The sequence below is a fragment of the Mucor mucedo genome, assembly GCF_025094135.1.
Source record: "Mucor mucedo strain NRRL 3635 chromosome Unknown EV154scaffold_179, whole genome shotgun sequence".
NCBI classification, from domain to species: domain Eukaryota; kingdom Fungi; phylum Mucoromycota; class Mucoromycetes; order Mucorales; family Mucoraceae; genus Mucor; species Mucor mucedo.
Window position 1 is genome coordinate 8411 of NW_026252463.1, and position 72089 is coordinate 80499.

At 38.8% G+C, this 72089-nt stretch overlaps 11 protein-coding genes across 11 annotated transcripts; 7 read left to right on the forward strand and 4 right to left on the reverse strand.

Annotated features, from left to right (window-relative positions):
• Positions 1 to 15008: 15008 nt before the first annotated feature.
• EV154DRAFT_96386 (uncharacterized protein) lies at positions 15009 to 15764 on the reverse strand (the record flags this gene model as incomplete). The annotated part of the gene is made up of 1 exon (XM_051607868.1): positions 15009 to 15764. A coding segment is annotated over one exon (742 nt), but the record flags the coding sequence as incomplete, so codon positions are not given.
• A 7649-nt stretch (positions 15765 to 23413) lies between these two features.
• On the reverse strand, positions 23414 to 24139 carry EV154DRAFT_430930 (uncharacterized protein; the record flags this gene model as incomplete). The annotated part of the gene is made up of 1 exon (XM_051596571.1): positions 23414 to 24139. A coding segment is annotated over one exon (726 nt), but the record flags the coding sequence as incomplete, so codon positions are not given.
• A 354-nt stretch (positions 24140 to 24493) lies between these two features.
• Positions 24494 to 26524, forward strand: EV154DRAFT_579123 (uncharacterized protein; the record flags this gene model as incomplete). The annotated part of the gene is made up of 1 exon (XM_051606573.1): positions 24494 to 26524. One exon carries the CDS (start codon positions 24494 to 24496, stop codon positions 26249 to 26251), a length of 1758 nt encoding a protein of 585 aa, XP_051451618.1. The 3' UTR covers positions 26252 to 26524.
• Positions 26525 to 26977: 453 nt separating this feature from the next.
• On the forward strand, positions 26978 to 28149 carry EV154DRAFT_570187 (uncharacterized protein; the record flags this gene model as incomplete). Its single annotated transcript, XM_051606187.1, has 2 exons — positions 26978 to 27334; positions 27421 to 28149. The coding sequence occupies 2 exons, from the start codon at positions 26978 to 26980 to the stop codon at positions 28147 to 28149; spliced, it is 1086 nt and encodes a 361-aa protein (XP_051451619.1).
• A 191-nt stretch (positions 28150 to 28340) lies between these two features.
• Positions 28341 to 29606, forward strand: EV154DRAFT_579128 (uncharacterized protein; the record flags this gene model as incomplete). The annotated part of the gene is made up of 1 exon (XM_051606574.1): positions 28341 to 29606. The coding sequence occupies one exon, from the start codon at positions 28341 to 28343 to the stop codon at positions 29604 to 29606; it is 1266 nt and encodes a 421-aa protein (XP_051451620.1).
• Positions 29607 to 31856: 2250 nt separating this feature from the next.
• EV154DRAFT_528315 (uncharacterized protein) lies at positions 31857 to 33427 on the reverse strand. Its single transcript, XM_051603571.1, has 2 exons — positions 32675 to 33427; positions 31857 to 32645 (listed from the first exon to the last, which is right to left on the reverse strand). The coding sequence occupies exons 1-2, from the start codon at positions 33190 to 33192 to the stop codon at positions 31922 to 31924; spliced, it is 1242 nt and encodes a 413-aa protein (XP_051451621.1). The 5' UTR covers positions 33193 to 33427; the 3' UTR covers positions 31857 to 31921.
• A 7378-nt stretch (positions 33428 to 40805) lies between these two features.
• On the forward strand, positions 40806 to 41255 carry EV154DRAFT_487292 (uncharacterized protein; the record flags this gene model as incomplete). Its single annotated transcript, XM_051598968.1, has 3 exons — positions 40806 to 40926; positions 40995 to 41057; positions 41110 to 41255. The coding sequence occupies 3 exons, from the start codon at positions 40806 to 40808 to the stop codon at positions 41253 to 41255; spliced, it is 330 nt and encodes a 109-aa protein (XP_051451622.1).
• A 645-nt stretch (positions 41256 to 41900) lies between these two features.
• Positions 41901 to 43306, forward strand: EV154DRAFT_487293 (uncharacterized protein; the record flags this gene model as incomplete). Its single annotated transcript, XM_051598969.1, has 5 exons — positions 41901 to 41952; positions 42127 to 42213; positions 42394 to 42588; positions 42945 to 43169; positions 43206 to 43306. 5 exons carry the CDS (start codon positions 41901 to 41903, stop codon positions 43304 to 43306), a joined length of 660 nt encoding a protein of 219 aa, XP_051451623.1.
• Positions 43307 to 50266: 6960 nt separating this feature from the next.
• Positions 50267 to 51336, reverse strand: EV154DRAFT_487295 (uncharacterized protein; the record flags this gene model as incomplete). The annotated part of the gene is made up of 5 exons (XM_051598970.1): positions 50267 to 50611; positions 50800 to 50851; positions 50916 to 50950; positions 51022 to 51187; positions 51269 to 51336. The coding sequence occupies 5 exons, from the start codon at positions 51334 to 51336 to the stop codon at positions 50267 to 50269; spliced, it is 666 nt and encodes a 221-aa protein (XP_051451624.1).
• Positions 51337 to 58005: 6669 nt separating this feature from the next.
• On the forward strand, positions 58006 to 58821 carry EV154DRAFT_579136 (uncharacterized protein; the record flags this gene model as incomplete). Its single annotated transcript, XM_051606575.1, has 2 exons — positions 58006 to 58205; positions 58422 to 58821. 2 exons carry the CDS (start codon positions 58006 to 58008, stop codon positions 58819 to 58821), a joined length of 600 nt encoding a protein of 199 aa, XP_051451625.1.
• A 12071-nt stretch (positions 58822 to 70892) lies between these two features.
• On the forward strand, positions 70893 to 71850 carry EV154DRAFT_579140 (uncharacterized protein; the record flags this gene model as incomplete). Its single annotated transcript, XM_051606576.1, has 2 exons — positions 70893 to 71424; positions 71597 to 71850. The coding sequence occupies exons 1-2, from the start codon at positions 70920 to 70922 to the stop codon at positions 71848 to 71850; spliced, it is 759 nt and encodes a 252-aa protein (XP_051451626.1). The 5' UTR covers positions 70893 to 70919.
• Positions 71851 to 72089: the final 239 nt, after the last annotated feature.

Consider the following 72089-nt stretch of genomic DNA (forward strand, 5'->3'; position numbering starts at 1 on the left):
GCTTGGGTTTCTCTTTTGATCGCAAAGTACCTGCAACAACAAAATTCAACAAGACCATTTTGTGTGAATTGGTCTTGTAGGTGGCATCAATAACAATACACTCGGAAAGCTTTCGAGCCTCATCAATGCCATGTTGATGTATGAAAAATACACAACAAATCCTTTCGTCGGCATTTGTCATGTAGCGGACTTGATGACCACTGGATTCAAGATTTTTGATGAAATTCCACATGTTGGTGTGATTATCTCGACAAAATTGCTGTTGAATATTTGTCAAATCCGTTACAACGAGGTTATTCACACCTCTTGTTTCAAGCATCTAGTCACCAAGAAAAATTATTATTATAAGCCAAAATACAAAGAGGCATAGATATGTTAAAGAATATACACAAAATAATTTTATTTATTATGACTACAACTTCACTAACTATTGATTTCTCAAACGCCTTCTATATATCAATTTTCAACCTTACCTTCAATGTTTCACTGGGCGTTGTTCCTGCTCGCATAAGACTGATTGCAAGCTCCTGGTCTTCTGCATTGAGCTTGCGATTGTTGTGATAAGCTCTTCTATCCTCACTCAAGGGATGATTATGCTCAAAACAGCTGGTTCGGATTGTCCATGGCTGTCCGACAGCTCTTGCATCCTTACGAACATATACAAATGCCGAGCACCCTGTTCTTCCAGTTGTTCGGTTGGGACGCTGCGCAACACTCTCTAATCCCTCACCAGTTCCAATATCCTCTTCATCTAGTTTTGCAATTAATTTATCGAATTATTTTATACGACCTTATCGCAGATTTTAATTTATATTACCTTCACCCTTCTTTGCGGCACGATATTTGCCAAAATGTTTGCAAATCATCTTAATGTATGATTTGTCGCTTTTACAAGTCTCAAAGGGGATGTTGTTTGCTTTACTGAAAGACTGTATTTCCAGTCTTGCAGTGTCCTTGTCGACAAAGATTTTTCCCACGGGAAACTCGGCTTCGAAAGCAGCATTCAATTCGATGACTCGTTCATTGATGAAAACAGTCTCGGCAACAGAAGAGACATGTCGTGTGGCTTCGACACTAACGTCTTCCTCCTCAGGCCCACTAAGACATTCCCAGTCGTAGTCATCAGTCGTTGCTTCCTCGGCAATAGCTTGCTCAGCGTTTTGTCTGTCAAAGGTCTCCTCGAAACTGTCTTTGGGTTCGTCGGCAGGGTTGATTACAGATAAAAGACTGTTAATTAACAATTGGCTTTCGCTCAAAGATTGTTGTGAATCGTTTGAATTCATTTCAAAAATAAAAGTTTAAAAGAAAAAGAATGAAGGAAAAAAAAGTGTGGTGCGCGAAAAAGTATGGTGCGCCAGCAAAAAAAGTATGGTGCGCCAGCGAAAAAAAGTATGGTGCGCCAGCGAAAAAAAGTATGGTCCGCCAGCGAAAAAAGTATGGTCCGCCAGCGCTAGAAAAAAAATTCTATGTGCAAAAATTATTTTTGGTCCGACCCGGAATTTATTATTTGACCGGCACAGAAAAGTATGGTGCGCGAAATTTTTTTTTCAAGCAAAAAGTATGGTGCGCGTATAATTAGCCAAAAAAAAAGAGAGAAAAAAAAGAGATGAAAAAAAGAAAAAAAAAAAACAAAAAAAAGGGAAAAGAAAAAAGAAAGGAAAAAAAAAGTAGAATCTAATTTTATTTGAATGAGCAAAAAAAAAAAAAAAAAAAGAAGAAAAAACAAAGCCGAATTCGTTAAAGATGAGCTGAATAGGGACAATACATATGAGTAAAAAAAGATATACATTTAATAGGCCCAAATGTCTGTGCAGAAACAACAATGAATGAGAAAATTAAAGTTAGGGTAAACAACAAGAAAAGGCATCGGTTGTTAAGCACAAATGATGTCAATGATGATCTATTTGTCCGTGCACGCAACAAGCGACTGCTGTCTTCAATTAATTTGATTCTTTCTCTTTTCTTTAAAAAAACGGTGAGTCACATCCCTTGTTGGCGTTATAACTTTTAAACTATTACCTTTGTCATGATCCCATATAATTATCTACAGAGGTTTTGCTAAAAAAACGCGTCTGCATACCCAAAGCCGTATGCTTTAACAAAAAAAATAGGAAAGATTTCAAAAGGTCAAAAACTCCGAACGTGGAAGTAATAGAGCGTGCACTCCCTGTTTTGTCTTTTTCCCTTTTCTGTTTTATTTAAAATCAACAATATAATGAGTACTACTATGCAAAACTTCCGCCGTTGCACCTGCAGTCGTTGTAAAACGGGTGTTAATGGGTTCAAATTAGTCAACCGAAAGACTCTTGTTAATCATGAAGAAGCCGATGAGATAGCATCCTTCTTAATGGAACGCATGCAACGTAAGAGATGACTAGCATCTACTTAAACACTTACTGACCTTTCTTTTTTCGCGTTATTAGAAATCGACGAGAGTAATTACAGCCTTTCTTTTTATGAATAATGGAGCGATCTTATTTACAAATCATTATTTTTTTTAGACGCGGCTACAGAAACAGCTGATGTACCTGAACATGCTGGAAACAATAAGGGGTCTCAGTTTGAAAAAAAAAATGGGAAACTTTTTTGGGAAACTTTTTTTAGCCAATCAAAGCGCTTTCCCACTTTTTCAACTTTCCCAAAAAACTTTCCAACTTTTTTTTGGGAAAAGATAGGTACAATTCTTTCCCATTTTTTTTTTTTTCAATAAAAGTTACAAAATGCCCAAGATCAGCAATAAACAGGCACTTGTAGAGAAACTAAAAGATTGCTTACGTATAGAGGAGAAGTACTTGACCGAGATTCTTCATGATGACAGTGACGATGAGGAATCTCAGGCAATTAGTGCCAAAATTGTCAAAGAAACGTTAAAACGACACAAATATACGAAAGCATTGCGTTTTTTGAATGAGAATAGATATGTCTTCAAGCGAGTTCATTCTCATAAGCGTAAAGGGGACTATCTCGAGTGGCTTATGCTACAAACTGACAGAGTATTTAGAAGGGAAACTAGAATGCCAACCAAGCAAGCCTTCTATAATATATGCGATAGAGTAAAAGACCACATTTGCTATAACGACTCTGATGCTGCCAGAAAACAACGCAGTGTACATTTCCAGGTTGCTGTTGTTCTTTATCGACTGGGTCTCTCTGGAGGTGGATCAAGTTTGGAGAACGTCGCAACGCATTGTGGAATTGGAGTAGGAACTGTCCAGACGTACACCAAACGTTTTTTTACTGCCATTTTGTCAATGTCGAAAGAGTGGATTTGTTGGCCGAAGGAAGACGAAAAAAAAGAATAATAGAGGCCAACGAGAAACGATTTGGTTTCCCGAACTGTGTTGGGTTTGTAGATGGCTCTTTAATGGATTTGGAGTTTCGACCCAAGTGGAGAGACCAAGAGGTTTATACCCGAAAGGCAAGCTATGCCATTCAGAACCTGGCCATTTGTAATGATAAGCGAAGAATCAGGTACTTTGCTACAGGTATCTTTGGATCAGCTCACGATTCGCGTGTATTTACCGAAACAATGGGGGTTCATCCAGAACGTTATTTCGCCGATGGGGAGTACATCCTTGCAGACTCTGCATATGGATGTACACATTATATGATCCCCCCATATAAGAGGCCACCTAATGGAGAATTAGATTCAGAAAAAAAGAGATTCAACAAGATGCATTCTGGAACAAGAATTGCCATCGAGCACTGCTTTGGTATCTTGAAGTGTAGATTTGGAAGTTTGAGGATGATTCGTCAACAAATCCAGAACAAAGACAATATGGCCAATGCTTCCCAGTGGATCAAAGTCTGTGTAATTTTAGACAACATGTTGATCGATGAACCTGAGGATATGAGATTGGTAAGAAAGGCGGAAAGACTTCTGTTGATTGAAAAAGCAATGGGAAACACGGAAGAAGAACAGGAGGACCGTGGAACTATGTCTTTCACCACCATAGACTCTCCCACTGGAATCCAGTTAAGAGATGGAGTGTGTCGATACATACTAGCACGCAACCAATAAACATGAATGAAGTATATCAATTTCGAAAATTATAATTTTTTATTTTTAAGACAAATTTGAAGACTCTGCTTCAGGTTCAGATGTGCCAGCGTTATTCAATAACTCCATGATTTTCTTCATTAGATCTTGAACAATTCATGAGGTAGAATCTAAACCAGACTTCAACAAAGTTTCAAGAATTAACCTTGTTTCAGTCAGTTGCTGCACCTTCATCTTCATCTTGGCCATCTCCTGCTTCTTTTCCAGCATTTGACTGTAGATGGTTGTATCTACGGGTTCATCCAAAATAGACTTGAAGTCCTGGTCGAAGGTAGCAGCACCAGAACTTTTCTTTGCTTTCTTGACAGGAGGAGCAACAGTGGCTTCATCTTCGCTGGAGTCAGACACCGTTTCCACTACATTGGTACTCACAGGCACTTCAGTGGGAGTAGACTCAACATGTCTTGTCTCATCTTCTTCATCTTCTACAGTTTCTTCCACTTCAGAATCCTGGGCACCTAGAATATCAGGAACACCGAGACCAACACGACGATCTTGAAGAAACTCTTCCAATTCATAATAATAAGGAAAGACATCTTTAACCATTTCTAATGTAAGTGAGATATTAATAACTTAATCTGTACCCATTTTGACTCTTTACAACTTACTTTCGAATTCTTTTGAACCAGTATCCTTAGTTTCTCTCTTTGCGCCGTTTCCGGTTTGCAAAAAAAGTAAACCTGCTTTACTGTAATCGACCATGTATTTCTTCATTAGTGCACGAATGTCTTCCATCGTACGGTAAGTTACCTTTTTTTCACAAAAATAATCTAAACACTTTAAAGCTAATCTTCTCTTGGACATATGAACTCTATATGCGCCTTTTTGATTTTTGGTTGGTGTGAGAAGGTTCAAGTTTTTTGCATTATTATCCAAAAGGAAAACAAGAAGGCGGGCATCTGATGACAAATTATCATCGCCTGCTACATCAGTTTCCCACTTAACTTGAGCCTTCTTTGTTTTGGTAGCTGTGATGGGCTTGGAAGGTGTCTCCTCTGGTTTAGTAGTTGTCTTTAATGGCTTGACAGCTCTTGGCTTGACAGGTGTTGGCTTGGAATTGGCAGTACGCTTGGTCATGTTAATAGTATTAAAGAAGTCTATTATTGATCCAGGTTCAAACTTTCTTCTTTTATACTTTTAAGATATACACAAATAACCAATCGCTGACCTGAAATCACATTGAGTCATCAGTAACGGATGTTATATTGGTTGCAAACATGCTCATTAATTCTATGTCTTTGTTCGCCACTTTTCTATCTTATCTAAAATTGATACGACTTATCGGATACACATTTATAATTTTTATTGCGTATATTACTAATAGATACAATCATACTTGATCATTAAATGTGGAAATGATTTGATATTTCGGGTTTTTTCTTTGCATTTATAAAATGGGAAAGTTATCAGGGGAAATATGGGGGTCTCAATTTGAAAAAGTGGGAAAGCGATTTTATTGGATAAAAAAAAGTTTCCCATTTTTTTGGGAAACTTTTTTTTTTTAAACTGAGACCCCTTAATGCTAACGAGGAAAGTGACGATGAAGATGTACTCGACGAAATTTTGGATGAGGAGGAGGAGGATGAAGAAGAAGCTCCTGCAGAAGGTAACCTCAGCAATACGAGTAGTAATTTAATAACTAACCTTTTATAAAAAGATCCCTTTGCTCGTTTTGGCAACAATGAGTATCTTCCCACCGAGCCTTGGCATTCGTTTTGTTTTTGACCTTGTTTTTGCTCAACGATAAGCACTTGACTGAAGAAGCTTGCGAGATCTTGATGATCATGTTCAATATTGCTTTGGAGATCACCCACCACCGCTACCGCTTTCCCGTACGCGCTAAAACTTTTGTAGCCTGGTGTCAGCTCGCATCAAGAGTACATCATGGTATGAAGGAATACGTTAGCTGTACCATTTGCCATGCTGTTCACCCATTCGAAACTGCCTGTGAGAAAATTGCTTTGCTTGGAAAGACCTGTTCATCAGTAGAGCCTTTTCCTCGATCCACTCGATGGGGTAACGATCTTTTTGTGGCCAATGCAAAAAACGAGTTAAAGCCCAAGAGATTATTCTTCTACAATTCAATTATCACCACTTTGAAGACTTTTTGTTTGCGTGAGGATTTTGTGGATAATGTCAAGCAATGGCAATCAAGAGAGGTAATTCCTGGTGTCATGTCCGACGTGTATGATGGAAGTATTTGGAGAGAGTTTAAGATGGATCCTGCGGATGAAGTACCTTATGTTCAACAATCCGACTTTAACTTGATGTTGACGATCAATGTGGATTGGTTCCAGCTGTACACAAACAGTGTGTACAGTTGTGGTGGAATTTACCTTACAATTCAAAACTTACCAAGGGAAATTAGAAATTTGAGAAAGAATGTGTTGCTTTGTGCTTTGTTGCCTGGTCCTGGAGAACCCAAGACGTTCCAAATGAATCACTATTTGCGTCTTCTTGTGGATGAGTTGCTCTTGTTGGCAGATGGCGTACAAATGCAGACAAAATATCATGGAATTGTCACCGTCAAAGCGGCCCTTACCATGGTAGCCTGTGACTTGCCTGCTGCAAGAAAGGTGATTGGAATGACATCCCATAACTCAATTAATGCGTGTAATCAATGCACGCATTTATTCAAATCTATTCCTGGACATCCCCACCAAAGAAATTTTGCATCTGCCCCTAGAGATGGTACTTTGATTATTCGTGATGTGGCTAGTCATCGGTTAAACGCTGATATTTGGAAGAACACTGCGACTGCAAGTGGACGTACAGAATTGGGGCAGAAAAATGATGTAAGATATAATGAACTACTTCGCCTTTCATACTTCGATCCCATTGAATTTGTTGTGTTCGATATCTGCCACAACACTTTCATGGGTACGGCCAAAAGAATGATGCGCGTGATCTGGAGAGAGGAGATCAACATTGTCAATGATAGAACGGAGCCATTGATCAGCAAAGCACATTTGAAAGAAATGTCAAAAGCCTGTTCGGAGAAACGTGTGTTGCCTTTTGGCTATGACGGTCAATCACTTTGTAGAAAGATGAAGATCGGTGAAGTTGGCTTTGGACATGTAAAAAGCGACGAATTCAAAGCTTGGGTTTTGGCCATGTCTCCATATTTGCTATCAATGAGACTCCCTAAACAGTACTATGATAATTGGATGGATTTCGTTGCTGCGATGTGTACCTGTCGAGTCCGGTGATTTCTTTGGAAGAGGTTGACAAGATGCATGCCCACATGATGACATTTTTGGATGATTTTGTTGATACTTACAAAGATCCTACCTTGTTTGTTTCCAATATACATTACCACACTCATTTGAAAACGGTATTGACAAAATGGGGTCCAGGTCCTTCGTCGTAGATCTTTAACTTCGAACGTTACAATTGCGATGTCAAATCATTCAAGACAAACCAAAAAGGGCCGGTCGAGAAAACGTACATGAAGAAGTTTTTGCATGCCATTCACAGTGAAGATTATTTCAAAGGCTTAAACTCTTCCTTGGTACTGGGATCAAGACACCAAGTACAGGTCGAAGGATTGTTTGCGGGTGGTAACATCCATGGGTACGACAAAGTAAACGCTGAGCTTGAGAGGGAATATCAAAAATCCAAGGTTGATTTTTCTCTTTCTCAATTCTTGGAAATTAACCACGGGCATAAACTGGCGTGTAGCTATGAGGAGATGCCACAAAGCGTTTTTTCAAAGATGAAGATCAAATGTACGACGAATATGGACTCTGTGATGTTTGGGCATCTGTTGAGCTACTACGTGGATTTGTATCATGTGTGGTTTGATCCCTTTGCTGCCCACAGTAGAATCTACAAGTTTGTCACCTTGGATTTGTTTGGGGCTGTGTTCAAGTCAATGGAATCAGCTTGTGCCAATGCACGTGGATCTTACATCCGTGCATTTTATCGTCTGACAGATCACGAGGATATAGTCAGGGAAGAGGAGACTAGTGGCGAGCGTACGGCACCCCACTATAAGTCTATTTCAGATTCTGGCGTGCTCAGACCTGTTCAAGTGGTCATGTTCTTTCGCCATTCCGTAGATGTAATGCAGAGTACTAGGACAATAGCCAGTGGAAAACACACTTTTGCCTTTGTTAGGTACAGTATAAACGTTAAACCATTTCTTCTTCGCGCGTCTAACTTTTTTTTAAGGTGGTTCAAGGAATCAGCGGTGCAGTTGGGTTCTCATAACCATCACAACTTGCATGTTATTGCCAATGAGTTTGAAGAGATGTCACGCATGTCCATATTGCCTGTTCATCTTATGCATTCACCCATTGTAGTCAAGATTAGTCACCTCGACAACATCAATGTAGTAACGAACATGGCTCAGAGGTTATTTTTTTAAATGGTAAAACGTTCTTTTTTTCTCTCTCAGTATTATCTGGCTATTTTTTTATGGTTTTTAGGATCTATTTCTATTCAGATAAAATGGCCCATCTGGGCAAGCGTGCACGCTGTACTGTAGTCAAGGGAGACTCGACTACTCTTGAGGTATGAGGTAATGAAATACCTCGAGATGGACCGGCAGGAGCATCCAAAAAGGCATAAACATGTTCCAACTATTGGAATAAATGTTGTACGTAAATTCGCATTCGCTTTGATGTTTAATTTATTAACTTGACTTGGTAGATCTCCAAGAGGAGCAGAGCTTTACGAACGACGTGGCCAATCCGTGCCCATTGACGGCGTCGTTTTCCTCGTCTGACGTATATGCCGCATGTACTAAAGTTTGACAATCGCCAGACGAGATATGGAGGTGGTCCTCAATCATATGTTGAAAACGTTTAAAGTTTCTTAAACGTCTTCTCAGTTTCTAAATGGAAGGTACAGTTTAATATTTTGTGTGTTTTTGATTCTTACAGTGACTTCCAAAACTGGAAACATGTTTTCTTTTTTTTGGTATAATTAACACTACTCCATGGAAAATTAACCGAATCGTATGATTTTTTTTCGAAAATATATGGCCGAAACTCGACTATGTTACACTAATTTTTGTGACTTTTAAAGTTTATTAAAGTTAAAGAAATAAGGGGTTTAAGACGAGTAATCAATGTTTCCAGTTTTGGCGCCGGTTTGGATTATATCATTTATTGCTTGCACTTAACCTAATATTTGGTCCAATAACCCTTTGCTTTGATGACTGCTTTGCAGCGACTAGGCATACTGTCTATTACAGCCAAACAATCATTTACAGTAATTTTGTTGTACCAAACATCTGTGACCCGTTCGAACAATACATTGATTCCTTTTGGTGCCGTAGGATAATCATTCAGCTTTCGTTTCAACAAGGCCCACATATGTTCAATAGGATTTAAATCCGGTGATTGCGATGGCCAGTTCATGACGTCATAATCTTGTTGTTTCAAGTAATTTTGTACCTGTTTTGATGAGTGTTTCGGGTCATTATCTTGCTGAAAAATCACCTGGTTTCGATTCAAAGATAGATTTTCAGCTGTCATATCTACGCTTTTGTCCAATTCGTCACGTAAAATATCCATATAAAGCTCTTTGTCCATTGTACCATCAATTTTACACATCCAGCCAACACCACTGGCACTTATGCAGCTCCGAATCATGATGGATCCACCTCCATGCTTGATAGTTTGCTTTACGTGTCTAGGCTGAATCTCCTCAGTGTCTCGAATCCAAGCCCATGTGCGACCATCGGAGTTGAATCGGTTAATTTTAGTCTCATCGGACCATACTACACGTCTCCAGTCATCAATAGTCCAGTTTCTGTGAGCCTTAGCCCACTTAAGGCGGTTGGCGACGTTTGCTTTTCGTAACAGAGGCTTTTTTGGCTTTTCAATTGCACCTAATCCAGATAATTTTAAGGCCCTACGAACGGTTTGAGGTGACACACGCTTTTGAATGCTGTTCTCCAAGACCCTTGCGACTTGTACAGCGTTTTCCTGACCACCCCTGTTAATTTGCTGTACGCAGTATCGTTTTTCCGTCTGACTTAATAGTGAAGGGCGTCCGCCTTTATCTTTTTCTCGATCAGTAACGTGCTCGCGATCAATTCGATTGATGAGAGTGTGACTAATTTGAGTCTCCGAAGCTACCTGACGGTTGCTTTTGCCTGTTTGAAGAAGTGAAATAATATTTTGTAATTGGTCATTCGTAATTTTGCGCATCTGTAACAAATTTTCTGTAGGTGCTTGTAGCCATTCCCAAATTGAGTTTAAAACTTACCTTAAAATGTAGTTAGCTTTAAAACAGCTGAAAATTAATTTTGGCTCGTTTTTATTCGATACATGACCGAGTTGTGGTTCATTTTTAAATATTTTCAATGCCTTCCAAAACTGGAAACATGTACAGGTCAAGTTCAATTGAATACTGTGATCGCCAAAATGTACGTCTACTTTCCAAAATTATGTGAAAGGTAGTCCATGAGATGTTTATGACCTCCAAAAATTATAAAAGCTTTAGCATTTGTTTTCAAAGCATAGTAGTTGCTACATTACAAAATTTCTAAACATGTTTCCAGTTTTGGAAGTCACTGTATACTATACTTACATTGGCCATTGTTGACCCCATGTTAGAAACAACAGCAGTTTGTTGTACTTCTGCTGCTGTTTGAGTCCGATTGCGATGGAATTGTCTTCTCACATTCTCCTGGTGCGTTATGATACGCGTGGCCAGAACGGAGGCTTGATTCTCTCCAAGCTGGTGAGTATCCGGAAGACCAAACGTGTGGATTTTTTCCAGGCGAAAATGGTTCAAGATATGGTTGTAAATATCGAGATTTGTTCCCACGAACAAAGTTGAATTAACATCCCATGCAGGCAGATTTAATTCCCTACATGCACGCCTGTAGAAAGCTCGAATCAGGGCCTACAGATGGCAATATTAAAATGATGTACTGATATTTTTTTAATAGATAGATAGGTATAATTCTACACTCTGTTGAGAATCAGTTCCTATTCTTTCACCAACACGTCGATTTCCTCGTTCATATGCATCCATAAGACCCTCGAGCACAGCAATGCGTTGGTTATCACCAGTACGTCTTCTAGGAGGGGCAACAAAGGCAGGTGCTGCAGGTTGAGCGGATTGCACCACGGGGGTACCGTTTGCGCTGTAAGTAATGTTATTTGTTGTGTTACTTGCCATATTATTTTGTAAAGAAGCGTAAAGAACAATATTATTACTGTTTGGATCTACACTTATAATTAGGCCGTTTTTTGCACACAATAAACTTGTCACAGTAAAAAAAAAATCAATCCTTTCATCTTTCTTTTATTTTATTCCATCTCTTTCTTTGACTTTCTTTTTCTTTTCCTTTTTTGTAAAAAAAAAAAAAAAAAAAAAGTTTTTTTCTGTAAGTAATATTCTTTTATTTTATAAGAGTTAACATGTCAGCTAACATTACTCTTGTATCGTGTTCAATTAAAAGAGGTAACCAGCCCAGGCCTACATATGTCCCTATAGTAAGAACCTTAAAAAATGCCACGCCTCTCATTCGAAACTAATCGTCCTCCTGCCTTTTTTTTTCTATGACAGTTCTTGTTTCCTCTACATTGTCATAACGCATTGTCTCCTTTCTCTTGGCCTTAATCCCCTTCGTTGGCTCTCTCTTAACAAAATAACAGGCTTTCTTTTTACTTGCGTCATTACTCGGGCATCCTTTTTTTTTTTTTAAAAAAAAAAACTGGTAAGATAAGCACTCCTTCTGAAACGTGTCGAAGACTGACAATCATCTTTTTATAGATGCCTACAAGACTCTGGTTACTACTGGCTTTTTGGCACGGCTGGCTTACGTATGGTTGCCTAATGCACCACGACAATAAGAGGTAACGTCAACATGAGAATGGGTAAAAATAAAAACCTAATTATGAACACAGGTTTCAGGCTGCCAAGACTTTATCTATAATGATTCCAACAATGCTCTTCCTTTTGCAACTTGATATCGGTAAATTATATATACCATGCTTTTTGACTATCATATTAATTGTTTGTTATTAGATGCCTACTTTTTGCAGCTGCCATATTAATTTTCGCCTACTTAATGACCGTAAAACTGCTTCTTATGACTCCTTTTTGACTTTCTTCAGGGTAAGATTTACACCATACTGTCTCGCTCAGCTAACTTATTGTCTTAAAAATAGATTTCCAAGCTGTGCCCCTACTTCAAGCCCCCTTTTGCATTCTGCTCAAATATCATCGTTGTCAAAAACTGTATACGCACTGGCTGACAAGAATAGTAAACGTACGCTCGACTTAGGACTGCTCGCCTTTCAGTTGTCTTGCTGATTCTCTGCCTCGCTGTCTTACTGCGCCAATAACTCTCTTTAGTAAACATAACTACGTAATTCTGTTCTCCACTTGTTCATTGTATTTGACGTGAAACCCATGGTTATAAAACGATATACTCTTTTACTTCCCCTGATAACTATTGTACCCCCAAACAAGTATACCGTAAGGTAAGTTTTATAATTTGGAATGTGTAAATAAATCTAGTGTGTATACGTGTTTTTTTTACATAATAAAATTTTTTTCATCCCATCAATCCTATTATTAAGCCCATTTGAATACATCTTTTTCTATAATTTAATCCAATAACCGTAAAGCATACCTGAATAGATGCTATAATTAATCCAGTAATAAAAATGAATTCATCATCATCTTGATTATTAAAGCCAATGATGTACGATCTTATACAAGATAAGACGAATATCAAGCCAGTAATACCAAAGCTATATTATGAATCATCAAAGAAGCAGCCAGTATCATGTCCCCATCTATCAAATTTAGTCCAATGAAACGATGCTATATATCCAAGTATTAAGATAATTAATCCATAAGGACGGTACAGTCTTTAAGATCATTAATGCAAAAGGATGGTGCAGGTATTACCATAATTAACCAGCCATAACCGGAGTTCCAGGTATTTGTATATTTAACCGAGTCCGGGCATAACCCATCAATTTGAATATTTAACCAGTCATAACTGGTCTTAACTGTGTAATAATTGGATTATTTAGGGACTGTTAAAAGTAAGATATAGAATATAGATTTCTCTTTTGAATAATTGTTCGATGTATTTATATTGTTCAAAATAGTTAAAAGGCATAAGTTCGGATGTAGTAGCATAGATATAGTTTGTCATAGTAATTCGCATAGATGGCACACAATGATCCTATCAGGCAAAAGATCATATGTCGATAGTAGTTGATATTTGAATTACCACAAACCTGACTTGCTAAACGTTACATACTTCCCCCTTTAGAAGGCTCACCCATATCGGCAGCGGATACCCAGGGACGAAGATGTTTTACATTGGCGGTTGTTCGGCCCATAGCACCAGAAGTACCTTGTTTTTGAATTACCCAAGAAGTACCGTCTTCATTATTCTTAGCCAGAATGATCCAGGGACCAGACAAACGCTGTTTGGGAAAAGTCAATTTTTCCAAATTTCTTCTCTTCACTAAGGTTGTTCTCAAGCAAAAAAAAATCTTCAGATCTGATCTGAACTGAAGTTCGCCATTTCAATTATAAAATCAATTATTTCGTGGAACAATAAATTATTTATTGAAAATACTAAAACTACTAGACAAAATCGTACCTTTTTTACAAAACTTTATACAAAAATGAATCCTGAAATAACCAAGTCTCGTAGAGAGAAGATGCTTTATATCGCAAAGTATATGCCACTTCTTCTTCAGAAACTTGAAGAAGATGAACATGTCATGACATGTGAATCTGTGAAGATCGTCATGGAAAAATACCACCAGATTTTATTGACGGCAGTAAACGTAGTTCCTAGAGTAATGTTTACGCAGTTCGAAGAAGACGTGTTCCAGTCTAGTCCTATCCACTTTAGACTCATTAAAAACAAAGGATACTGGTCCTTTACTCATGATAATTTGAGGGATGATGACAAAACTCAAAGCTACAAGGCGCACTATAGAATGAAAAAGGCAACATTCAATCAACTGATCGAAATTTTGGATCAACATTCCGCTTTTGATTTGAAAGCGCATAACAGTACACCCACGTACATGCAAGTGGCAGTGGTCCTCTGGCGCTTTTCTAATTGTCATTTCGGGTACAGAATGATGGAAGCAACTTTGGGATTTGGCCAAGGCTCCCTCTTCAATTTTACGGAAAGGTTTCTCGAGGCAGTAAATGACCAATTGGGCCACTTGATTTCATGGCCATCAACCGAAGATGAATTCCGGAAGGTAAAGCACGGCTTCGAGTTCCCTTACCCGGATGATTTGTCAATTAAACGATTGCCAAATGTCATTGGAGCTGTTGATGGCAAGTTAATTGTCATTCACAGACCAAAGGAAACGTCCGAGAGCTATCGTGATCGTAAGTCGAATCTCTCTGTGAATTTGACAGCTGTTGTCACTTCTGAATGCAAGTTCAGTTATGTGTATGCCGGTGAAAGTGGAAGGTGTCATGACGCACACGTTTTCAGCGAAAGCGATATCGCTAAGGAGATGTTGTTGAATCCTGAGAGGTACTTTTTCGAAGATGCGTATATTCTGGGAGATTCGGCGTACCCATTGAGCTACCATGTCATTACGCCGTACTCTCAGCTTGAATCCGATCTTGATCCCAACAAAGCAAGATTCAACGCCAAGCTTAGTGCAATGCGCCAGGTTGTTGAAAGAGCATTTGGTATCCTTGTGAAGCGATGGAGATTCCTTTGGAAGTATGTGTACATCCAAGACCAATTACGTTTGGTCAAAATCGTTAATACCAGCTGTATTTTGCATAACTTTTGCATCAATGCTAATGATACTTTTGGTATAACTGATGAAGAATTAGTCGAGTTGTCACTTGCTTCAGGAAGTGATCGTCCAGCAACATTTGAAACAAACACTCCTTTGGAAAGAACTGCTGGAGGACAACGACGAGATCTTTTAAACGTGTATGTTAACACGTTCTTGAACTAGTTTAAATAAAAAATATTTAACATGAAATTTATTTTAAACCATTTTCCATCAATTCAAGAAACTTCTTGTAAAACTCCTTCTTCTCTTCAGATTCAACGTGTTGAACAACAAGAGGCTTGCTCATAATCTCCTCGAGCTTGCTTGTCATGCCTTTCGTGATTTGCTTCATCTGTTCCAAAGCTTCATCTCTAGACTTCAATCGAGCTAGCTCCTTTTCCTCCTTGACAGATTTCCTCTTCTTTTTTTGTTCGCCTATGGAGGCGGAGGGAGGGAAAGAGGGAGGGGGGCAAGAATCTTCGGAGACGACAACATCATCACTGTTCTCCTCGTCATCTCGAACACTATAAGCTCTTTTGACGGAGCTATAGGTGGCCTTTGGGTGAAGCTGGGGGTCCTTATGCAAATAATCATGCATTTTTTGAAGGTACCCAAGAAGTGGGCCACCTCCCGAACCGGTCGACTTAATGGTCTCCTTTTTGTTCTGATACTTTGTTTTCATAGCACCATATTTCTCGATAAGAGCTTTTTCGGACCTGAAACAACCTTCATTGTCGGGAAGGAGGGCTTGGCGCTCGTTGTATTCCAACGTCAACGCTTTCCAATGCTGATTGTTGATTTGAACTCTGTTTGGTGACAAAATATTGTTGTGAGTATTGATAGCCAAATAGTAGCGTCCATATAATTCTGCAATATGGTACATATCATCTTTGGTATACTGTTTCTTAGTAATAATCTTTTCCTTTTGTTCGAATATGTTTTGTTGCTCCATGGTAATGTATTTATGAAAAAGAAAGAAAAGAAAATTTGGATTTTTTAAAAAAATTGGATAATATTCGTGAAATTAGAAATCATGGGAAATTTCCTTTTATATCACTTCGGTAGACTTCAGATGGATTTTTTTCATCTGAAGTTTACTGAAGTTTTTATTACACAAAATCCCATAGAAGGTAACTCCGCACTTCAGTTCAGATCAGATCTGAAGATTTTTTTTTGCTTGAGAACAACCTAAGTCACCAACTTGATAGACATACTTAACTGTACCAGCAGGATCATAAAACTTCTCTTGTTTAGCTTGAGCTTTACCGATCTTCGAGAGAGCATCAGCATGTAAAGCGGGGAGATGTTGATTCAAATATATCAACCATCTTTCACTTTCGTAAATCTTTGGTTGCAAAGCCTTAAGATCAGCACCAACAGGAACATCAGGAGTGCGACCATATAATAACTCAAAAGGAGAATATCCAGTAGACGCATGTTTGGCAGTGTTATAAGCATACGTTACGAAAGGCAAATATTCATCCCAAGTCAAAGGATCATCATGGACATAAGTTGCTGATCCATCTTTCAAGGTTCTATTAAACCTTTCAACCAGACCATCCGTATTTGGGTGTTCCACACTTCTTAGTGAGCGTTTAATATCTAAACGAGAACAAACAATATTCCTGGCATCTGATACAAAGTTTGAGCCATTATCTGTGATGAGTCTGCGTATTATACCAAACCTGAGAACGAATTCAAATAAAAGAACTTGCGCCACATGGTCAGAATCGAAAGAAGGCAGTACTGCGGTAATTGCCCATTTTGTCAAATACTCCATAATCACCAAAATGTAAGAATTACTCTTCTTGGTGGTGAGCAAAATAGCAATGTCAGCTGCCCAAATTTCACCAACATCAGTAGGAGTGATACTTTTAAGAGGAGGAGCGGTATTCTTAGTATCGGTCCTGTAAAGTTGACACTTCGAACAACCACGAATCCAATTTCTCACATCTTCTATCATGGAAGGCCACCATTCCACTTGCTTCACCTTAGCCATAGTCTTGTCAAAACCAAAATAACCACCAGTCGGACTGTCATGCATCATCTTCAATACCGAGGCTATCAATTTGCGTGGTAACACGGGAACATTCATCTTGCCGAATACACCATTGTTGTAAGAGAACGTTTTACTAATTGACTCTAACTTTTCTTCTCCCTTTTGAAGAGCGGAGACGACATGATCTTCTTTTTGTAAGGCAATTAAAGAAGGAACGTCCATATCTTGAAGATTGATACTAAACGAAGACACTTGCACTTGTTAATGTTGTCGACTCAACGCTTCAGCATCAATATTGTGTACACCTTTTGTGTGTACAATGTTAAAACGATAACTTTGAATAGTTATGATCCAACGGGAAAGCCGACCACGAGGCATTTTTGTTGTCAAAATCGATTTCAAAGCCATACGATCTGCAAAAATGGTGAATTCAGCACCAGAAATGTAACAGTAAAAGTAGTCGAGTGACCACACCAGAGCCAAACACTCTTATTCAGTTTTACTATAATTTTGCTCGGCAGCTGCCAAAGACCGACTAGCAAATGCAACAGGTCTACGATGTTGAACTAACACTGCACCAATACCAACAGAACTTGCATCTGTTTGTAGATCGAACGGGGCTTGTGAATCCGGATATGCCAAAGTTGTTAAGTTACACACAGTCTCTTTTAAGTTTTCGAAAGATAAGAGACGATCCTTGGTCCAAGTAAACTGTTCATCTTTCTTCAATAAACTGTACAAAGGAGCTGCAATCATTGCCAAATTCTTAATAAATATGTGATAAAAACACATACAGTATACCTAAAAAGCGTTGCAGCGCTTTAACGGACTGCGGTAAGGGCCAATCTCGGATAGCAGCTGTATTGTCCGGATTTGCACGAATTCCACCAACACCGACGAGAAAACCCAGAAATTTGACTTCCGGCTGGATCCATTCGCATTTGTCGTGAGAAATCTTAAGATTGAATTCTTGTAATCTTGCTAACACCCATTTCAAACTTACCAAATGCTCTAAGAGGGTGTCATCAAAACAAATTATATTATCCAGGTACACCATGACATTCTTCAAACCAGTAAGAACTCCTTTCATGAACCGTTGAAAAGTAGGCGGACTATTAGTTACATCGAAAGGGAGTACATTAAACTCGTACAGCGAACCATTCGCCAAAAAAGCAGTTTTTTGCTTGTGTTCATCAGCTACAGGAATATGCCAGTAACCAGCTTTTAAATCAATTGTGGTAAAATAATTATTACGGTTCAACTGGACCAACAATTCCGAAATTCTAGGAATTGGATACTTGTCCACCATTGTCACGCGGTTCAAGTTTCGGTAATCCACACAAAAACGCTTTGTACCCTCAGGCTCGTTCACCAACACCACAGGAGATGACCAACGGCTATCGCTAGGTTGAATTACACCTTTCTTCAGATACTCGGTAACATTTTATCAATCAACCCAATTTCAGCTGGGGGCCTGCGATAATCCCGGGTAGCAACAGGAGAAACGTCAGCAGTTTCAATACCATGCTTGTACAGCGCATTAGTTAACACGTCTTGTTCTTCAACCGCAGTGAGTCCAGGAAATTCACTTAACAAATCCTACGTAATCTGAGCTATATCCTGAGAAGAATTGAAATGAGCACTATTTACTTTAAATATTTTTTTCAAATGGGTGATTAACCAAATCTCCTCAAATTCCATCCAATCCATGCCAAGGATATCTTCTCATTCTGATCCGCAACTACGTATACTTGTGCTACAGTAGACATAATATCTTTGGTACTGAACTCCAAAGATGCTAAGCAATCGGTATGTTGAATCGTGCCATTACCATACTCGATGTCAATTCCAGGGCAAGAAGTTACTGACAACCCAAATTCTTGTGCTGTGACTAAATTAATGGAGCTAATCATAGATCCAGTATCGACCAATACCGTCGGCAATTTTCTTCCATCAGACATAGTAGCGTCAACATAAAAACGACCCTTACCCTCGTCGACGTTCGCTACATTCATCTTAAACCTAGAAAAATAGAAGGAAGTACTTCTTTAACAGGATTCTCTGTTACCTGACTATTCTGTTTTCTAGAATAGTTACGGAAATGACCATCATTTCCACGTGAGCCGTTACCCGAATCACGATAATTTCCACCATTATCACGGCTAATTCCACCATTATCACGGTTATTTCCACCATTATCACGATAATTTCCACCACTGGGTTTGCTTCGACAATCTTTCTTGAGATGGCCAGGTTTCTTGCACCGATAACATACTCTTGTTTCCCGATGTTGTTGAGCGTTCTGAGACGTAGGATACAAACTAGGAGTTAATGAAGTAACAGGTAACACCGAAGCGGAGTTGCCATTTCCAGCCGTATTCAAATGAGCTTCCATACGAGAACAAATAAGAATTGCTTCGTCAAATGATTGAGGATCCTTCATGATCAAAGTCTCGCCCAACTTGTGAGGAAGTTTTCCACGCAAATAATCTAACTGCAGATTAAGGGCAAAAACGTTAGCTCGGTTGAATAAACTGATTAATTTTATACCGAATTCATGCATCGGCATGGCTCCTTTGGACAAGTTCTTCAATTCTTGTAAAGCAGCTTCATTTGTACTCAAACCACCGGCATACTGTTTCAAGAAAGCACCAGAGAACAGATCCCACGACCGTTGGGTCGGATCAGGCAAAGCCACAAACCAGGTGAAGGCTGTACCATCCAAATACATGGGAAGGTCCTTCATTCTTGCTACCTCAGAGACACCATCATACTTCGAATACCATTGGTATTTCGACAACCAAACGCGAGCATCTTCAGAATTGGTCAGATTCTTCGGATCAAACGGAATAATTTTACGATACCGCTTGCTACCACTAGTCTGAGCAGTAGACTCATCCACACCGTGCGATTTATCGACAGGTCCTCTTGTTTGACCCATTGCTTGTTGGACATAAGCACGTACTTCTTCCATGATATTGTTTGCTTGCAAGTAATTGTTTGGCAAACCAACACCATTATTTGATGCCATCAAGTTAAATACCTCTTGAGGAACATGCAGTTCATAACAGTCTTGCAAGGTTGGCCAACTGTTTTCCGTAATCAAGGTCTTCAGAAAAGCACCTGATCTTCTATCTAATTGACCTAGCTGCGAAGATAACCATTGACTTTCAGGCTCAACCAAAGGTTCTAAACGATTGAGTTCAGTTTCAATCGTTTGTTGCTCCCATTTGTAGTCCGTAACCGTAGGTAAAAGGCCAGCCTGTTGAGCGGGAGACGCAGTTAAAAGAACAATTTCCAATGTAGCCAAATTTGTGTTCATTTACAACAATAAATTCTGACGTTAGGGGACGACCAACTCTCACATACTCACTGACTTCAACGAACTTTTGCTTCAGATGCAAGTAAAAGTTCTTGGTAGTCTCTCGGACGTGTTCAGTTTCAGGATTACTACGAGTACCATCCCCTTCATCAGACGAAGTATCGGCATCAGCAACCGGTACATCCGGAGGAGGCATATGAGGAGTAAACGTAGCAGAATTGATACCCAGAGGGTTACTTCCTGAAGGATTGTTACTACAAAGAGGAGGGTTACTTCCAGAAGTTGGGGGGTTACGATTTTCTTGTTGGGACATGTTTAGCTACTCCACCACTGTAGTAATTATATTACTTAGGGACTGTTAAAAGTAAGATATAGAATATAGATTTTTTTATTGAATAGATGTTCGACGTATTTTTTTTGTTCATAATAGTTAAAAGGCATAAGTTCGGATGTAGTAGCATAGATTTAGTTTGTCATAGTAATTCGCATAGACGGCATACAATGATCTTATCGGGCAAAAGATCATATGTCGATAGTAGCTGATATTTGAATTACCACAAACGTGATTTGCTAAACGTTACAAACTGTATGTAAAAAAGTACGAGTGCTGAATCGGAAACAGTTTCGATTCCAGCAGCCACCAAAGTCCAAGGGGCAGAAATAAGAGGCAGCTCTTCAGCAACGTTTCCGGGGATATTAACAGTGTTTGTCCTATAAAGTTTGGCAGTGCAGCCGTTGCCATTCCAACAGAAGCATTTCGTTCTGGCCAATTCTGGACAATTTGGAACGAACATGACCCGCAAGACGACACGAAGGACAAACAGTAAGCACACCTTCGAAAGTCGCCGACACGTAACAGTCCGATTCTTCAAGATACAAGTTGTTTGTGAGAGGCCCATTCTTGACTTTAGAACCGAAGCCTTTAATGTAACCGGCAGAAATATCAAGAATCACCGACAGGTCATCCTCAAAATAACCTGCACAAGTGTACTATTTCACCTGGAACACCCCAACATAATATCGGAACGAACGTTTTTAATCCGCCAAAAATGCTTCTTTAGCCGGAATTAGCAATAAGTCATTTTGACATGGACCAAGTTATTTTTACTAGAAAGAGCTGAAGGAGTACCTTTGAAAAGCATGTCCTAAAAGTTGAATCCTTGAGACACAGCTTTTGTAGTGCTGGTAGCACTTGCAAACTTTACTAAAACCTTGATCTCACCAGAGGAGGGAGTACCATAGTTGCTGATTGGACCGAACCCCTGAACAGCTCCACATTGACCTTCAATTAACTCATACACTTAAATTCGTTGTTAAAAAAGACGACCGAAAAATGAAAACAAATCAGAACCAGGAGTTAAAGCTTGCTTGACAATGGAGCCAGCCTTCTTCAGAATGACTTGGAAATCTAGATCCTAAAGTTCAAAAATTACCCTACTTTGTACTGGCAACCTAGAATCACTCTCGTTCGAAAAAGATCACGGACGGAGAACGTTTTTAGAAATACCATGGGCAGCCACGGTAGACCGAAAAGTTAAATTATTGTTCACCGTCTTTCAAAGATCGATGAGGAAAATTAAATTGGCAATTGTTAATGTTGAGAAGGTAATAGCGGTTACTAGTCTTCGTTTATGTCAAGATTGATGTCGAGATCGAAAGCGTATTAATTGAACAGTATAGAGCAGGAGTTTTTTTTTTCTGTATTAACTGTAAGTTTATTAGATATATAAAGTAATTATAAAATTAGCCCGAAGGCGTCACTAATCTATCACTACGAACCAAAGGGGATTGAGTTTCTAGAGTATCAGCAATACGTACTGAGTGATCTTGTTGAAACATGTTAAGAGCAGCTTGTGAGTTCCACAGATCACCATCAATCACACAGCGCCAATGGTATTTCCAAAGTGTTGCTACTCCAGAGCCAAGAATAACAAGCATATCCGACGATAGAGGCTTTTGGTTTTGACCGCAGAGAGATACAAAACCGGACCAAATATCATACTCAGTTTCGAATGTGTCACCAATGCTAAGAAGAGAGATCACCTTACACCAGTACTGCCACTTATCGAAACAGCCCACCACAAAATGGAACAAGTCTTCGGAAGAAGAGACTAAACAAATAGGGCGGCTGGCACAAGGATACTTAGTAGGAGACCACCGTTGTAGTTTAGCCCTATAACCTATACAATCTTGAAGTAGTCGCCACCATGGAGTGAAGGCCTTACTCGTCATATTCAAGGACCAAAAGAGCCGCCATAAGGAAGGCCGGAGTAAGAACCGGGTTGGAACCACCTGAGGTATGACGGCGCGAATATCAAACTTCGCACGATCTGGATGCCAATACCAACGAAGATTTCCTGGACGTATACTAGAAAGAGTAACCATGTTACCACGGCCTTGGCAATTAGTCCAAAGATAAAGCGCTGCCAGCCATGCCGGGAGCAGAACATCGCGGTTTGATTGATTAGTAAAGCTGTTGGAAGAAAACCAGTTGCAGCAAACCAGCCATCGGATGGATACAAGGGTCGTCGAACCTCTTTCACTTTGCTAGCATTGACGTTTCGTGTATTTCGCAAGTTGTCGGTAGACTGGCACAAGGATACCTAGTAGGAGGCAACAATAATATTTAATGGATTGATAGATTTTTTTTTTGTATGAAATAATGGATTGATTTTTTTTTTGTATGTAACAGTGAGTTTATTTAACAAGATAGACATAGAAGTAAAAAAGGGAAAGCTAAACTATTTCGGTTTAGCAACCTTTGTCTTCGTAAACATTTTGTGACCTTTAAGAGCAGGTTGCGTCTGGACAGCTAACTTAGGAGCAGGACCTTTGGAGGTTTGCTTGATAGCCTTCTGTTTACCCAAAATGGGACGCTTTTGTCCTAGCATTTTTCTTCCACAGTCAGCCATTTTACCAGTCACATGTGATGTCTGAATTGTCACGGGTAATGTACCCTCGTCTTCTTCTATTTCCATGCACACCGTATCTACAGTTGTGGCATACTTAGACGTTGTAGAACCACTTTCTGCAATCTTCGAAGGCTGGTACGCATCTGACAGGTCTGTATCAGAATCGGAGATAGCCTGTTCAACAATCGTGGGCAGCTCGATATTAGATTCCTCCTTAGGAGTATTGACTTGCACTGGCTGAAACGTTTTCTTTTTACAAAACTTCGCGGTATGACCATAACCTTGACAAGCGAAGCATTTGGTTTTGGCCAGTTCGGGACATTTGGAGCGTACATGACCGGCATGGTGACACCAATGACAAACGATAGGGGCACCTTTGAAGGATGCTGAAGCAAAACAATCCCATTCGTACAGAAATAAATTATTGGTGAGCGGCTCATTGGGAAACACTGCACTATCATCGCCAGAATAACCGGTAGACGTATTGAGTATCACTGACAATTCGCCTTCGAAATAGCCACCACAAGTGTACTCCTTGACTTGCAAGACTTGTCCGTAAACAAGAAGAGAGTTCATTAACTTTTCAAGAAATTCCTTCTTATCAGGAATGTATAAAAGTGAGATCTTCACATGTGCCAGCTTGTACCTTTCGGAATTAATTGTATAAGTTCCTTTGATAACGGTGTTCTTGATTGTAACACCAGTACAAATTGCCTTGTCAAGACTTGAGTCATCAACAAATCTGACTTCAATCAAAAGATCAACATTTAAGCTCGAGCCATAATTACTGATTGCGCGAAAACCATGGACCGGGCCACATTGCGTTTCAATAAGCTCGTATGCTTCGGTACGATGTTCGATTAAGGAAGCGGGAAAGGAGAAGAGAGCAGAGTCAGGTGTCAAAGCCTGTTTCACGATTGCGGTAGCCTTCTGCATTCTGATGATACTGTCAAGCACTTCATTTTGGTAGATTACCTTACTTTGTAACTTGAATTGAGAATCCATATTGTTGGAGACAGACAAAGGGCGAATTACTTTCTTGGATTTACCAAGGGACGCGATTGTTGCCCAAGATTCGGAAAGAGTTTCTGCCATTGTTTAATGATCCAGAAAGAAAATTAAAATTGGAGATTTGAGATTTGAGAATAGGTCCTCTCAAGTTGAATTTTATAATTTGAAATTAATTTTTTTATATATAAGGAATGATAATGACCAAATTGATAAAAATAAATAAATTCTCAATTCGTCAAATTTAATTCTTTTACAAAAAGGGACAAAAAATAAAAAATGAAATCAGGATCGATTTGATCCTAAATTGAAAAATAGAAGCTCAAAAAGGAAGTGATAAAATGACAAAATGAAATAAAAATCATGCAAAGCGAATTTTTATTTTAAATTTATTTTGTCCTCTTTCATTTTTCTATCTTCTTTGATACAACTTACTTTATAATGAACAATTTATCTACTACTGTTACGGATATAACCAACGAAATGGAAAGCAACATCAATAACAGCGGTAATAATCAAATTAACAACAACACCAATACCATCGGCAACACCACCAGAGATAGTCATACTATCAACGACAATATTGCTATGAATGAGTCCAGAAACGTTACCTCCTCTAGAGGTACAGGTGGTAGTAGAGACACTAGAGGTACGAGAGGTACCAGAGCTAGAGGTAACAGAGGTAGAGGAGGAAGATCTAGAGGACCTAGTACAGCCACAGGCGCAAACAACTGGGTCTCTGTCAACTTCGATGGACAAACAGCTTTAGAAAGTCAGGTACCAACTAACACTAATATCATTAGACAGCGAGCTAGTGATCCCGTTAATCAAGTATGTACAAATGTTCCCATTTCCCAGCCACCTGTCCATATGTCAGACAATGCAATTGTCGAAGAGCCCAGTGAAGGTGGAACTACAAGTCGCAGTTATTTGGTATGGCCGAAGAAGGCCAAGGATATCTTGCTGGAAATTACCACGGAGACGCACCTTGTTTTAGTTGAAAGAAGTGATACGAACATGAAGAAACTTATTTGGAAGTATTCTACAATTTTGATGAAAAAGAAACTATTGGAGAGTAACCCCACCGATGCCGAAAAACCTTTTGCAGAGAAAGTTACATCAGAGCAGATGCAAACACAATGGGCTGGAATGAGAAGAAGATATACAACACGACGTGACGAGACTCGTGTTACTGAAAATGGGGGTGAATCACCTGAAGCTGAAGAGTACTATGCTGTGGGTGCCATTACAAGAGATGATCCCAGTATCAATCCTCAGATCTTGTTCGAAACAGTTAACATGGAGGAGACTGGTATTCACATATATGATATTGATCAAGATGAAGATCTTCAACGAGTAGTGGAATCAAATCAATCTGCAGTTGAAACTGGTCGCCATTATAGAAGCAATGGTGTACAAAATCTTCTGGGTTTAGGTAGAATTTTGTATATGGATGACACAGAAGTTAAAAGAGAGATGATCAACAAAGCCAGACGAGAACGCTACCCAAGCGCATCTCTTAACCCTCCTCTTCCCCGGTTAGCAAGACAAAGCTCTTTCTTCGTCGAAGATATAACCAACGAGCATAGCAATTCATCCGACTCAGATGCAGAGTCAATCAATATTCGTCCCCCTTCATCATCTCCAATTACACCTGATGCCAATATTCGTACTTCTGCTAATTCCAATCCTATCACGCCAAACCCGTCAGCGTCTAACCCTTCCACATCCAATCGTTCCTCACTCCATCGTCCCTCCTCCAACCGTCCCTCCTCCAATCGTTCCTCATCAAATATTTCTAACCCTCGCGCCACTTCCATTCATTCTGACTCAAGCAACAACGCCCCTTCTTTGATCACCAATAATGTTGCCAATAATTCTACCTTTGATCCAATTGAAAGAATTCAACAAATTGCCAATAATGCTCAGTCTTCCAATCGTGAATTTATGCAAACAATAATGACATTGGGAGTCCAAGAGCGTGAACAAAGACAAATCGATCGTGATGCTTTTTTGACGGGACTGGAAGAGAGTAGAAGAGCTACCATGAATGAAATGGCTGAAAGAAGACGAGAATTGATGCGCGAGAGACATGCCTTGTATGAAGAGTCGGCTGAAAAAAGAAGAAAGCATTTAGAAGAAACTTTTGAAAAGTATCACATGTTAACAAATATTCGTTCTAACAACGAAAACAATTAGTTTTTTTTTTCTTTTCATAATAAAACCGTTCTCGTGAAATATTTTTCTTGACTGAGCATCTACAGTTGACAAATGTTATCTTGCTTTCTAACTAAAACTTGCCACAAAATAATACGATGAATTGTAAGTTTTAATATGATAATAAATAAGAAAGAAAAAAAAACCGTGCATAAATAAAAAACAACGTGCATAAATAAAACAAATTTATGCATATTCATCTGAATGTGAAAAATCAGCTTCGTCTTCTTCTTGATCGGATTTCGTCAAAACATTGGCTTGTTCGACTTGCCTATACGATTCCAAAAGAGTGTTACGGTGAGCTATAGCTAGTCTTTTAAGATCACGTAAAGCAGCAGTGGTCATCGTCGTAGGCTGTAATGTAGGATCTGATGGATGAGCGGGTACTACATTATTGGGGAGAGGTGTAGGATTTTGAAGAGATATTTCAACATCAACTCTTCTACGTATTGTAAAGAATTTTTACAAAAGGTATTTGCATCCAAAAAACTTGTTTCGGCAATATCTCGGTGAATTCTATCCATCCATCCAATTTTCTTTTTGCATTCGACGCGTCTTTGCAAGCTCTATCTTTTTTAATTATTACGCTTTCACCAATCTCTTCGATCTCGCCTTCAATTTTGACATTTAAGACATTTGTGAAAACATTCTCCCGTATTTGCACATTTAAAATCGACCCTCTTAATTTTCCCTCTGGATTATTTAACAATGTCAAATCAAGATCATGTTTCCTGGTCAACTGTGGCTTTTCGCGGTGCCTCCAAGAAAGTCCTGCGTCCTCTTCCTGTCTCTCCCGAGACTGATTCTCAATTCAAGTTGAAAGGTAACACCCTTTTCCATCATCCTGAACTTGATTACCAAATTATGGTACGTCAAGCTGCTTCTATTGTCAAGCAAGCACTGACGCCTGGTTCTGTTTTGTTTTCGTTCCCCGCGTCACTTTTTAAGCATCGTAGAGAAGCTTATGAACTCATTGAAGCTCAATGTGGTACTGTCCAAGGATTTCGTCCCATTAGCAATTATGGTACTCGCTCTGCAGGTGAAATCATGGTTGAAGTTAAATTTGTAATGCCAACAAGCACTACAAAGGCAATCACTCACGGTGTTAATCACAAGAACTTGTTGTTTAAAGGCTCTCCTTCTGTTCATAGTGGCAACAATACACTTGTGCATGTCAAGATGACTCTTTTGCGAATTCCGGACAAGGATACGTTTCTGGCGGATCTAAACGATCCTTGCGTTATTACGGTGAAGTGTACCAGGTGAAACAGTACACTTGCAATGGGTATTTTGAAGGTGAGCTGTCGGTTATCCTTGATATCTCGGCTGGCTATATTGATGTTTCTGGTGACAAGGTCAAGAATGAGCCACTCACGAATAATTTGTACTTGGAGGAATGGGACTGTTTTGCTTCGGCATCATTTAAAGATGCACCCACGGTTTGTCACTGGTGTCGTTTGACTAGAAACGCAAGGTCTAAATGCCCGGAGTTGGCGAAAACCAAATGCTTCTCGTGTCGTGGTAGTGGACATACCGCCAAGTTTTGCAAAAAGAAGAATCTTGGTGTTACGGAACTGCCTGTTTTGGATAAGATCCCAACTGATCTTCCCTCCCCCACCTTTGAGAGCTTCCACGCTCAAGTGCTGTCTGACTCGGACACAGATATTTCTGACGTGTCTACGTCCCCCAAGTTTGAACCAAGTGGCTCTGCAGCTTCTAAGCTTGCAACCACTGTTGCTAGTGTATACATGGAGGTTGACAATCACATGAATACTACCACTCCTGCTTCTTCGACGGCAATTGGAGGCTTTCTTTCGCTTAAAGAATTTTTACAAAAAGGTATTTGCATCCATACTCTTGTTTCAACGATATCTCGGTGAATTCTATACATCCATCAGAAATTTTTATTGCATTCGATTCCTCTCTATCGGTTCTATCATTTTTATTTATTACGCTCCCCTCCATCTCTTCGATCTCAGCGTTTATCGCGACATTTAACCAATCCGGCAAAGATTTCAACATTCTCAATTCTCAATCTCCAATTTTAATTTTCTTTCTGGATTATTAAACAATGCCAGAAAATCTTCACAATTCCTGGGCAACAATCGTGTCCCGTGGTAATTCCAAGAAAGTTGTTCGTCCTTTATCTGTCCCTAAAAACGTGGACTCTCAATTCAAGTTACAAAGTAAGGTCATCTACCAAAGTGAAGACCTTGAAGGCCTCATCAGAATGCAGAAGGCTACCGAAATAGTGAAACAGGCCCTGACACCTGACTCCGCTCTTTTCTCCATCCCTGCTTCGTTAATCCAACATCGTACCGAAGCATATAAGCTTATTGAAACGCAATGTGGTCCTGTCCATGGTTTCCGCCCAATCCGTAATTATGGTTCCAGCTTAGATGGTGATCATTTGATTGAAGCCAAATTTGTTGATGACTCAAGTTTTGACAAGGCAATTTCTTCTGGTGTTACAATCAAGAACACCGTTATCAAAGGAACCCATTCAAATGATAGCGAAGTGAAGAAGCTTGCCCACGTGAAGATATCACTTTTATATATTCCTGATAAGGAGGATTTTCTTGAAAAGTTAATGAGGTCTCTTCTTGTTTACCGAGAAGTCTTGCAAGTCAAGGAGTACACTTGTGGTGGATATTTCGAAGGCGAATTATCACTGATACTCGATACGACTACCGGTTATTCTGATGATGATAATGAAGACTATGCCAATGAGCCGCTGTCGAATAATTTATATTTGTTCGAATGGGATTGTTTTGCTTCGGCATCCTTCAAAGGTGCCCCTATCGTTTGTCATTGGTGTCACCACGCCGGTCACGTACGCTCCAAATGTCCGGAATTGGCAAAAACCAAGTGCTTCGCTTGTCAAGGTTATGGTCATACCGCGAAATTTTGTAAAAAGAAAACGTTTCAGCCAGTGCAAGTCCATACTCCTAAGGAGGAATCTAATATCGAGCAGCCTACGATTGTTGAACAGGTTTTGTCCGATTCTGATACAGACCTGTCAGATGCGTACCAGCCTTCGAAGATTGCTGAAAGTGGTTCTTCAACGTCTAAGTACGCCACAACAGTAGAAACGGTGTCCATGGAAATTGAAGAAGACGAGGGTACGTTACCGGTGACAGTTCCGACTTCCCATTTGGCTGGCAAAATGTTTGATGGTGGAAGAAAAATGCTAGGACAAAAGCGTTCCATTTTGGGTAAACAGAAGGCTATCAAGCAAAACTCCAAAGGTCCTGCTCCTAAGTTAGTTGTCCAGACGCAACATGCTCTTAAAGGTCACAAAATGTTTACGAAGACAAAGGTTGCTAAACCGAAATAGTTTAGCTTTCCCTTTCTTACTTCTATATCTAACTTGCTAAATAAACTCACTGTTAATACAAAAAAAAAAAAATGCTTCTTCGACGGCTGGTCCGATGGTCGAAGTTACTAGTGGCGCTATAAAAGTTGCTGGTGCCAAGCGCTCGGTTTTAGGTAAGCATTCTGTCCCGAAATCAGGCGTTAACGGTCCGCTTCCCAAATTGGTGGTTCGCACACCATCCAGTTTAAAAGGTCATAATTTGTTCACGAAGACAAAGGTTGTTAAAAAATAATTTTTTTAATTGTCCCTTTCGATTTCTATATTTTTTTTATTGCTAAATAAACTCACTGTTAATACAAAAAAAAATCTCTTCTACGTATTGTCGTTGCACTGATAAACCCAGCATATTCCAAATTATCAGCTTCAGAAGATTCTTCGATGTCACACTGATCAATACACACATTGTGCAAAACACAACAAGCCAGAATTGTTTTTGCTATTCGCTTGATGTCAAGCATGTAAAGATGTTTCCATAAACATCTCCATCTAGATGTCAAGGCCCCAAATGCATGCTCAATTTTAATTCTTGAGCTAGAAAGAACAGCATTAAAATCCTTGTATTCTTGTAAAGAATTGTCGTTGGTTGAAAAGGGTGTGACCAAGTTTGAGAGAAGAGTGTAAGCTGAATCTACAAGGTGGTTTTACAATTGAGACATTTATCAGTGAAAACGTATTATATATGATTAACGTATACACACCTCCCAAAATGAAAGTATTTTCAGGACACCATCGAGCACCGTCTGTCAGCATTTTATGATATAGAACACTGCTTGTAAAAGCCCTGGCATCATGGTTTCGTCCTTTGTATGTATTGGTTAAAGCTATAGGCAAGAACAAAGACACTGAACGTCCATTCAAGACATACACTTGCCGGAATGCCCTGTTTTTGCAAACATAAATCTGCACCTTGCATCACACACAGCAGTTAAATTCATCGATGCGTTGTTCTTACAATCCACATGAGCATTTCCATTTACTGATGGCTTCGGGATGGTGACAAGCTTACCGTCAATACATCCGAGAATTCCTTTTAATCTCATGTTATTGGGTTCACCCAGTTCATAAAACTCTTCAGAATTTTCCAGAGCTCTTGCAGAATTACCGATGGGCCAAGAAATTACTTCGTTGCTCATATCTACCATGGCATTAATAAACCTTTCTGTGAAATTTCTATATGATCCTGCTGAATCACCCAAAGTAACCTATGCAATGCGGTATCCAAAATGTGTATTCGCAAATCTCGACAAAACACAACCAACCTGAATTTCTACACTATATCCTCCTTGTACAATTGATCCGGCATAATGAGAGGAGTTGCTTAAACGAGCGACCAACCATTGAAAAGTTTTTTTGTTGATTCGGTAATGCGCTCTATAACTTTTACGACTTTTAGGATCATCGTTTAAATTGGGATGTTTTACAGTCCAATATTGCTCGTAAGTGTCCATCCGGCCAGATCTTACAACTCGAGGGGACCGTTCCCCGCTCATAAAGATGGGGCTACAGTTGTAAATATAATAAAATATGTCGTAGTTGATCAACGTTGACATCATCAAGTTAGATGTTCTTGCCCAAAGACAGCACAAGTCATAGATTAATGGCGCACCTGTGGTACTATTTTCCTCACAAAATAATATATCATCGATAACTTCATTTTCGTGGATAATCATGTCTTCAATCCAGATATCATCTTCCATACCTAAGTCGTCTTCGATTTCGTTCGTTTCCTCATCAATCAAATCCAAATCCAGGTCTTCGTTCACATGTATATCTTGAAATAAAACCATCCAAATTTGCTCTTGCAAATTATCAAAACTGTTATAGTTGTCGATGTCCATGTTATAATGATATTTGATTGTAATTGTAAATAAAAGAGAACTTAATTATTAAAAAATGTGAGGTCTTTTATTTTTAATAAAATTTATAAAAAATCCATATATATCACAAAAAATGAATTTTGGTTCGCTCCTATATTTGGACAAAAAAAAAATTCAACTTGAGAGGACCTAATGCTGAAATCTTTGCCGGTTTGGTTAAATGTCGCGATGAACAGCGAGATCGAAGAGATGGAGGGGAGCGTAATAAATAAAAAAGATAGAACCGATAGAGAGGAATCGAATGCAAGAACAATTTCTGATGGATCTATCGAATTCACCGAGATATCGTTGAAACAAGAGTTCCATTAGCTTTTTTTTTTTTTTTTTTTTTTGTATGAACAGTAAGTTTATTTAGCAATAAGTGAATTATACGTAAAACGAAAGGGGAAATTAAAATGGTTATTTTTTAACAACCTTAGTTTTCGTAAACAAATTATGACCTTTTAGAGTAGGGGGTGTTCGAGCCACCAATTTGGGAAACGTCCCTTTCACGCTCTGTTTAGAGACAGGATGTTGACCTAAATCAGAAAGTTGGGGACTGAGACCTTTATCGGTCCCACCAGTTCTACCAACCAGTTCTGCGTTCGAAGAAGGAAGGGTGGTGGTATCCATTACATGGTCCACCTCTCCAGGCACACTAGCAACAGTAGTTGCAAACTTGGAAGCATCGGAACCACGGGAAGCAATCTTGGGCGATGTACATACATCAGAAATATCAGTGTCTGAGTCGGACAATATATTGGCATCAAGACCATCAGTTGAATCCAAGTCAATATCCTGGGATACTTCAGCGGAAACAGGCTGCCTAACAACGGAACGTTTTCCCCTCTTACAAAACTTGGCTGTGTGACCATGACTATGGCATACAAAACATTTGGTCTTCGCTAATTCCGGGCATTTGGAACGAATATGACCAGCAACATGGCACCAATGACACACTGAAGGAGCACCTTTAAAGGTCGCAGAAGCAAAACAGTCCCATTCGGATAGATACAAGTTGTTTGACAAAGGTACACTATCGTGATATTCATCATCTTCATCCGTGTAGCCTACCACAGTGTTCAGAATGACGGACATCTGACCCTCAAAGTAACCACCACAGGAATACTCCTTGATTTGTATACTTGTCCATAATACGCTAGAGATGCTAACAAATCTTCCAGAAAGGTTTCTTGATCTGGGATACATAAAATCGAGAACTTGACGTGTACGACATTATTGTTGTCAGAAAAATTCGTTCGAAAACCTTTATAAATCTTGTCCTTAACAGAGACACCACTGGTGATAGCCTTCATAGTGCTACCATCATCCAGAAACTTTACCTCTAACAACATGTTGCTGTCAGACGGAACCCCATAATAACTGATGGGTCTAACGCCGTGTAAAGGACCACATTGGGATTCAATGGCCTGGTAAGCCTCGAAACGATGCTTGAATACGGTAGCGGGGAAAGAAAACAAAACAGATCCATCAGTCAACTTTTGCTTTACGATGGACATCGCTTGTTGTGTCAAGATGAGAGCCTCTAGACATTCATCTTCGTAAATAATGGTAGTTGCACGCTTGTATTTAGAATCAGTCTCATCAGAGACATGTATGGGACGAAGAACCTTCTTGGCGTTCCCAACAGCTGCAATATCTGCCCAGGTAAACTCTGGTGAAATTGACATAGTTTAATGATCGGGAGTTATACGAAAATCTTTTCACAAATGTGTTGAATGTCGAAATTGAAGACGAGATCAAAGAGATGCAAGAAAGCGTATTAATTGAAAAAGATGGAGCAGAAGGAGACGAATCGAATGCACAAAAAGTTTGAACGGATAGACAAAGATTTGATAACGGATGGATGCGAACAAGATTTTGGATGGAAATACCTTTTGTAAAAATTCTTTAAGCGAAAGAAAGCCTCCAAGAGTTCCATTAGCCAAATACCGAAAACCGCAAAAACAGCATGAAATCAACGGCGGGTTGCAAGAAAAAAAAAAAAAAAGTGAAATTGAAAAACTTTAGAGAAAAAAGTTAAATAAAAAAAAAATTTCAAAAATTTCATATTTAAGCGGCGTTTCGGGACTTAAACCAATTAAAAAACCGACTTTTAAATCAAAACAAATTTTAAACATATGCATATTTAATACAAATGCTATAACTAGCACTTTTTAGTGTCATTCAATGCATGTTTGTATTGTGTACATTTAGTTGATATTGGCAAATTATTCCACATATCTCCGTATAGCCGTAGAATTTTTTTCACGTGAAAATCAGGTGATGGTCATGTGAATATCACGTGTCTCTCTCACGTGAATGCCTTGTGAATTTCATAAGAATTCTACAAAAATTCCATAGGAATTTACGTGAATTTCATGTAAATTGAAATAGATTGAATGTTTCTTAAATATGACGTAAATCTGGTGATTTATGTTTATATTGCTTTTAGATGTTCTTATCGAGAGTAATAATTATGTGTCGAAACGTAGATGTTTGTTGTTTACTCACGGATGTTATAATACGTCCGCAACCATTATGACTAAAGATCCTTTACCGTGACATTCAGAATTTAATAACAAGAAAACTCAATTACTGTGAAGATAAACCATTATTTCTCTTAACAAACATTAGAGACTTCAGGGGATTAATTTACACTGTACGTTTTATTTTTTTTGTATGAACTGTAAGTTTATTAAATTATATTCAAATTATAAATTAGCCCGAAGGCGTGACTAAACTAATCTTTGAAACTGTTGACTTTGCCAAGGTCGAAGAAATAAGAACAGAATGGTCTTGTTGGAACAAGTTAAAGGCCGCGTGAGAGCTCCATAGGCCGTCTTCCATAACACACTTCCAATGGTATTTCCAAAGTGTACTAAAAGCTGAGCCTAATAGAAACAGAGTATGAGGTTTTAGACGTTTGGATTTAATAGAACAAAGAGAGACCATGCCAGACCAGACGTCGTATTCGTTTTGAAAGTCGTCACCTATATCAAGAAGCGAAATGACGGTGCACCGAAATTGCCATTTATCAAAACAGCCAACCACAAAGTGAAAAAGATCTTCGGAGGAAGACACTAGGCATATAGGGCAGGTAGCACTAGGAAACTTCAGACGAGACCATCTATGTCACTTAGCGCGATATCCTATACAGTCTTGTAGTAACCGCCACCAAGGTGTAAAAGCCTTACTGGTCAAATTAAGAGTCCAGAATCGACGCCACCAAACAGGTTTCAGCAAGCATCGTGTTGGTACAATATCCGGAACCTTAGAAGGATAATCAAACTTGGAAGGATCCTGATGCCAAAACCACCGAAGCTCACGTGGGAGGGTACCAGCAACAGTACTAAAGCTCCAGGGACCATTTGGCATACACCATTTGGAGAGGCCACGTAACCTGTGGTGACCTAGCAAGGCTATAGCCATATTAGAGCTAACAAAGGTTTATCCATGCTGATACCATTTGTGATATAAGCTTAACAATAAATGCCATAGTAAGAACTATAAGGATATTACATCACAAGTCTGATTCAGTACGTCTGAGAAATACTTAAAATTTAGTTTAAAGCAAAGAGAGTTAAGAAGACTTAACATTTATTAGAAGAAGACTAAACTAGTGACTATGTAATAATCATATACATTTTTGGTTAATCAGTGATAACTTCAAGATAGCACTATAGATATGAACACAGCAGACAGTCTTTTATATAAATACTCGTATATTTCATTTATTAATAAAGGACAATCTTATAAACAGTCTCAAACTACTCCTATAGTCTTTTTATAATTTAAACCTTACCTTAAAACACAACATAACGAACTAGGCGTTAGAAGATCACGCTGGGCCTGAGGAAGCATGGCATTGGGCAAAAACCCAGTCTCACCAAACCAACCTTCAAGGGGGAACAAGGTCCGAATAGTCTCACGGACCTTTGGCTTGGTAGACACGTAATTATGAACCAGACTACCTTCTTCTTGATCCCAAGAGTAGATATCCGATATCAGATACCGAAGTGGAATACTTGACGGAACTAAGGTGGGAGCCCGACCCTTGACGGCCGCGGATACAGAAATAACACATTGCAGTAGAAGATCCAAGTACCAACGGGAGCACCAAGTAGAAGAGAGTTTCAGTGTAGATAATTTTTCCAGTAAACCAGAAAGATGAGTCATAGCTAGAATAGGTTGTAGACTTGACGTAAACTTGGTGGGAAAGATGAACCATGGTAAAATGGAGGAGTGAACAGAGTATATTTGGAAGCATCGAACTATCCAGGGAGAGACAATGTCGGTTGGAGTGGGACCAGACACCAAACGTTGCACATACATGTGATGAAGACTAAAGCTTTGATCATGAATGTCAACAAGGCCAACACCACCAAACGTACGAGGTAAGGTCAGAGTAAACATTGCAGGCCTAGGCCAGAAAGGTAAGAGGTAGCCACGAACAATTGACTTAACTGAGCCAAGGGACTTGTTGGTATAGGAACCAATCGAAGAAAATGCCAGAGACGACTAAGAAGCAGAGAATGAGCTACCAGGCCAGAACCACGCAAAGAGAGGGGCCGACCACGAAGCATTTCTGTGTGTCGAAGTATCTTGACCCAAATATCTTCCACAAATGACTCCAACTGACTCGTTGTATGATATAGAGGATAGCGTAAATACCGGACAGAACCCACAGAAGAGGAATCATGCCATTCGACTTTGGCGGAATTAGTGATGTCTATCCAACAAGCATGCCGAACACCCGACAAAGATAGGACGACAGTTTTGTCAAGATTAATCTTGGCATTAGAAGCAGAGCCATAAGACGGACGAAGATCAAACAGGATATCCCATTCACCGGGACCAGAAAGGAAAACCTCTAAGTCATCAGCATAACTCAAAAGCTTAAGCCGGGGAGGTGGATCCATCACAGATTGGCTAATAAAATCGCGATCGGAGGATGAAGGAGTATCCAGCCATACCGGACGCACCAAAGGAGATGAACTCGACCCAGCTATACCACTACGCAGAGAAACACCAGAAAGATCAGCACAACACAAAATTGACCTAAGGAGAGGTTCAAAGGCCAAGTTAAACAAGAGCGGCGAAAGAGGGTCACCTTGTCGAAGACCACGTGACTGGGAAATAGGCACACCCAACCAGCCATTAATGGAAATAGATATCTCATTACCAAAGAACCGAGTACCAAGACAATCTACCAATTTCAAAGGAAGACCAAATCGAAGAAGAACCTTGCGGAGATAATCCGGATGGACCCTATCATAAGCTTTTTCTTGATCTAGTAAAACTGAGACTTGTCGAAGATCAGAATCTGCGTTACGAGCATTAGCCATAAAAGTTTGGTTTAACCAGTCATTGTCAGAGATTAACCGATTTGGTATAAAACCAGTTTGATATCGATTGATTAGTTGAGACAGGATCACATTAAGACGATTGGCCAGAAGTTTCGTAAACAGTTTAGCATCGCTGTTGATTAGAGACAAAGTCCGCCAGTTTTTCAGCATCATTGGATCGCCTTTCTTATAGAGCAGAACCATACGAGTTTGTTGCCAAGAGATTGGATACACACCTATGAGTGCATCATACAGAATTCCTAATAGCATGGTACGAAAGTCAGCCGAGGTTTTGAACAGGTTCTTGTACACCTCAAACGGAAGACCATCTAAGCCAGAACTTTTACCAAGGGGAGTGTGACTGACAAGATTTTGAAGAGTGTCCATAAGAATAGGCTCCACCAAAGATTCAGAATCATCAGGGGATAACACCACATCATGAGGGATACTAGCCAAGAGAGAGTCAACAGCTGCATCATCAATTAAATCGGGTGTGTATAGCGCCTGGTAAAACCCTCTTGCCTCCCGAATAATATCATCTGATTTCACTAGGACCAAGCCAGTAGTGGAACACTTCAAAGACTGTATAGTTTGCTTAGACTGTCGCTCTTTGATAACCCGGTAGAAATATTTGTTGTTCCGTTCACCTAGCTCGTGTCAGCGAGTGGCAGACCGAAGCATCCATTCACGCGTTTTTTTCCGAATCCGAGTATCAATAAGCTGGTCGAGTTCATCAAGTTTGATAGTATTATCTACGTTACTGGGAGAGCCATTATCGCCGGTGACATTGGCTAACAGAAGAGTACGCTCATGTTGTAACGACGCGACCTTATTCTTGAAACGACGTTTAGAACCACAAGTATAGTTTCGAGCACAACATTTAAGTGACGACTTAAGAGATTCCCAGATATCCTGAACAGGGACCGGTCCATCGTCATGACTGACACCCGGATTATCAACATATAACACTGAGCCATAAAAGACCGCCACGGTTGTGTCGAGTAACGCCAAGAAGTCAGCGTCATCCAATAAAGCTGGGTTAAAATGCCAGCAACCGGGACCAATATCAACACGGGCAGGAACAAGATCGATTGAGAGTAGACAACGATCGGAGTACGCCGAAGGGACTTTTCGATTCATACCGTTCACTAGTCGAGTAGCCAAAGATCGGTGACCAAAGACATAGTCAATAATAGTTCTAGAGTTACCCTGTGTGCGAGTTGGGAGACCGGACGGAAAACAATTGTCGAAATGACTACGAACCCAATCAAACCATGCCAAAACAGTGGAATGACTAGTAACCTGGACATTATGGAGATTCAAGTTGAGATCACCCATCAGCAACCAAGGCGTCGTAGACAAGTCGGAGAAAAAAGGTAGAGATAGAAAATTACTCTGAAAGAGAGGACGTTCCGAAGACTGTGCCGGTACATATACAGAGGCAACACGACATAAGACATTATGTTGAAGATCCATTACAGAGCCAACAACACAACGCTCATTCAATGAAATAGCAGTGTCATCCAGATAGAGACCAGAGTTAAGACATACAATCGCACAATACTTGCAGACAACGACCGAGCAACGAGGAAAAAGAAAGGTACAAAATTGAACAATTTGATCATCAGTAAGATGGGCCTGATGAAAAGAGGAAACTTCTTGAAGACAAAGAACATCCAGAGACAAAGAACGATTACGCAGAAAAGAAATAAATTCCTTTTGTATTTGAGGGCTCGTCGACTTGAAAATGCTGCGCGCATTAAGTGAGCCCAAGCGAAGAGGTTTACTTAACATTGCGCCTTATCGGCATTATGTTTAGCTTTGTTTTTAATATAGTCAATCAAACCCGGGGGTCTATCAACCTGATATTCAAGATCGCCAAATTGTTTGAGCTTGGCTAGTAGTCGAGTACCAGTTTTGTCCTTTTTACTTATAGCATGGGTATTACCATTCACTTTACTTCCAACTCCACCACCATGTGGAGTCGCACCAAGATCGGCAATCCCCTTACAGCGACCCCCAACACCACGATTAACACCAGCACCAGGACCAAGAGTAGCATCATCACCACAGCCAACACCAGTATCACCTACGACCTCAACACCAGAGGCAACAACCATATCAACGTCATCAACAGTAGCCGCATCTACCATAGCATGCACCTCATCATCAGCTATGGTATCAGTAAGAACAACCATGTCTTGGTCAATGTCAAATACGTTCTCTGACATGTCAGTCCCAGTTGTCTTGGATGACTCGCTAACTTGATGGTCAGACTCTTGAATGATTTGTACATCCATATCAACATCTGGGGAATAATCCGCCCATTTTGAAGAAGAAGCGCCCTTAGGTTTAATCGAAGAATTTGCCTTCGCAGTAAGAATACTCTTCATATCACGACTCAAATCATTTCGAGTCTCATCAGTGCGTGGGTTACAGGAACGAAGATACTCGTACAAGTCGATAGAGTCCGAAGTTTTCTTGGCCTTACAAAACTTCGCAGTGTGACCACGACCGTTACATTTGAAATACACTCTTTTGGCAAACTCCGGGCAGTCCTTACGCATATGACCAGCTACTTTACACCAATGACATACCGGAGCAGCACCCTTGTATGACGCGGCAGCAAAACAATCCCATTGTTCCAAGTATAAACTTTTTGACAAAGGTTGGACCGGCATTGTGTCGCGAAGATCGTTAACATAACCAGAGGAAACATCCAAGAAAACAGAGATCTCACCCTCAAAGAACACATGGTAGGTGAACTTTTTAATTTGGTACACCATACCCTAATAACGCAAGGATCTTTGAAGATCGGCCACAAAATGTTCTTCATCGGGAATACGAAGCATGATTAACTTGACGTGCACCAAGTTACTATTCGACATGCTATCACTTGAAGGAGATGCTTTGAAGCACAATTCACCAACCAGGACCCCAACAGATACAGCCTTAGTAGTACTAGCCGCATTAGAAAACTTCATTTCCACCAGAAGATTCACAGAAGACCTACCACCATACTTGCTAATCGGTCGGACACGGACAATTTTACCACAACTTGCTTCAATTGCAGTGTAAGCATCAGCGCGAACCTTAAACAAGGCAGCGGGAAAGGAAAACAGAACAGAACCAGGAGTCAAGGCTTGACGAACAATAGATTCAACTTTAGGGGCCAAAGTTTGAATGTCCAGTTCAACATGCTGATAAATTACCGTACCAGAGAGTTTATAATCTTTGTCTTGCGTCTTTGAAGAAAACACTGGACGTACAATTTTTGTTGAGGCACTACAAGCGGCAACAGTTGTCCAAGACAACCGATCATTTGATTCCAGGTCACTCATTTTCAAAATTGGAATCAAGAATTGGAAATTGAGAATTGAAAAAAGTTTTTCGTTGGAAGATTTCTTCAAATGTCGAGATTGTGGTCGAGATCGAAGAGATGGACGAAAGCGTAATAATTAAAAAGATAGAATATTTAACGACGCGTTGAATGAAAAAAGAAATTTTGATGCATGTATAGAATTCACCGAGATATCGTCGAAACAACAAGATTGGATGCAAATACCTTTTGTAAAAATTCTTTAAGCGAAAGAAAGCTCTTTTGGATGGAAATACCTTTTGTAAAAATTCTTTAACCAAGCAGAAAGTATGGTGCCCGTATCTTTGATCGTGTATCAAGATTTACCCAAACTCTTTCCCGACTTCCCTTTTATTTTATGCTGGAGTAGCTGCTCTTTTTCTGGGCATATATATATTTCTAGAGTCTCTATCTCTATATTTACCTCGTACTCTCGTTATCTATGTCTATATCTTCTAACCCCGAGGAGGTGAACTCCTTCGCATCCATGTTGGACGTACAGCGTGTTCATAACACAACACTTGTTGCGCCTTTTCAACCAGGTCAAGATATCTCACACTGAATCAAGCAATTTTCTCTATCGGCTGAGTATCTCGGTATGAATAGTGCCACCTCTAGGGAGTTGCAAATAGTCAAATACTTCCTTCGGGAAGCCACAGGCTGGTTATTGCGTCTAACGGTTTTCCCCAGCAGCACCGATATCAAAACCAAACTTGAAAGTATGTACGGTATCAACCCTGCAATCCAAGATCCAATTGTCTCCAACAATTGGAATCACTAAAACAAGGTCTACGCCGCGTTACTGAATATCAAATGAACTTCGAGACTATTGTTTCTGATTTTCCTGAAGGTTATACGTAGGCAGACCACACCTTCCATAACATCTTTTTCAACAATCTCAGACCTGAGCTCGACACTGCTTTGCTCGGCATTGTCAATCCCTTTGACACCTGAAAGACTCTGGCTGCCTCTGTCGCAATTTGTGAATTGGTATTGTCATTGGGTAATGATCTGTCATGAACCACGTGGTCAATACCTTAATGCATAGGCGCATACATCCACCCCCGGATAGATCTGCATGTATATGCATATCATATTTAACAGCTCATGTGACCAAACCATCCGACACCATCATGAGACCGATCACGATTCATCACCATGGGACCACGTTTCAAGACCAAACCAACATATGCCACCACCCTCGTCCCATTATCCCGCCGCAGTACCTCGCCTCAAGACCTTCCCAAGGCCTTAACTCAAGACCTTAACGTTAAGAAGATAGTCCTTAAGACTATCTTTCTTTTATTATAATCACCTTACATTATTTAGATAATTACAGTTCCTTATCTGATATCTTGTATGCCTTATTGTTATTATATAAACCTTTAGCTTTACTACCTTTTCTTGTATGTTTTCTCGCAACCATATAGTTCTACCCTGTGTTGAGGATGTCATACATTATAATAAAGGAATTATCACATTTACAGAATAATGGATGATCATGTATAAATATTCATGGCTCACACTTCGCCCCATTTGTTATCACCAGAACCGTTGGTGTCTGTGCACAAGGTGATTCGCCTTGTGACGAGTAAAATATTATAATACCATAAACGTATAGTGCAATCCTATAAGCGGAATATTTGGTTACTGAATATTACACGCAGTAAGCTTTCTCTTTGGCATTTAGATAATGTCATCTGCGGAGATGAATATAGATCCTCACGTACTTTTGTCTTTACTTTGTAAGACAGGAATTACTTCATAACATATTTATTTCAACAGACATTGCGTATAACATGTATCATATTCCTCTAACGCGTCACACATATTATCCGAAAGCCATGTAATCATTTAGTAAAAATACCTGTAGTTTTTGCTAGTAGAATTCCCAAATCTAAATTTTCTCGAAATAAAAGATATACACAGTTCTAACAGTATTTTCTTTTGTGACCCTAATTTACATTTTATCTCCATCCCAAATACCCGGTACTTAGTCTTGTCATGTAAGTATAAAGAGACCTGTTCTCGTATCTAGTAACATCCGGCTAATTCCTGACATGATCATTTCTTGGCTCCTCAACCACATGCTATAATCTTCGACGGTCCTACACCTGTGGAAGTTAACTCGGAACAAAACCACCATAACCACCGATCTTCTAGTAAGTCTGATAAACAAAATAAAGACCGTATACGTCGTTGGGCTGCATCTGGACAGCCAATTTGTGGCCTTTGGGGTACCGAAGGACACGTTACCAAGAAATGTTCCAGGAAAACCGAACGATTCCAATCTGTGGAAAGAGTGAAGAAAGCAACTCCCACAGTCACGTCTACCTCTTCTGCGACAGTACAATATGTTTCATGGGTTTGTCCTGTCCAATGTTAGTATGCTTTTATCCCTATTGAACATAACCCTATTGCCACAAATGGTGCAAATGTTCACCACATTCCCGTTATTCTAAAAGCCGGTCTTTTGTATATCTTCTTTTCGTCACAACATTACCGAGCCCACTGATACGTCTTCGACACCCAAGATCAGAATCCATTTCAAAGGTCAATTGGTTTTAGGTTTAATTAACACTCGTGCATCGTTAACAGTTATGCGTCCATCTCTGGGGAAACTACTGAATTTGGTTCCAGATACCACCAGCCGAATCTGTTTTACCACTGAAGTTAATGAAGTCTATACAGTACCTCTCTGGCAATGGTAAAGGTATCTACACTCGTTGTTGAGCAGCCAGTCATTCTGGACTGCCACGTTGCGCCCAAATTAGCGCATGGGCTAATTGTCGGTTACGCGGTATTCAGATCATTGGAAGCGGCTATCGATTCTGGTACGAATCAAGTGCACATTCCGACAGGTGGCAAAACCCAACAGCTGTTAACTCGGTGTGTTCCATGGCAATTTCGTTATTCCTTTCAGACTTGCATCATGAATTTGTGGATATCCAAGGACCTCCAGGTAAGTCGACATTCGTGTGTACCCCACAAAACATAGCTAAGAAAAAACGGCTGTCAGTTGCTGTGGGTGTAGTCCAATTCAACGACAAGGGTGTAGCTACGGTGAAAATTACTAATTTAGATACCACAGTTATTTGAATTAATAAAGGGCCCTCGCAAGCACATCAAACTATTTTTTAAAGTTCCCGATTAAGGACATTAATTTTTTTTTTTTTTTTTTTTGAAAGGTTACTTCAGACTTCCAAAAGAAATCTTTTTCTGAAATCCATGACGTTGCTTTTTAAATGACCCAATCTGAATGATTAATAACAAAGTTTTTGCACATTACTAAAATATCTGTTCCTTTATTTTTTAAAGACAAAATTTCAGTTTAACCGATTTTTTTATTATATTTTAAAAAGATAAAAATTACAGTTTAAGAATGATGACCCCACAACAAATTGCGTTTATCGTGTCTCAGTTGCAGCTTCTAATAGTTCGAATCAACGAAGAATCTGAATCTCTCGAAGAAGATAGAATGGAAATTCTTAATTCTACGGGACAACACCTCGTAGAAAATATGACGACTCTTCATTCCAGTAGAGAGGATGGAACAGGTACGTCAGTGGGAATCTGTGCAGCAGACGGAGGGTTTACTCTGGGTCGGCCTCTTACCACAGGAGGGGTTGGGCGTTGGCCATTGATGAAATTAGCACTTGAATAATTTTGGAAACTCATATCTGTAAAATAAAATGGAGATGTTAGAAAAAAAGTAAATCGATAATAATGAAAGGCTCTTATTGAAAAATAAACAACATTTGTGATTTCAGTAATCGGATTTGGACATTAAATAATCTGATAGAAGGTTTTTGGGGCCTGCAGATTTTAATTCTTCGTTTGGACAATTCGGATTTTTTAGCACTGAAAATATTCAATGCTGTTATTAATCGTCCATAGATATTATTAAAATTTTAAAAGATTCTATTTGGAAAAACTGTAACCTTTCACAAAAATGTCCTTAATCGGGATCTTTAAAAAATAGTTTGATGTGCTTGCGAGGGCCCAAAGGTCGGCATAACGCTTCTTATGAGTATTTACCTTCGTTTCCGAAATTGCATATTATTTCTCGTTATTCTCTTATTTTTTCTAGTATCCAGTCTTGGAACACTCAAACGTCGAGTTGTTCACCAGATTTTACTCTGGGTTTTGCATGTTCGCTTGGTGATAATCCAACTGATACTTTGAAAAATATGTTGGGTGAATGTTCTGACTGCTTCGCTACTAAATTATCCACGGTTACTCCTTTGGTTAAACATCGTGTCAATACTGGCGAATAGTGACCGCTGTCAAAACCACCGCATCGTGTCTCTAATGCTGAGAACTACACCATCAATGGACTAGTAGAAGAAATGCTAGGGCAATGTATCATTCGTGAACGCAATTTACCTTGGGGCGCTGGTGTTGTACCAGTAACTAAACATGATAGCTGTCCTTGCTTCTGCGTTGATTACAGTCGAATCAATACTGTCACCACACGCGATGTCTATCGCGTCCATCGCATCGATGATGCTGTACAAAGTTTGGATAACCCAAAAATGCTCTCTACATTAGATCTTACCTTTAGCTATTGTTGAATTAAATTAGACGAAGAAAGTATTCCTAAGTCTGCGTTGATCTGTCGTAATCGGCAGTATGGATTTGTTCGAATGCCTTTTTGGGTTATGTAATGCACCTGCTACAATGAAACGCTTAATGGATTCCGTTCGGGCAGATCTGAAATGGCAACACTTTCCGGTCTATCTAGATGACATTTTCGTCTTCTCTCCTGACTTCGATCAGCATGGCACGAATCTTCGCTCTGTGCTCGATCGGCTACGCAATGCCCAATTGTCTATCAACCTCAAGAAATCAACGTTTGCTAACAGCAAGAATTATTTTCTCGCTTAAATGATCACACCAGATGGACTTCATACCGATCCCGAAAAAGATCCCCGCCGTTTCTGACTTTCCTTCTCGCACCAGTGTCGAAACCTTACGATCATTTTTTGGTCTCGCTCGGTACTATCGAAGTTTCATTGGAAAATTCTTAGTTTTCTCTGCTCCTCTGAACAACTTACTCAAGAAAGATGTTCCTTTAGAATGGTTACCAGTACATCCACAAGCTTAGGACCTGCGTGAAGACAAGCTAGTATCCGCTCTTGTCTTTTGGTTTCGACATTTCTCGGCCCTGTTTGAACATCATACCTATGGTGCATGTATGGCTGACATTTGTGTTATCCTATGTCAAGGGACCCTCGTAACAATAGGGCCTTCGCTGTTTTTTCGCGTCTCGTTCGGTATCACCTGCTGAAGAGAATTACGGTGTTTTGGAGGTCAAAGCTCTCGCCATCGTTTGGAGTATTAAAACGTTTGCACACTATCTAACGGCTACCAAAATTTACGGTGATCACGGATCATCAGGCACTCCAAACGATCCAAAACAAGAACACGGATCTTCGTGATTGGTTAGGTCGTTGGGCCCTCAGCCTACAGCAACAGGATTTCAAGATCGTAAATCGTCCTGGTACGAAGAATGCTGGTCCAGACGCCCTAAGTCGCTTTCCTGTGTCCACACCCAACTGCTTCCAAAAAATCGTTTGCAATTTGTCCACCAATGATTTCCTCAACGCTCAACTGAATAATCCTTTCTGCCAAGAAATTCGGTCTGAAGATCCACTTCCAGTTCGCTACACCATTGAGTCCGGTGTCCTCTTCTTTTCCTCCCGGCCGGTACTTCGACGGTCATTATGTCTTGAAACATTCGAACTCTTATGTGCCAATCCAACTACTGTTCACCTTGGTATTGGTCGTACTCTTCATAGATCCAATCGTTTGTATTACTTCCCAGGTCAAAACAATGTGTTCAAGATAGCATCAACCCCAGTCAAGTTTTTCAAAATACTCAAACGATCTAACACAACCATGGAATACACAAGCGTTGTTGATTCTGGCACATTCTCTCATCCATATGATACGATTATAATTGATTCGTTTGGTCCGTTACGGACGTCCAAGATGAGTAACAAATACATTATTGTCATCCAATGCATGTTCTCTCGATATATTGTTATTTCTGCAGTACCAGTAAATCACAGATCGTCAGGTGGTAAAATGCTTAAGCAAGATAATCGCTGAACATGGGATTTCTTGATAAATGCCTAGTGAGAATGGACAATCGTACGCTGGTACGCTGCTGAAGACGTTATGTATACCCCTTTCTGTAAAACAGAAATTCTCACCTGCTTACCACCCTCAATCTAGCGGTTTTGTTGAACGTTTTATGGTTACCCGCAGGAACCTGATGGTATCATTCATGGACTTTGACTATCAGCAAGTCACTTGTGAAGAAAATCTTAACGAATTTCAATTAGCATACAATTCAAGTATACACGATGCCACAAAATTCTCACCGTTCTCCCTGGTATGCGGTCGCGAATCTCGAACGTTGGCTTCCCCTGAATTTGGTACCAATCCATTCCGGCACAAGGTTATCAACAACAGGTTAAAAGGTTTTTGAGTCGGGCTTTAATCTTGGTACAGCTCGAAAACAACAAGTCGCAAGCAAAGAACGCCACTAATTTCAATTATGAAGGACAACAGCCTGATGTAGACCTTGGAGACTTGGTAATTGTCCTTTTTCCGGTACAATCAACCGCAGCTGGTAAACGGTCTATTAAACTGGTTCGATCTTTCCGTTCTCCCTTCAAAATTGTCTAGATTCTTTCCTCCGACAGATTCGATACACTGGAAATTGAAAACAACAAGTCTTGGTCGAATGCAAACTAGGGTCGAATAAAAAAGTTCGTTCAAGAAAACAATTTTTTTACTTCTCTCTGATCCCCCGTGATGTCGCCAGCCTCGATGGCATCAATTGTGTGATCAGCGTTAGAACAATCTCTTACCAAATTAGGCAGACCAAAAGATGAAGAACACTAAATTAGTATACTTTAGTGATAACATTAGTCAAACAATTAATTTAGTATCATAATCAATACATATAAAAACTCACAGAATAATATAAGAAGACAAGATCTTCATTCGCGTCAAAAAGTCTCGTTAATAAGTTTAGCTACGAAAGAATATAGTTATAAATTTCAATCTCTATGACCCATCAACCAATTATCTGGTATCACTTTAACGACCGACTTCCCTGTTATTTTAATTATAACGTACGTTGTCAGGTAAATTAAGTCTTGATTCGTTTCTCGGATACGGCTTTAGCAGCTGATGTAATTTTTTCCAAATACAGTAGGTGGATGAACTGTCCGGATGTTTTGCAAAAAATCATTTTATCAATCATAGTCTAATAGTCACCTTTTCGATTGGAAAAAGGTTTTGACCGTTGAATAGAACAGATGTTTCTGTATGTATGACTATAATTACAGGACAGTCCCGTCATATTTAGTTTGCTGACTGAGTGTTAAAAAAGCAGACCCCATCTGGACAATTTATCCGGTTTCTACAAAATACGTGAATTGTCCAAAAAGTTCTCGAAATTGGACATACACAATCACAAAATCATATTTTTTCTTGAATATAAAAACGGCTTCTACAATACAAGAAGTCTTTCTATTCATAAAATTAATTTCCTTTCCTTATTCTTATACTCCACAATTCTGCTAGAAATAATGAAATCGCTCTCAATCGAGATATAAAACAGTATTAAAAACCTCTTCAAATCGGGGGTTTCGTACTCCCAAATAATGGAGCGTGTGTTAGGTGTTAAAAAGTGCACAATTTCGGACTACAAACAAAAGTTTGTCCTTGACATGTCACATTCAGCATCAGGTCGTCATGGCATAGTAAAGGAGTCATCTCAAAATGCCATTCGAAAGAAGGTTGTAGTCGGTGATCTCAGAACAGAAAAAGAGGTGGAAAAGTATCTCAATAATCTAGGAGTCAAAATCGGATACTCTGCATGCCTGAAACTACTAAAATCGATCGGGTTTAAGATGTTTGTTAAAAGGAAAAAAACTTTTCTTAGGGCACATCACCGTAAATAAAGATTGGAATGGGCTAAAGCACATCGTAGTTGCACCAAAGATGATTGGAAATGTGTAGTTCTCTCTGATGAGACTAAAATAAACATTTGACGATCCCGAAGGCATTAAGCACTGCCGGAAAAGACCGGACGAAAAGTTACTGTTTCATCGTCTAAAAATTACAGTGAAGCTTGCAGGTGGAAATTTAGTAAGGTGCGAACGTGTAACATACGATGGACCTGGTTATGCTTGTCAGATATTTGATGGCACCATGAGGAAAGATGATTAGATTAATATCCTGGAAACAATAATGAAGGACACGATTGACTGGTACGGTTATGACCCTGAAAAATACATCTTCAGCAGCACAAGGACCCAAAGCAGACTTCTAAGCTATCAAAGCAGTGGCTTAAAGACAACAACTTTAATACGGACTAAACGTATAGCTGGCCACCTCAGAGTCCCGACTTAAATCCAATCGAGCACGTCTGCCACCACCTGAAATTGAAGTTGAGCTCTTATAAATCAAAAGCAAAAGGTGTTCATGAACTATGGGAGAGAGTCAAAGAGAAGTAGAATACCATTGCAAAGAAATAATGCCAGAGATACATAATGTAAGTGAAATATGTCGATGAAGCACGAAATATTGTGTCATGGTACACTAAAATGTTACACTAATTTGGACTATTTTCTGTTTTTGTAACTATTTTGTTGCAAAAACTTGCAAAAAATCATTGTAAAATCATATTCCAGAAATGTTTTTCATAATTTAAGGTTTTTGATTCTAAAACCTCTATCGTTGTACATTCCGATATTCTTTCGGAATTTAGTACTGGTGAGATGTTTTCCAGTCAAAAGTTCTCCCCTCAAGGTAGTCCACATGGCAACTATATTGATTTTAACTTTTTTATTTTTGTAATAAAAAGAAAATTTTTTGATACATTAATTGATCTTCATTAACCCGCACGGCATTTAAATTCGGCCATCGTTCTGTCATCCCTTGTACATTATGACGTCAAAAAATCAGAAGTCGAATATTTTTGGTATATACCTCTATGTTAACGAAAAAAATTCGTCTATACAAAGCTATCGTGGCACGTACGATTCAAGTCATGCTCTGTGGCAAAATAGAGAAAAAGGTTGGAAAGTTTTTTTGCGTTCCAATTCCATTTTACCTGTGAAAGATCGCGAGTTACGTTCGGGATCGGCCCTGTTGGTGGCGTCATTCTGAATCTCAGGTTGACTCTTAGAGTCTTTATTACTGTTACTGATTCTTGGGGCTCTAGCCATGTTCATTCGTCTTGATTGTCTTCTACCTTTTGGGATTAGCTGATTACGCTACGTTAACTCTGGCTCTGCCTCTGCGTCGAAGACTACCTCCACTGAAACGAATAAAATCGTCTTCGCCAATGTTAGACAATAGTTATTGCTTCCGAAAAAAGTGGCTGAATAAAGTCAAAGATTTTTTATTTTCAATTTATAGCTGTGACACCCAATTTTCAGAAACGGCCAATCAATTATTTTCACTCAACGCGTATTATTCCCATACATGTTTGCTGCTTTGACTTGCGCATCGTTTGGCCGCGCTAAAAAAAGAACATCTCCAATTACTAAATTTGGTATATACTGCAAAGTCAAAACAATCATTATAATATTAAAAATACTGGGTTATATATATCATATTTGAGTTTCCTAGTTATTTTAGTCCGAATGTTATGGTGAAGGATTGTTATTTATGCAATCACATTCCACGATATTAGTACTAATCATAGTGGTAATATTATAGTCCTGGTGAAAAAACCGATGACATCGACGTTTTACGACAGAAACATTAAAAAGTAACATGGTTGACATATTTTTGCCAGGCCATGTATGTACGTTTTCGACGTGCAAAACAAGCCTGACGATGTTCTGCCATGAAGTTGGAGTTTCTTTAAATCTGTAACCAACTTCGATAATCTCCGTACCGGTTAATAACGTTTAAACTATTCAACGAACGTTTCTAGATTATTTTAATTTAGTGAGGTTACTTCGTAAGCGTTATTATATCATCCCAAACTATAGGATCGTAACGGATAACGGACCAGAATAGCAAAAGCTATCGGATCTTGACGGATAATGGGCCAGAGTTCGCAAAAGCTATCGGATCTTGACGGATAATGGGCCAGAGTTCGCAAAAGCTATCGGATCTTGACGGATAACGGACGAGAATTACCAAAAGTATCGGATCTTGACGGATAACGGACCAGAGTTCCCAAAAGTAATGGATCTTGAAGGACAACGGACCAGAATTTTCTGAAGTATTGGATATTGAAGGATAATGGACCAGAGTTCCCCAAAACCACTTCACTTCAAATATTCGACGAATTGGGCCGAAACTTTCAAAATAAAAAACAAATGTCGTTACGTTGTGGTTTTGGTAGGATATAGGTTCAGGTAGTTCCTAACCACCAAATAATGGTAATACCAAAAACTACTTGCGGTAGTCGAGTGAGAGCCAACTTTTGTGCGTCCTCCTATGAATGATTTAAATCCGGAAGACCAAAACTCAAACTTTAAATTACAAAAACTGATATTTAAATGAATTAAATGCCCGATCAATCACAATTTTGGTGACAATGTTTGTATTACGCTAGCGGGCGTTTCTGCAAATTTCAAATCGGGATAACTGTCTGTAGCAGGACTTTAAATGATTAATTGTTTTCGGGTAAGTTATGCTAAGTAACCACGTATTTGATGCAAAGTACTTGCTAGGTGCGTTTTTGAAATGCAACTTTGTATTCTAGAAATTTTAAAAAGTTTACTTATCACTAGGAATTAGAAAACACTGGTCGGAGAATTTTGTGATGTTACCGTGATATTGACAGGGTACACGGCGTATCCTTCACGGTATCCTGGTACAACTGTCTTGAGTATACTCGGCGCATTCAGGGTACGGTACAAATATTTCGTATATTCTGCTACGTATTTCAACGTGATACACGCTATATTCTGTGCTGTATTATGGTAAAAATATACACTGTATCGTGGGATGTATTCTGTGCGTGCATGGGACACTCAATACCCGTGTATCAGACTGTTAACAGGATACGTCATGTACTATATGATGTATCTTGCGTTATTTAATATAGGATACGACTTAAAAGAAACTGTTGTTGGTTCTTGCATTTTAACATGGTGCTTTGTTATTGACCTTTGCTTTTTGGATGATACTTAATGACGCCTTTGATCAATAGATGAACGTTTGTTATCGCGCTCTTATTACGAATTACATCTGGTATTTGTGATATTATTTGTCGTTAAAAATGAATTTCATCTATAAACAGGCCAAAATTGGTCTAATTATGACGTGATATTACAACTATTTTACAAATCATACCTTTAATTCCATACCCAGAAGCGAAAAAAAAATAGGTTGAGAGCGTGACATGAAGAAAGAGTCAACAATACATGAGTAATAATCGGATTGTTTCCCAAATGGAGGAAGCAGCGGTTGTCACAGACAGATCAAACAGACATGGCGTTAAGGGTCCTCAATCGTCGAGGTTTTAAAAAATAATATTTTTTGAATAAAAATTAGCCAATCAGAATTTTTTGAATTTTTTATTCGAACGAGCAACTTTTTTCCTGTACATTCAAAAAAAACCAAATTTGAAAAAATTAATAAAAAAATAAAAAATTACGTCATAATGACGTAAAATTTCCAGTGTAACTGAAATTGAGGTAATGTCAAACAATAAAAAATTATGAGAAAAATGCATTATTAAGTTTCTTTTTCACTACTTTCAACTCTTTTTCTTTTAAAAAAAATAACATTAATTATGCCTCGTCAAAGTACCAATCAAAGAGAATACAACGCTTACAAGAATAGCTATCGTATGAAAAAAGAACTCACCAGAAAAAAATCGCATCATGGAAAGAATTTGCAAAGAATCCTGCTCTTGATGATGCTGAGAAGGAAAATCTCAATGATTTAATTGCTTTTTATTGCCGAAATTTGAAAAATGATGTCGAGAAACAAATGCTGGAATGTATTAGATCCAAGAGATATGTAGCTAATAGTGAGAACATAGTTCCAAAGTTGGTGACCAAAGAAAGAAGGTTGGATTTCCTGTTCAACGAAATTGACGACAGTGGATTTGTTAACGAAGTCAGAATGGACAAAGACTAATTCTTTACACTTTTGAAACTGATCCAGGACCATCCATTGTATCACGATACACCCCGAAATTGCCAAACAGATATCCGCCTTAAATTGGCTATCGTTTTAGAACGTTTGGGAACATATGGAAACAGTTCTTCAATTGAGAAAATTGCTAGATGATCTGGTGTCAGTGGTATGTAGTCATTATTGCAGTGAAATAAATTGGTATGCAGTAATAAATTAAAATGTATTCTTTTGCCAATAGAGAGCCCAGTTGTAGGTTTCACACTCGTTTCTTTAATGTGGTTCTGTCAATGGAAAATCAGTTTGTCAGCTGGCCATCACCTGGAAAAAAGTAATTATCAAGACCATTAACCAGTCGTATCTGGGTTTTCCTGACTGTCTTGGGTTTATCGATGGCACACATGTTTGTTTGGAGGAAGCACCTTTTTGGAGATAAAACAATTTCTATAACAGAAAAGGTAATCACTTTATCGAGACAATGGCAATTTGTGAGCTTAAACGAAGAATCACGTACGTAGAAACTGGTTACTTTGGAGGCTCGTACGATATGCGTGTACTTGCTGAAAGTGACCTGAGGAAAGGCCCATTGAAGTGTTGTGCTGGAAACGAGTATGTCTCGGGTGACGGAGGATGCTCTCCTACAAACAACCTGGTACCTGTGACCAAGGAGCCAAGAAATGGAACGACAGCCGATGACAACCAGCAGTTCAATACAGACATTTCTCAAATGAGAATTAAAATTGAACATGTTTTTGCGATTCTGAAAGCACGATTTTAAAGTCTTATGCAACTAAGACTAAAGATAAAATCCAAAAATGATGTGATTTTTGCCAGTGGATGGATTCGTGTTTGTATTGCTTTGAACAATTTCTTAATGGACCGTGAAAGCGATAGCTTTACCGCTATTTGGAGAAGAAATTTGCAGAGAAAGAAAGATTGGAACTGCAACAATTAGAAGATGAAATTCAATCCTCTTCTAATGAAACCACCACCAATACCGATATCACCGAAAGCGGAAAAGAAAATATCAAGCAATCAAAAACATTGTTTTGGAGGAAATGAAACAAAGAAAAAAAATGAGAAGACGTAGTAGTTAAAAAAATATTTATTAATATAGTTTATGTAATCTAGATATCATCATCATTATTATTATTATCACCGAAAATCTCATTTTGAACTTTCTGATGGCTTTAGTCAACTCATCAAAACCCGAGTTCTTAGCCAAAGTAAAAGCGTTTAACCCATCCAATCTTATCTTGAAAATGGCGGGAAAAGTCTTAGCATCGAAAAAACGATCTGTTTATTTTTGAAATGCCTTTTCTGCATCTTCCCGGATTGCTTTTGTCGCTGTCGAAGAAATCACCGACTTGCTTCTCTTTCTCTTCTTGTCATTCGAAGAAGAAGAATCCTCTTTTTTGGGTACTTCTACCTGTTTAACATCTTCATCCGAAGAATAAATTGCGGAACTCACTTCTTCGTCATCACTTACGATTAACACCGCAGCTCCCCGTGTACCTGAGAAAGGAACTTAATAAGCAGAGCTATTAGGGTACGCAGACTCGGTACAGTAGTCGCTCGATTTAGGGGTGTTCGATTTAAGGGTATTTTCTATTTACGGTGGATTTTTGAAAAACAACTTCCGTCCCCAGCATTAACACCACTAAACCACTATTCTATTTAAGGGTGAGATCCCAATTCCCCATACCCTTAAATCGAACGGGTTTTTACCATATTTGGGTTTTTTTTTTTTTTTTTTTTTTTTTTTGTGCCCAGTCGAAAAAAAAAATTTATCAGTAACAAATCATCATTTTTTAAAGTCATTTGTGACAGGAGAAGTAATTTTTTTATTGGAAAAAGCGACGAATATCAGCTTGTTCTTTCAAATTTTCTACTTCAGCACGAGATTCAGCCAATCTCATTCGAACACGTCTATGGAACTGATTGTCCAAGTCATCCAAAGGCACATCCAAGGCCAGAATCGTCTCATAAGCTTCCCTCAACCGTTTTTTACAATCATTGATATCGACGTATATCTCCTGTTCAGGTATCATTGGGATCTCCTCCTCTCCGTCCATCACGATCTCCTCATCATCAATGATAAACATCTCGTCAGAATCCAGATTCAGCTGACTGACATCAGCGATCTCGTTGTCTGAATTACCAGGAAGATTGGGCAACAAATTGTTGATCTCCTGGACAATGTTATCTTCCAGAGGCAAGGGGACAGTGGGTGGTAAAGCCAACGCGTCAGGGTTTTCTTTGAATCCCAAGATGTTGGTATGCCTCCAACAGTTCTGTATTGTCTCAGGCGTTACCTTTAACCAAGCATTCGCCAAGTAAAACATGGCTTGCACCTGATTCATGTTGTAAACATCCAAGTTATCTAACTGTTTTCTGGCGAACAAATCGAGACTTCTCATGTACTGTTGGGAACGAAAGTAAGCCTTAAAGTTGGCAATAATTCCTAAATAAAGTGAATTAAAATTAGAACTTCGACTTAAAAAACATCCTTGTTTATTTTGTCCACCTGCATCGAGAGCTTGCAACATTCTCGTTGTATTGGCAGGAAGAAACACCAACTTTATGTTCACCGGCTTGAACTTCAAGTTATGCACTGCGGCATTGTCCAAAAGAAGAGCCACTTTTCTACCCTCTCGACCAAAAGCAATATCCAATTTTTTGATGTAAGCCGAGAACATCTCAGTAGTCATCCAAGCCTTGGGTGAGTGGTGATACTCCACTTAACAACGAGTGCCAATAGCTGTCATTGATAGCATTTTCGGGTCTGTCCTTAGCAACGAGGGCTTTTGAATTGCCCAATGACAATGGGATGGCCTTTGTAGGTACTTTCCGCATTGCAAAGTAACCCCACAATCACACGGGTCTTACTCTTCTTCAACCCACCAAGTGGTTGTGAGAAAATTGCTCTTCTTGGTTGTTGATTGTAGTACAATCCGGTCTAGTCAATGATCATAATATCAGCAAGAGGATAATCCGTCAATTCTTCCCGAATTTTTTCAAGCTGGTCTTGAATGCTTTGGGAATTGACATCAACAGAGGCACATTCACCATGACTTGGTCTACATTTTAAACCAAGACGTTTGAAAACCTTGGAAAGCCATCCATCAGAAAAGGTAATATCATCAGTGATGGAGTACTTTGAACGAGCGATGCGCTTGACGTACTCGATGATACAGGCACGGTTTACTGGTATGCTGCAGTCATTCATATGATTCACGAATTTTTCCACTTCTTTGTCAAGTTGAGGATACTTGGGTAGCTTTAAACTCTTGCTGTTCTTGATAAGAACAATGTTAGAATACAACTGATCGGCATTGTTGATGATGTTTGACACAGTTTGTTGTGAAAGAGATTTTATTAAATGAAACTTTTTTTGCGCCCATTTTCCAAGCTTTATCTGATTGGTGTTTCCCATTCCAAACTGATCTAAAATTTCAATTTTTTGGAAAATTGTAAGACGTAAACGTGTGTTGCTCATATTGAATAAAATAAAGATATGCAAGGATTGACAAAGTGTATCCAAAGTTTTATTATATAAGATATTCAAAATGTAACAGCAGCTGGCGCCTGGGCACTGTTTTTTAAAGAATAGTCACTATTTTTGATATAAGGGTGTTTTCTATTTAAGGGTGAGATTTCCAAAATTTCTGGTCACCCTTAAATCGAGCGACTACTGTACTAAGTTAAGAAGAGCTTTGAACGAAGGGGAAAATCAAGAAAATTTAAACCCTTTTATTCGACAAATGGAATCAAGGGGATATACTGTCACTGCTCGTCGTGATGAAAGCAACTGTTTGGTCAGTCTCTTTTTTTCATATAAAACAGCAGTAGAAAACGTAAAGAGGTGCCCGGAAGTTCTCATGGTGGGTGCGACCTACACAACCAATGCTTTTGGATATCCCCTTATCAATGCCATTGGTGTGAACAATGTCAGTGTCGGAAAAAAAGGAATGGGCTAATGAATTTTTCTATTACTTTGTGTTGGGTTGCAGATGAAACCAAAGAAACGTACAAGTGGTTTTTTGAAACATTGAACAACCAGGTAATGTTACTATTTTTTATTACACATACAAGAAGGATCTAACATCAAATACTTACATCACATCTTATCATTGGACTCTTAATAATTTATATTTTACGCTATTATTTTATTTTTTCATTTAAATATAAAATTGTATATTCATCATAATTATTATTGTGTATCCATTCAATATATCCAATTATTATAATCAAACTGTTTATGATAAAGCAGGCACTTTACCAGAAGTTGTGATAACAGATAGAGCAACCAGTGTCAGAGGAGCTCTTGACTTGGTTTTTTGCCAATGTCAATAAAATGATTTACATGTGGCATTTAATTGTTCAAAATCTTAAAACAGCAGCCAAAAAGCTATTTGCTGCCGCTGAAGATTCAGAAGATTTTGAAAAACTCTTTTGGAGACTTCACCAGAGTAAGACCGTGGAGGAAAGCGTTAGCAACGTTACTACAATCAAGAGAACAATCAAAAAGTTTGGCTTGGGCCAAAAAGTTTTATCTTGTGTCGAAGAATTAGACAAGGAAGGTAGATTCTGGATTCGTGCGTACACAGACGAATTCTTCGCATATGGGAAACTACTCGACAAGCCCAGTCAAAAGTGCTCATGCAGCTTTGAAATGAAAAAAAAAGCAAAGGGAAAATGCTGCTTGCAAGCAACGTTTGAAAACCTTGACCAGGTTTTTGTGGGTCACGAAATGAAATCGGTAATGCCAAGGGTATACTCAAAGACTAGATGCGACCCTTTCTTAATGAACAATGATATGTACAAGCATATCATTTATGTTGTTAGTCAGTACTGCATCGAGAAAATACGAGAACAAGTGGAGCTATTCAACAAAGAAGCCAGTGAAAAGAAAAACAGTGCCTGTACACATATATTTCAAGCAACGATGAAAATCCCATGTCGACACAAGATATTCCATGTAGAATATGAATCTCTGATTGACAATAACGACATGCAATGTATGGTGTTGCGTAAGAATATTGCAGTCCAGCTAGAGTGGATTGATCGTCGTTGGTTTATTAAGGACACTGAGCCAGTTTCCAATGCTGAAGAGTCAGATCAACTCGAATCAACAGTTTCTGTTGGTATGTGTCTTGACTACGTGGTTATAAATACAAGATAACTGAATTTTGTATCATAATAGATTAGTATAAAGCAGACACAGACTGGTATACTGCTCTATACAATTTGGATAAAGCGTTTGAAGCAATCCCATTCGATTATATGAAGAAAGAAAAACTAGACTCAATAATTAAATTGACTTAGTCTATCAACAATAATTCAAAAATAAAATTATTCCAACCAATGGCCAAAAAATGTGGATTTCCAAACTCGCGTAAGTTAGATATGTACAATGATACAAAACAGTTATTCACAATTATTTTTAGAGAAAACCTCAAAGATTGGGAGAAAACTGTCTCAGAGCGAGACTACCGAGTTGAGGATTTAGGAAGACATTCATGCGATAAAAAAGCAAGAAACCCTTAAAAAGGTCAGAACAGCGATAGCTATGAGAGCTGCAAAGGACGTCTTGTTAGAGCATAAAAAAAAACAAAAAAACAACCCGTGGAATTTACAAACCTGTCTCCGATAAGTCCATTAAGAGTATGGTAAATGATGGTGTTCCTAGTTTTATGATAGAGCACATTGACCGTGTTATTGACGTTGAAAAGGATGGATACTGTGGGTTTCGTGTAATAGCAATCGCTTTAGGAAGAAATGAAGACGACTGCTATGACATCAGAAAAGTGCTTCTGATGCATCTTGAGAAGAAAAAAGCCTTTTTTTTTGAAGTATACCTTCGCTGGTAACGACGAAGAGTGCATGATCCTTGTGAAAAGAGTAACTTTGGATATTGATGGTCCTTGTCTTGAAGACAACTGGATGAAAATGCCCCAATCAGGTATATATCATACCATTGAGATTCTTTATTAAACAAGAAACCCTAATTATTTCGAACTGGAATGATTATTTCTGATTTGTACGAACGTCCAGTTCATTTCTTCTCGACAAAGGGTTGTAGGTCTTTTATTCCCGACTGTCCACAAAACAAAAACAAGGCAATTTCACTTGTGTTGCTGGGTGAGCATTACCTGAGCCTAAATTTGAAGCCTGATTGTCCTTTACCCAAGTTAAATGAAAACGATCGTAATCGGGATCGTATCAACCAGGGTTTCCCAACAAAATGCTACCTGGTACAACTTTTCCAAGACGGAATAAAGAAATTCGAAGATTTAAAAACTATAGTAGATGGACAAATTGAAAAGACAACAGAATATGTAGACCTGATAGACAGCGAAGAAGTAGATATCAATCACCAAAAATCCGCGTATAAAAGCGATGTAAAAAAAACCACTCAAAAACAAGAGATAACCCAAAAACAAGAAAAAACCCAAATAACCAAAATAACGCAAAAAAAATAAATAATTCAAAAAAACCAAAAACAAAATATAAACCAAAAAAAACCAAAAACAAAATATAAACCAACAAAACAAAAAAACATATGGAAAATACAAAAGACACCGAAAAAATAACAATTAGAATACCTACAAAAAACATGAAAAGAAACGGGCTTAACCAACTTACTCTCAACAAACCTAAAAGAATCAAGACTGACTTCCAACCTATGTTAGATTCAACAAAAAAAAAACAAATCGAAAGCTACCATACGACACTTAACAACATGAAAAAATGGACGACAAGTCAAAAACACTTTGTCCTATTTGCTCAGACAAAATTTGCTCAGTTGAAACTTTAGATAACCATCCATCTACAGAGCGCATCAAAATCCATGCAGAAAAATGACTTTTATTGCATTCAATAGCGACCTTTCAAAAAGGCAAGCAAACACAATTGAATCTGAAATACCAGCAGATCGTTCATACATGGAAGATCACCAAGAACTACTCAATAAACTAGATGCGGCAAGAACGTCATGTGAAGAAGTCGGCCGAAGTATTTGTCTCGATCACGAGATTGCAAGCTTCAAGCCTCTCATTCAAAAATACAAATGTTATAATCACATCAAAACCTTAAAAAAGCGTGTAAAATCTTTGCTTGTTGGCACTGATCTCATACCAAGTATGCTTGATCAGTCATTCATGAGTGATTTTGAAGTTAGAGCCACTCAACACGAATAAGAAGGAAGCACAAAGCACAACAAGTTTGATGAATGTTTGAAGCACAATCAAGTTCTGACCGTATGTTTAATTTTTTGATATTTTCTTAAAACAGGCATTAACGTATTACATTTTTCAGTTTGTAGTCTGGATACTACGGTTCACGCGGAAAAGAAATCATTGGGAATGTAATCAGCAAACAATTAAACAAAGACAACTTCAAAGGATCTGTCGCTTCTATTAATTCTTCCTTAAGCTTCTCATGCTTCTATTCCGCTGTTGTCTTTCCAGAAATTTGTGTCAGACTTATTTCTTCAGACCAAGGCGTTCCTAAAGCTGAAGCATTATCCATAATGTTGGCGACATTTGAAATAGGCGAAGTAATCAATAAAACGGATGACAAGTAAACTTCTACCTAACCATTTATATAAATATATATACTTTCTTTCAATAAAAACAACTTTTTTCTTACTTCATCGCAACTTATTTGGTTAAAAAAAACACGTTCAAATGCAAACTAGGGGAGAAAAAAAACTCCCGTTATGTAATCACAAAAAACTACGTTTTTTTGTTTTTATTTCTATTGTTGACAGCCCGGACTGTGACCGGACCAAAAAAAAAAATACGTTAAAAAAAAATACGGAGGTCTAGACATTTTCATTATGTACCTTAAGTGGGTCATTCTTATGCTTACAACTAATTTGTGCTCCGTCCGATCCCGACCTGTTTATTTTTGTTTCGTCTGAATATATCACCTTCTTCCAATTGTCTAACGTCCAAGAGATATGATTTCTTGCCCACTGGAGTCTTTTTTTTTCTGCTAGGTATCTTGATTAGTGGCTTTTTTTTCTTGTACATGAATTTAAGATCCAATGATCTCACCAGTAATGTCGTAGATGAGTAGCTTAAATGATAGACGATAGTGCTCAGGTACGTCTGGACATCTTTTGCGTTTGCCAAGTATCCCCTTCGAACTTTAAAAGAAATAACTTGGTTTGTCCATTTGGGGATAAGACTGGGTCTTCCACCAATGGGTTTTACACGTTTGATATCATCTTGATTTTTCATTCGGATGACTTGAGCTCTTGACACTCCTGTGGCTTGGACAATACCTTTTGTTGTCTTTCCTTATAAAATAACCGACTTGACGTTGTTTCTGGTGTCTTGGCTAAGTTTTATTTTTGCATTATAATCAGAATTAAGCTAACAGGAAAAAAAACGTAAGTGCGGGAAAAACATGGTTTAATCCCAGTTCTTTTTATACTATTTCAATTCAGACATCACTTTCACATGCGAAGACAAATTTTTTTGGGGTCCAGTAATGTATGTGATTGCTAGACACCATCTGGTGGTATCCGGAAAAGACAAATCATGTAATCAATTGCACTACTTGTAGACACTCGAGCTGTATAATTTGTGACCTAAAGAAATAGGAAAAGATAAGTTGAATTATTCGTTTTGATTTTCTCTACAGATACTTATTAGTTGGGCCACCGTCTATGTACATAAAAGGATTACAGCTATCGCATGTAGCGATCAAATTGACAGATCTCTGACACTTGCTGTGGAAAAACGCAATTCATTGATAGTTGGCGATTAAACGACGATCATAACATTTATTGCACAGAATTCACGAGAACGCCTTTGGGAAACAGGTCCAACAAATGCGGCAAGCTCAATAGCAATTGTTTAGGATTTTTGTTGTTTCTATCATTGACAGGTCTCGCTATAAGCTTGAGAGTAACGTCTCATGTAGTAAAATTAATTAGGTATTGAAATGTATCATAAAACCCGGCAGTTGCACAAAAATAAACTTCCACAACAGGTCAAGTCAAAAGGGAATTGCGATAATCCGATAGAGCATACCATCTTGCAAAATGCGTTCCCAATAAGCCGCACATCTACAAAATGAATGGAAGGTTCACTCGAATTGAATATTGTTGACAAAACAAAAACGCGGTTACTAGCAGTGACTGCTGTAGCAATCTTCGTTTGAACTTGGCTGATTAATTCGTATGTGTGCATACGGTCGGTCCAAAAAAAATATTCCCTTCTTATCTCTGGTCGTCATCTAAGGGCGGCATATAAAAAGTATAATTAAATATTTCATAGTTGCTGAAAGCAGTTGCACACAAAACTGTTCCCCGACCCAAAGTTTAAACAAGGAAAACAGCGTCAAAGTGGCGTTGATCATTGGAGTAGTCCGTAACAATGTGCTTTTCGGCAATCGCAACCTCTTGTAGAAGTATTAATTCCTCTAAGTTAAACTGTATCTCTAATGAACGGATACTGTTCCAGAATGCTTTGAAATTTAGACATTCGTTTTCGAAATAATCGGCGTAGTCATCGATCCAAAGGTCTTCCTGCATCGTATCAAAAAAAATTTCTTTATTTGGGTTGATTGTTCATAGGTACATTGTAAATTGAGGATGGCTAGAAAGGGAATATTAATTTTTTAAATTTGTTTTCTGCTCTTCCGTAGTATCTTAGTTATAGAAAGAGACCAGAGCCGTCATGATATCATGTGATAGTCTATGTTATTTTGTAAGAAAAGATTTTTAGTTCCAGAAAAATGGTTTGATCAGCGTTTCGGATTTCACCTTCAGAGCACCTATTGTCTTTGGACGAACAAAGACAATTCTTTTTCGTTTACTCTTTCTTTGTTCCTAGGCAATAAAATAAAATTGTTTAATAAACAAATTGGTATAAATTTATAAAGACTATTTAAATACACGGCCCCTTTGGGATTGTTACCTAAAAAGACATTGAAGACCGATTTATCCAGGGCCTTTTTTTGTTGCGAAACGTGTCGCAAGAGTGTTTAGCGTAAAAGAGAGCCCGTAACTGTCGTTTTGGAAGGGAAGAGTCTAATACTACAGAAGGCACAAAAGAAACAAAAAAAAAAGAGGAGAATGTACGTCACCAAATTAACAGAAAGTATGAGAGGAACTAATGCAAAGAAGAGCAACAGGCGGGGGGGGGGGGTCAAAATACTCGAGTGGAATAGACAGAGCCCAGATCTCAGCGGCCAATACAGAGAGCGGCGTAACAAATACGGCAGATCAGAAAGTGTCAGGTAGTTGATTGTTTATCCAAATAAGGGACGTCAGCAAGAGGAAACAACGGCTGTAAAACGACAAGAATGGGTCTTCGTTTTACATCAACTATTTGTATCCTCGCAAAGGAGAAAACAAACAATAAGTGTCCAGCAGTTAAAATTGGAATACCATAAATAGTAGAAATAACCGCATCTTTGCATTGCGCTAATTCAACTCGACATAAAATTGCCACGAGAAGGGGCAAAGAACTAATAGGTACCGGTACAACAGCAGAATACACACCAGCATAATAATTGACACCCAGAAAATAACCCACATTAACAGCAATAGTCGCAGTACCCGACAAAATTTCGGAAGCAAGGAGAGCCGCAGGAATAAGCCATACTCTGCTCGATGACGTTGCAGTGGCGGATAGGTTTGACACAGCAATTTAAAAACAAAAGATCATTTAACTAGAGAAGGGCACGGAGCATTATGACGAGCGCCACAAAAAGATTGGGCAACATTATAGACTTTTGAAGAGGCAAAAGCAGCCACTAAAATAGGGGGAGATGCCACAATCAAACGAATGAAAGTCTACATCTCTACACCAACACAAAAACGGATAACTGAAGGTCAGCATTTAAGTGCCACAGCAAAACTCAAAATGATTTATATCTAATAAAACATCTCAGATTTTGACCCAGGTCAAGCAACAGAATGAAGTAGATGATCTGTATTTGGTGGATGGGTGGGGAATGACGGCAATCGCCTACGACCGACCCAAGACGAACCAGCAAAACAAGCACAGTAAAAAAAGTAAATTTTTATCGCGTTGTCAATGTTGATGGAAAAAAAAGTGGAACAAATGAAACAGATCGTTCAAGATCGGCACTTGAATTAGAGAACGCTCAAAGAAGACAAAGATAAGAGAATCGCCGGAGGCATCAACAGGGGAAGAGGATCAAAACAGGGATACTCTAGTTTTTATTAAATAAGATTTAGTTCCGCGGGAAATATTGATGACGTGTGGAATTCCCGAGGGAGAAAAATTCGTGATCACGTTTTTTTTTTTTTTTTTTTTTTTTTAAAAAACAATAACAGAAAAAATCCGACTTTACGTTGTATTGATTTAAATAAAAAATGAAACACTGTCAAAGAAGAATATACACAAATTGCTGCTGTTGACACTCATTTACTTTACTGCACGCCTCAATGTTTAGTTTTCGGGTGTAAAATCGTGCTTTTAAAAAGAAAAACCGTGCTTTTACATTTGGTAGAATTCGGGAAGATCTATTCATGATCGATTATTCTGAATTCGGAAAGATGTCTGATTCGGCACCTGAAAGTATCTTTTAGACTAGAGTAATAAACTGTCTATATCATATCTTATTCTTATTTTGTATATGGTTTGCATATTTGGTGTTGCTGCCTGGATAATTGTTGATTTAGGTGCTTAATTGGCTCTCCTTTCATATAAAAAAAGCCAGAAATTACAGTAGTTTCGATGATTATGCCTTATAGACCAGACAATTAACGTCCGTCGTTGTCAAAGGCGGGGCGGAGTAATAGCATAACGGAATAATTAATTTGGTAAGAACAGGAAGAACAGAAATTACGTACCGTATGTATCAGTATTAATTTATAGAAAAAAAAATCGAAAGTAGAAAAAAGTTTATTCAAAGAAGGTAGAAAAATAAATAACATCTTGAATACCGAACTAAGAGCATCCGCGGCGGTTTGCCAAATTTTTTTTTTTAATGGACAGATTTATTATTTTGAAATTTCCACAGTCGTTTGTTAAAAAAAAAGTTATATTTCGGTGACTGTCATTTAATTTTTTTTTTCACTTTTTTTCATTTTGATTCACACAATGTCTGCAATGTCGACTTTCCAAAGACTATTTGGCAATGACCCTGCAGAGGCTTATAAAATGCATCTTACTGTTAAGAAAGGTTTTCTAAGGGTTATGAAAAAAGACAAAAAGCAAAAGCCTCGTGTTATCAAAAACGTCGAGTTGTCAAGAGAGGACGTACAGCAGGACTTGAAAGGCTTATGAACGATTACTTTTCGGAAAAACCAGTATATTCCGGCGCTATTATTCGTAGAAGAAACAGAATGAGGAAAAGTCTCTTCTTGCGAATCACCAACGCAGTGACGCCTCATGATAGCTACTTTGAGCAGAAGTATAATGGGGCCAACGTCATAGGCTTTACACCACTCCAGAAAGTAACAGCAGCCATGCGTCAACTGGCTTATGGAGTAGGATCAGAGGCAGGTGACGAGACATTTCGCAAAGCCGAATCAACAGCCCGAAAATCCTTAAAAAGATTCGCACATGCTGTTGTGGCTGTGTATAAGGAGGAGCATATGAGAACTCCTACGCAAGAGGATGTGGATTGTTTGTTGGTAATCAATGAAAAGAGAGGCTTCCCGAGTACGCTTGGATCCATCGATTGCATCCATTGGCGATGGAAGAACTTCCCAACTGCTCATCATGGGTAGTTTACTGGTAAAAGTAATCGACCAACCATTATTTTGGAGGCTGTAGCCTCTCAGGACCTTTGGATTTGGCATTACTTTTTTAGTCTTCCTGGCGCACTCCACGACATCAATGTCCTTTACCGGTCCACAATTTTTGCAACCCTGGCCAAGGGTAATACGCCTGAAGTCATATCCACGGTCAACAGCAATACCTATGACAAGGGTTACTATTTGACAGATGGCATATACCCAAGGTATGCTACTCTTGACAAAACCCTGCCAAACTCACGGTCGCAAAAGAAAAAGGTAAGCCATGGAAAGTTGGATTAGTATATCTACTTTCGATTTAACGTGTTATATGGTAGAACTTGGCAAAGGCACAAGAGGCGGATAGAAAGGATGTAGAACGGGCTTTCGGTGTCTTACAGGCACGCTTTGCCATGCTCCAAACACCCTCTCGCCTGCTCAAGGAAGAGGATCTACATGCAATCATGGAAGCATGCATCATATTGCATAATATGATTGAAGAGGGTGAGCGTGGATTGGATTTTCCTCTTTCTTACAAACCCAATTCGTCTCCTCCTCCATCGTCTCGTCAGAATGTGTCATTCGGTGAGTTCGTTGCCAAGTTTTTTGAGATCAGAGATGCTGATACACACGATCAGCTTCCATCCGATCTTATTGAACATTTATGCCAAAGACGAGGCGACATGTAGATCCCTTTAAATATATAAAACCCCAAAATAAACTATTTTTTTAAAAAAAGAAAACCAATTTTTATTTTTAATCATCTTCGACCAAAACCACTTCCTCATCTTCAATTAAAACTGGTTCCTCATCTTCAACCAACATTGGTCCATCTTCATCGACCAGAGAGAGTTGACCATCATCAACGGTTTCGATGATGGATCGTCGAATGGACTCTGCCTTCACCAAATCAGCCACCTTCGGATATTTCAGGATGCTCAACTGCTTTTCCTGCACATAATCTCTGTAAGGTCCGAAGGAGATGGTTGACAGATCCATCATCAGGTAGCTCTGGTCACGGAAAAACCTTTTCTCTTCCGCAAAGTTGATCTTTCTGTTGGTAACCTCAACGAACTCCTTCAACGTGTTGCGGATCTCATCATCCTGGTCAGCACTGTTCTTCATCATGGACGTAGCCCTATTGCGTCCCATAGGACGAGCCTGTACCTCGGCATTGCCCTAGACCAAAACACTCATGGCAACCCTCTTCGCCTTCGCCTTGACCTTGAATTCGGTTGCTTCGGCATAACTCTTCCACTTTTCAGTCATTTTTAAGACCTTCCAGCAATGCAAGAAGGTAAGCCCCTTCTTAACCTTCGTCTCGGACGTCCTATACATCTCAGTTGCTCTAATAACCTTTTGTTTGAAAAATATCATGTCAGTCTTAACATATGTCAAATAATTTTCAGTGGTATTACATATATACCGCGCCAGACGGATCAGATCCACTAGGGGCAGGGCTTCTGATACAAGTATCAAGAAACCCACAAACCTTGTTGACATCAGATGCAATCGTTGTGAATCTGTTCTGGTGAGAGCTTTCTGCTCTCTCAGTAACAGGAATTTTGTAGACTTTGACGAATTTAATCTCAAAGTCTTCTTCGACTGCCTTCTAAAAGTCAGGGCTCTTCTGGTCGTTGCCCTTACTTGGGTTGGTTGAGAGCTTCAACCCAAGATTTTCAAAACTGGGTGTCTTCTTCGAAGGTCCAGTTATTGTCACGGGCACGCTTATTACCCTTGGGCTGTTCCTTTTGCTTTTGATTTTTATTTTGTTGTTGTTGTTGATTCGACATTGTTATTTTAAAAATTTATCGGGAAAGGAGCAAAAAAAATTAAAAAAAAAGTCAGGTTTATTTATTTATTAGAAAAAAAATTGATCGTTTACCAATTTAGCTTTTTTTTTTTAACAAACGGCTGGAGTTTCTTTTTTTTTAAAAAAAAATGGCAAATTCAATAAATTTAGCAAACCGCTGGGGATGTTCTAAGCATTTATTTGTAAAAGGGTAACACAATAACGGTTTCAGTTCCGAGAAAAAAAAAGATGTACATGAGGACGATTGAAATATGTTAATTTCGAAATATTTCTTTGTAAACTGTGCTAAATCACACATATAGATTATACATATAATAAATTCATATCTCATCATCACTGATAAATGATAGCTAAATCATGATCAGACATAAAAAAGGAATTCGCTAAAGCCGGTCACTATTTTAAAGTGTCACGGTACCGTAACACCAATGTCCAAACTTAAGACATGTTATTGTTATTATTTCTCTATTGACTATGCGAAGCACTAATTGTTCAATATAGATACTGTTATTGATAGCATACTCATATTGTTAAGAGTAGTATCCTCAGCCTCGTCCATTTCATTTATTATAAATACTCTTTATTTTTCCTCTTCTTAAATCTTTAGTTAACTTTAACATCAATAAACTCTGACAAGAATTCTAATTGATCCTATTGTTTTTTTATACCTTTTTTTCTGCAAAACAATCCTCTTTAAGCCTACTTTTGCTACAATGGGGTTAGCTATTTTTTGTGCGTGAAGTTATACCAGAGCTTTGTGATCAGTGAATATCGTGAAGCGTCAGCCCCATAAACATTTACGAAATTTCTGGAGTGCCAACACTACCGCATATAACTCTCGTTTGGTGGTAGACGAACGAAGCATTGACGGCTGTAATGAGGATGAAATGAAGCTCACATACTGCTCCCGACCTATGTTATCCTCGTTTTGATAGAGTACGGCTGAAATTCCAAATTGGGATGCATCAGTGGCAACAAAAAAATCCTTCCCCATATCTGGAGAATGAAAGATAAGATTCGACTGCAATATCTTTTTCAGTGCTTCGAAACTACGAGTTTGAACATCCGTTCACAAACCTGGGACATTGGTCGCATGACTCAAACGAGATATTGGTTCTGCAACTCGACTGATCATAGGGATGTATTCACAAAAATAATTGATCAATCCCATAAATGACTGAATTTGTTTACTGCTCTGAGGTATGGGCCATTTATCGACACTACCCGTCAGCTTTTGACGATCTACTTTGGTGCCGGATTGCATTAGCAACAAAGCCCAAAAGTCGAACTGAATGCTGACACCATGATTACATCTTTTGATCCAAGATTAAATTCACAGACGTCAATCTATCAATCACCATTTGGACATCCTTGGCATACTGCTCAAAGTTATCACTAGCAATAATGCAGTCATCCACAAAAATTTGGACACAATCCAATCCGTCAAATAGTGTGGCTAAGCACTTCTGGAACTGGGATGTAAGCATTTTCACTCCAAAATGACCTTTAATGAAAGAGTATTGTGCATTGTTATGTGTGAATGTCAATTTATGAACATCTTCTGGGGCAACCTTAAATCTGTAATAAGCATTAGACAGATTCAGTGTAGTGAATACTTTCTTTTGCGCCAAATTGTCAAATATCCCCCTCACCAAGGGGATAAGAAAATTTAAAGATGTAGGCAACAGGTTGTTTAAACCTCTCAAATCTAGTACTACTCTATGCGAGACAATGGTACCCATATTATTTCTTTTTGGTACCAATAATAAAGCATGGTTAAAAGATGTGTTGATTTTTGACTTAATAATTGTGCCCGTTGATAACCATTCCTCAACTTGTTTATCCAATACTGGTTTCAGCGCATGGGGAACGGTATATTTCCTTCTATACGAAGTTGCACCTTCCTTTGTAGGAAGCGTAATGATTGATTCAGGCATAGGGCATGATGACTCTGGAGGGATGTCTTGATTTCGTTTCAACGACAAGTTGATCAATTCAAAAAACGCTTTTCTCTGCTCAGGCGTGTCGGCAGGAGATTTATCAGGCTCATGCTTATTCGTGAGGTCTACATTGATATTCTCGAACACTGCCTCCTTATCTTTAAGTCGAACGGTTTCATCAGCTTTATAAGCTACTCCTGTCAGACCTATGTTTATTTTCGGTAAGATATCACTTCCAAGTAAGATATCAAACTCAAATCCGTCATTAAACTTTAGTACTTCCAAAGCATGATCAAACTCGATCCCATTTGCGTATTTAAATCGCAAAGGTTTGGTTCTCTCAATTCGCGAAACGTTGTAATTGTGAGACAAAAAATTACATGAACCTTGGACTTTGTGTATTTTATTTCTTTTTAAAATATGAACTAAAACTTTATAATCAATGAAACTCGTCGTGCTACCGGTATCAACACTAATTATCAAATGATGGTTCTCTATTATAACCGTAGTTAAAAGATTAAATGGATTGGATTTTGTTTTGTTCATATCAAATATATCAGGTTGGAGGTACTTACAACCACCGTAACTCAATCCCTCCATGAGGTTGCTGACCTCTGTGGTGGCTACTCCCATATCCTTGCCTTGGTCCGCTTCTTTTCCCTTCGAGGGGGCCCACAGCAAAAACGTTATGGCTCTCCTGGCAGGTATGACCAGGCATCCAGGGCTTGCTGCATTTATAGCATGATTTGTCTTTCTTCTCAGTGATTACGCGCTTCTTGATACTGAAACAATCCTTGGTTTCGTGGGTGGAATTCTTTCCATGATGAGTACAGAAATGAGCCTTGGTAATACGTGTTATTTGTTTGTTTTTAAATGAACCTCTTTTCTTGTAATTTCCTTGATAATCGGATTGCTCTTTTCTTTCAAATTTAGTACCCGGGATGATGGCAGCAGCTTGAGCATATAGTGAATTATCGTCACCCAAGACGTCTCTTCCAATCTGGGTAATGTGTTCAACTGTCCACTTTTCGATACGAGAGGAACTGGAACCAACACGAGCCAAAGTTACTTTTATCAAAGTTTGAACCGGAAGGACAAGAGAGGACAAAAAACGATCAGCTATTCTTGGGTCGTCTTGAGGTAAACCAGCATTATATACAGCTTGAAGTAATCGCTTAGAATAGTCAGACATGGATTCAGTGGTTTTCATCTTCATAGTGAAAACTAAATCAGTGAAATGGCTGGTTGCTTGATTCGATCCATGATGCTCTCGAAATGCCTTCTTGGCCTCCGCCCATGTTACGCACCTTTTCAGCTCTGTCGCAGCCCAAGCATTGTCACTATGTGGCAGACACAATGGAAGAAACTTTCTCCACACGAGCTCAATGTCTCTCCAAGAGGACCCGACAATTATGTTCTCGAAACAGGAAATAAAATGATCAACCGACTCATACACTTCAAAGTAAGGGAATGATCGCAACACGCTGGATGCGAGTTGGAACTTAGGAAGGTCTCTGTGGGAGAGTGATAGGCCACCAAGCGCCTTATCTTCCTCACAATAGCTCTTCTCTTCACCAGATATTTCAGCTAAAAATGTGTTGTAGCCCGTCATTGCTGATAGCAGCCACTTGGTTCTTGTTGTGTTTTAAGGTAAACTAAAATTTTAAAAAGACTATAGGAGTAGTTTGAGACTGTTTATAAGATTGTCCTTCATTAATAAGTGAAATGTACGAGTATTTATATAAAAGACTGTCTGCCGTGTTCATATCTCTAGTGCTATCTTGAAGTTATCATTGATTAATCAAAAATGTATACCATTATTAAATAGTAACTAATTTAGTCTTGTTCTAATAAATGTTAAGTCTTCTTAACTCTCTTTGCTTTACACTAAATTTGAAGTATTTCTCATACGTACTAAATTAGACTTGTGATGTAATATTCTTATAGTTCTTACTATGACATTTACTGTTTAAATTTTTTACAACAAACAAAAAATCTGTCATAGTGGTTGTTGAACTTGTAAGTTGGTATACTTATACCTAGCATATCATTGTATGAATTACTTCTTGTTAGTTCGAAAAAAGCAAATCAAATTTGAACATGGATTCCAAAATACAGCTGAATATCAACGGGAAATGTGGTTGCAGTATAAGCATATTTCTTAGTGATATTATTGAAGTAAGCCTTATTACAGGGATAGAAAGTATGGCAACAGATTTATTGTCTTTTTTGACCAACAAGAGACTATTTGGAAACTATATACCGAATTACATTTTTGTGTTTGGAGATCCGTTCAAACTGGCGCAAAGTTCAAAGATCCACATCGCATACACCATGCTTATGCAAAAAGCGATTGATGACGGCGTATATATTAAAGAAAAAGATACAAAAATATTTGTGCTACGAGAATCTATTTTCCAGTTACTGTGGACGTTTTTATCTGGAAAAAAGCCTTACATGTTTGATAGGTTTGTCACTGGAACTTTGTGCCAAGTATCAAGCAATACATACGGGATGCGGATCTCATCATATTATTCAGAAGGTGTCATCCTTTTCACCCGAATAAACAGTGATGGTGATGTCAAAACTACAATTGCAGATGATGGTAGTAACTTGGTATTTGTTCAGAAAGGGAAACCAGTTCCAACAAAAGGGCTAATAATTTAAATCAATGAACGAGAACGTAAGTTTGTTGCCATTGTTGTTCTTCTTCGTTTGTACTAATGGGACCCACTTCTACTTACACATAGATATCGAATTACAAATTATTCAATTAGAAACTTCATCCAGTACTGTTCCGGACAAGTATACTCTATTGTGTGGCGACACTGCTGGTGCTACTTATGAAATACGCTCCCGTGATTTGTCGCGTTATAATATCAGAACATTAGCGGTAGAATATGAGCAGATTAGCAATAATTTATCTATCAAATTATCAAAAGGATGTACGGGCAAAATTGATGACTATATTGAAGAACCTTATTACAAAACCCTAAATATCATGGAGACATTGACACTCGCTTATATTTAACAAATCACTGCTTCTATCAAATCAAACTATTTTTAAACCATGATTTATTTGGACTTGTTATTTGGGTTTTCAAACAGCGTTTATTTTATAAAATTTAAAGAACCAACTAGGAACATAAAAGAATTATTATATGGACCTAATTGAACATGTATATGAGGGGTCTTACCTTTTGTTGGTTAATTAAAAATAAGGATTAAAACACCAAGCAGAACGCTTTGCAATGATAGAAATAAAGAAAG

What these genes read in the sequence shown, in the direction of transcription:
- EV154DRAFT_528315 (XM_051603571.1), bottom strand. Translation starts at nt 33,192, where the DNA reads ATGTCAATTTCACCAGAGTTTACCTGGGCAGATATTGCAGCTGTTGGG. An exon ending in GAAACCTTTCTGGAAGATTT is followed by an intron (nt 32,646 to 32,674) that starts GTTAGCATCTCT and finishes ATTATGGACAAG; the next exon opens with TATACAAATCAAGGAGTATT.